This window comes from Carcharodon carcharias, chromosome 4, assembly GCF_017639515.1.
Source record: "Carcharodon carcharias isolate sCarCar2 chromosome 4, sCarCar2.pri, whole genome shotgun sequence".
Classification (NCBI taxonomy): domain Eukaryota; kingdom Metazoa; phylum Chordata; class Chondrichthyes; order Lamniformes; family Lamnidae; genus Carcharodon; species Carcharodon carcharias.
The window spans coordinates 106,115,325-106,187,413 of record NC_054470.1 but is presented as its reverse complement, the minus strand read 5'-3'; positions in this window follow the sequence as shown (position 1 = coordinate 106,187,413).

Here is a 72,089-nt window from a genome sequence, read left to right as displayed (position 1 = left end):
TAGGCCAGTATTTATTGCAAATCCCTGATTGCCCATGAGAAAGCGGTGGTGAGCCACTTTCTTGAGCTGCTACAGTGCATGCGATGTAGGTACACACACACACTGCTGGAGGAAGAGAGTTCCAGGATTTGGCCCAGCAAAAGTGAAGGAAATGCGATAGAGTTGTGTGTGGTGGTGTGTGGCTTGGACAGGAACTTACAGATGCTGTGGTTCTCATTCATCTGTTGCCTTTGTCCTATTAGATGGTAGAAATCGCAGGTTTGGAATGTGCTGTTGAAGAAGGCTTTGTTAATTGCTTCAGTGCATCTCGTTGATAGTACACACTGCTGCCACTGTACATAGGTGATGGAGGGACTGAATGTGGATGGGATGTCAATCAAGCGGGCTGCTTTGACCTGGACAGTGTCAGGCTTCTTGAGTGTCGTTGGAGCTGCGCTCATCCAGGTAAGTGGAGAGTATTCCATCACGCTCCTGATTTGTGCCTTGTAGATGATGGACAGGCTTTGGGGAGTCAGGAGATTAGTTACTTGCCACAGAATTCCTAGCCTCTGACCTGCTGTTATAGCCACAATATGTATATGGCTAGTCCAGTTCAGTTTCTGGTCAATGGTAACCCCCAGGATGTTGATAGTTGGGCATTCGGTGATGAACGTCAAGGGGAGATGGCTAGATTCTCACTTGTTGGAGATGGTCATTGTTTGGCACTTCCATGGCACGAATGTTACTTGCCACTTATCAACTCAACCCTGAATATTATCCAGGTCTTGCTGCATTTGAACATGGACTGCTTCAGTATCTCAGGAGTCGTGAATGGTGCTGAACATTGTGCAATCATCAGCAAACATCCCGACTTCTGACCTTATGATGGAATGAAAGTCATTGATGAAACAGCTGAAGATGGTTGGGCTGAGTACACCACCTTGAGGAACTCCTGCGGTGATGCCCAGGACTATGATTGACCTCCAACAATCACAACCATCTTCCTTTGTGTTAGGTATGATTCCAACCAATGGAGAGTTTTCCTCCTGATTCCCTTTGACTTCAATTTTGCTAGGGCTCCTTGATACCACACTCAGTCAAATGCAACCTTGATATCAAGGGCATTCACTCACCTCACCTCTGGAATTCAGCTCTTTAGTTCATATTTGTCTAAGGCTGTAATGAGGTAGTGAGGAGCTGAGTGGCCCTGGTGGAACCCAAATTGAGTGTCAGTGAGCAGGTTATTGATGAGCAAGTGCCATGAGATAGCACTGTCAACAACACTTTCCATTACTTTGCTGATGATCGAGAGTAGACTGATGGGGCAGTAATTGGTGGGATTGGACTTGCCCTGCTTTTTGTGTACAGGACATACCTGGGCAATTTTCCACATAGCCGGGTAGTTTCCAGTGTTGTAGCTGTACTGGAACAGCTTGACTAAGGGCATGCCAAGTTCTGGAGCACAAATCTTCGGTTCTATTGCCTGAATGTTGTAAGGTCCCATAGCCTTTGCAGTATCCAGTGCCTTCAGCAGTTTCATGATATCATGTGTAGTGAATCGATTTGGCTGAAGGCTGGCATCTGTGTTGCTGAGGACCTCCAGAGGAGGCCGAGATGGATCATCCATTTGGTATTTCTGGATGAAGGTGGTTGCAAATACTTCAGCTTTAGCTTTTGCACTGATGAGGATGGGAATATTTGTGGAGCCTTCTCCTCCAGTTAGTTGTTTAATTGTCCACCACCAGTCATGGCTAGTTGTGGCAGGACTGCAGAACTTAGATCTGAACCATTTGTTGTGGGGTCGCTCAGCTCTGTCTATCACTTACTGCTTACACTGTTTGGCATGCAAGTAGTCCTGTGTTGTGGTTTCACCATTCTTACACCCCATTTTTAGGTATGTTTGATGCTGCTCCTGGCATGCCCCCCTGCACTCGTCATTGAATCAGGATTGATCCTCTGATTTGATGGTAATGGTAGAGTGGGGGATATGCCGGTTCATGAGCTTACAGGTTATGGTTGTATACAATTCTGCTGCTGCTGATGGCCCACTGCACCTCATGAATGCCCAATTTTGAGTTGCTAGATCAGCTCAAAATCAATCCATTTAGCATAGTGGTGGTGCCACACAACACATGGGACAGGATAGCCCACAAGAAAATGGTATCTGAGGTGCAATATTTGCTTCCTTTTCTTCCCTTCTCTGCCATCGGGCTTCTTCATCGTTAAGATGTTGGGACTCAAAGTGCCATGCAGCTTGATGGACAAGTTGTCAACATTTTGAACAATTGGAAGCCGTCTCCTCCCAGTCATTAATGTCAATGTTGCTGTACTTCAAGTGGAGCTTCAGAGTGCCTTTTAAGCATTTTCTTTGTCCTCCCCTGGAATGTTGGCCACTAAAGAATTGAAGAAACATGATCTAGTGGGGTAGACAATTTTTGGCCATCCAGATACACTGTCCAGTCCATCGAAATTGATTTTGCAGGATTTTTGCCAGAATGCTTGTGGAAATGGCTGACAGCAGCATTTGTTTGGTGGTCCTCCCATTGAATCTGGAGGATGTGGCAAAGGCATTGCTGATGGAATTTCTCTGGTGCTCTCATGTGTCACAGATACACAGTCCAGGTCTACTGCAGTACAAGAGTGCGGTGATGACAACCATTCTGTACACTAGGACTTTCATTGACTTGAGGAGATCTCTGTTGTCAAACACTTGCTGCCATACAAGGCTGAGCTGGTTCAGCTGATCTTCAGCTGGGAAATATTGAGAACAACCCCAGGAACTTGTTGATGTATTCATTGAATTGACTAAAGCAGTTGACTCATTAAATTGTGAGTCCCTGTGGCTTGTGCTCCAAAGATTTGGATGTTCAAGAAATTTCATCACAATCCTGCAATTGCTTCACGGTGATATGACTGCAACTGTCTTGAGTGTGGGGTCTGAGGCAGGTACCTTCAAAATATGGACTGGGATCAAGCAAGGCTGTGCGATAGACCCCAAATTATTTACAATCTGCCTGACAGTGGCTACTTACTTCATCAAAGATCAACTGCCCTCTGGTTACACTATTAAATACTGTCTAAGTGGAAAACTTTTTGCCTTCAGTCACCTCTGCACCAAAACCAATTCACCATAGACATATATGATCCACAATTCTCAGATGACTGCAGTGTCACTGCCAATTCTGCACCAGATTTTCAAACCGCTCTTATGATCTCAAGAGAGACCATTAACTTTTAAAAATAAATTCAAATTCCCATTTATTAACAGAAAGAATTTACTCAACAAGTTTTCACATTTTAAATAAAAACTTTTACTGTACAAGAATAACGCAAGCAAGTACTATTAATTTAATAATAATAATAAAAAACAAAAAACATAATTACCTGGAAAAACTCAGCAGGTCTGGCAGCATCGGCGGAGAAGAACAAAGTTGACGTTTTGAGTCCTCATGACCCTTTAACAGAACTAATTTAAAACTGCCTTTCACAAACCATTATTATTTAAACCAAAAAGTCTTAACAGACCACTTCCCCATATGTGTTTTACTTGCACCCAAGAATTCCACTCTACTTTCCAGGCTCTTGCAGATTCTTTCACCTCTTGTGGGATGAAACCAAAGTGTGCCATAGCTCTCAAGAATTCACTTTAATCCTCCTCAGTGTTCTCCTATCCTCCAAGGTCTGAGGTTTCTTCGGGTTCCTCCACTAGCATTCAGCCAGACAACCCTCCAATTCTTTTTAAGCACCTCATGATGGAGTAAACATGTATCTAATGGTTTTGTATAGCAACATTGCAAACGTGTTTGTGAAGATTTCTTCTGGCTGCTACTTCTATTTCTGGCCAAGTCATGAACTCATTGTGAAAAAGGGTCATTTATTTTTTTTTTGCAATAACAGGAGATATTTGCAAACAAATTTACAATGTTGCAATGTTTACTGACTTACCAGGCAAATACTTAAGGAGAATTTTACAAAATTGCTCAACTGAAGGATTCTTGCCAGAATTCCCTATTCCTATAGCTGTCTCAACAATATCAATCGTGCACTAAACAAGATTATGAACTAAAGTTGCTGATGAGAAAATTACCAGACACGTATTCCTCATGGTACTTTATGTTTGTAAATTAGCTAAAACGACATAAAGAAAAATAAAAAAAGGTCAGTGAGCACAAGGCTGATGGATTTTTAAAAAGAAATAAGCCAAATGTAGACCAATCAGGCATTGACTTGGACAAACTCTTTAAATTGATCAGGCTTAGATTTCAGATTCACTTCAGTTCTCACCAATATTAATTTTTATACAGTGCTGTTCTGCTAAACATATAATACTATGATTAATGTTCATTTAACCGTATGGTTTTGGAGTTTATGCATTTAAATTGTAGACTAATGGCCCACAAGTCTCACTTTCCGAATATGCTAAATCAGCTAATTATTCATCCAAGCAATTCAATTTAACAGCTCATTATTTATAAATTATTATAGTCTAAACTTTAAAGTAATTTTAAACAGTAAAAAAAGACTATTAATGGGTTACTTGGTTTACAAATAGAAGCATAGAAGAGAAAAGTAAGAATGAGCTGCAAAACCTACTTGACTTTGGGATGAACTCTTGACCACATTTCTACCCTATTCCCAATACCACCTATTTCCACCTCTAACATTGCTGGTCTCCACCAATGCATCAACTCATCTGTTGATGAAACCTTCAGCCATGCCTTTGTTACCTCTAGACTAAACTATTGCAATGATCACCAGGCTCACCTCCCGCTTTCCACCCTCTTGGGCTCATCCAAAGCTTTGCCGCCCATTTGCTAATTCATGACTATGTCCTTATTCACCCAGAAACCCTGTATCCACCGGACAATATTGGTTACCGGTCCAGCAACACCTGTTTTTTTTAAAGTTCCCATCTTTGTTTTTAAATTCCACCAGGGCCTTGCCTTTTCTATCTCTTTAACCTCCTCCAGCCTACAAACCTGTGCTTGGGCCAATCCTGACCCCTTGTGCATCCCTGATTTTAATCACTCCACCATTGGCCACCAAACCCTTAAGCTGCCTTAGCCCTAAGCTCAAGAATTCAATCACTAAACTCTTCCACCTGTCTCTCCTCCTTGAAGACATTCCTTAAAATCTACCTGTTTGAAGAAGTTTTTGGTCACTTGTCCAAATAACACCTTACGCTTACAGAATAAATCCTTAAGCATCCCAAATTCTTACAGGACTCGATAGGGTAGATGCAGGTAGGATATTTCCCCTGCCTAGCAGGGGGCTCTAGAACCAGGGGACACAGTCTCAGAATAAGAGATAGGTCATTTAGGACTGAGATAAGGAGGAATTTCTTCACTCAGAGCGTGGTGAATCTTTGGATTTTTCTACCCAAAGTGCTCTGGAGGCTCAGTCATTAAATATGTTCAAGACAGAGATCAATGGATTTCTGGATATTAAAGATTTCAAGGGATATGGGGATAGTGTGAGAAAATGGTGTTGAGGTAGAAGGTGAGCCATAATCTAGCTGAATGTGGAGCAGGCTCGAGGAGCCAAAAGGCCTACTCCTGCTCCTATGCTCCTATGTATCTTGTTGTCAAATTTTGTTTGATATTTTGTTCCTGTGAAGCGCCTTGTGAAGTCTTACCACCTTATTGGCACTACATAAATGCAGATTGCTTTTGTTGTGTAAATCACCAGTTAGATCTCAAAGTATTGTACCCACTTCTGAATCCTGCAGTTTAGTCCATGGAGGGAGTGCAAAGGAGATTTACTGGAATGGTGCCAGGGATATTGGATTTAACACTGTAGATTGACATGAGAAGCTTGGATTCTTCTCAGAGTAGAGACGGTTAGAGGATATTTAATGGAGATTTTCAAAATTATGAAGGGTTTTGATGTAGTGAATAAGGAGAAACTGCTTCCACTGGTAGGAAGGTTGGTAATGCAAAATTAATGTAATGGGCAAAAAAGCCAGAGAAGAGACAAGGGGACTTTCATTTCTGCAGTGTTATTACCCGGATTGCACTGCCTCAAATGATGGTAGAAACAGATTCAATATCACTTTCAGAAATAATCTCCCTAGAGCAATAAAAATCCAGCCCACGGAGCCCATAAATAAAAGCCTAAAGTAGCATATTCCAAATGTGTTGGTTCTGCTGCCCCATCCTATCTAGGCATCTCTGCAAGTGCATGTCTACAGCTGTGGAAAATTATGGAAAACACTGGCAATTATCTTAAATAACGTTGCACAAAAAAATGTTTAAATCTGACAAGCTAAGCTGAAATGAGTTATTATCATTCAGAGGGATTAGGAAAATTGTAGCACTTGGACAGAGGACAGACAAACAACCTTCAGCATAAATTAATGTTGAATTTCACACAATGACTATAGACTGAAGTTATTAAACATGATATTGAGGGAGCTGGTGTCTATTGTGTCTGTATTTTAGATACAAAATTACTGTTGGGGGAACCAATTTCTTGTGATCGCCATGCTCCACCTACTTCCAAGTACTAAGAGCACCTACCCATAATATGCTAATCAAGACTAATGCCCATTTTAGGGCCTCCATGACAGGTTTGACAAAAACTAGTTAGAAAAACCTAAAACAAAGCTTTTACTGTTAGATGTGATATTGCAATTGGACAGCACTTGCTGAACAATCCTGAGGGCACTAACAGTTACACTAACAACCAATTTAAAATAATCAGTTGAGCTCCTAACATGAGTCATTTATGCTGACTAGAAGCAACATACATTCATACACAGGGACCTATTCTCTGCAAACAAAACGAAAATGTTCATGCCTTGTGAGTAATGTGAATTACCAGGGAAATTGCAGAACCTATTGTTGCCCGTTGCTTTCTCCATGGCAACGTCTTGGTCAAATAAAGTTAACTTGTCAACCAATCAGCAGATTTTTCTCCTGCAGTATAATTTATCGTGATCATTTAAAATTTGGTATTCTTGCATTTGTCCTGATGAGTGCAAGATGTAAAGCTTCAGCAACGTGTCTCTCTTGTCATCAATATTCAACAGCTAGTTTGTTGCATTCTGCCTTCAGGGCTGTGCACACTCATTTTGTTTGCTCTCCAGCAGGGACTTAGCTAGTGTCCATTAAACCAATGACTACAGGCCCAATGAAGAGCAGGAATGATTATGTTTTGTTCACTCACTTCAACATGCTCTTCGTGGCTCTGAGCCAATATTTCAGACCACTGCCAGCAGTGGGTCATCCCTGTCCTGTTCACCTCCCCCTCTGCCTCGAGCAGCACTTAACCAGGAACTCAGCACAGAGACCGGATCGGATGATGTTATAGGAATGAGGCTCACTCAGAATGAGCCTCAGGATGAAAATTTGAGATGAGTTTGGAATTTACACATGGCTAACCTCTCCTCTTTCCACCACCACCATCACCCCTACCTTACCCACATCCATTGGTCTCTGCGGGTGAAGGGGGGCATGGGAGGAGTGGTGTAGAGTAACATCCGTATTATTCTTGGCGTCAAGGCCCTGACTCAAAGAATGGCTAAGATACCTCAAACTCATATTTGTGCTATAGAGAAGTGAAGGCAGAATGTGGCACAACCTGCATTCACCTTTCCCAACCTCAGGACATCGCAACTCATTTTACAGTCAGTGAAGTATCGTTGAAGTGCAATCAATGTTGTAATGTAGGAAAAACAGCCGCCAATTTGCATGCAGCAAGGTCCAATAAAGAGCAATGTGAAAACAACAAGATAATTGGTATTCTAGTGACGTTGATTGAGGTGGTTAAATATTAGCCAAGACACTGGGGAGAATGCCCCTTTAGAGTAGTGCCATGGGATATTTTACACTGAATTAACAAGACACATCAGGCCTCAGTGCAATTTCACTTCTCAAAGACTAAATCTCTGATAGTGCAGTGCTCCAAAACTGCACTGAACATATAAATATTTAATCATCTGCATTATCATATGCTATTCATTCTTAAACCAGCAGGTAGAACAAGAGAGTAATTGGAAACAAAGATCTGACAGGAATTTTTTACATTTCTATTTCTTATGCAGGGATTATGGATATTTCCAGAAACCATTTGAAGTGAAATTTGTTCATTTTTAAGAAAAAAAAAATCTGTTGGAAAAGTATATCTTATTTCAAAGTCAAATTCAGGAAAAACCGAATAATGGAGTTTCAGAAAGCACAGTTGGAGGAACACGATTAAAGTGCTAGAGAATGGAGCACAAAAGAGAAAAGATGAATGTTTTCCTTCATACTGACCTCTCTATAGATGCTTGAAATTACCCATACAGGCTTTCCAAACCAACACTCCAGGAGTTATTCCCACTCGGAATTCACTCGCAGTGTCAATCTACTGACTGAAGCTAGGTTAAAATAAACAGTAATTACTTCAACTTATGGTAATGATTAGTCTTATAAATGGTCTTTTACGCTGGCCCTCTCTCTCTCTCTCTCTCTCCTGCAGGATTCATCAAGCATTTTTAAGCATACAAATTATTTGGAAACAGTAAGACTTGCCACAATAAAACATCTTGTATTAATTGCGCCAATAGTCTGAGAAGTGCCTGGGAGTGCATGATGGACTTTTGAATGGCTCGCTGCATTTTAAGGCTCCAAACCTGCAACGATGGGGGAATAAAATTCCACCCTATATGACTGCAGCATTATTCCACTGACCCACCTCCAACATCCAAGACCCATACGGCATTGAAGTCTCAGTTCATCTGTCTGGCTTCCCGCACCCAAACCTGGTCGCAAATTGTTTCCTACTAAAACTGCTATAACATTTTAAAAATGCATTTATACATCAGCTTTCATGACATCAGGACATCCAAAAACGTTTCACAGCCATTGACATACTTTTGAAGTGTAGTCACTGTTATAAGGTAGAAAATGTAGCAGCTAATCTGTATACGGCAAAGTCCCACAAATAGCAATTTGATAATGACCAGATAATCTGGGTATTTTTGTGTGGTGTTGCTTGAGGGATAGAGATCTTACAGAACACTAGGAAGTCCTCTGTTCTCCTTTGAGTTAGGGCCACAATATCATTTACATCCAGCTGAGAGGGCAACGGGGCCTTGTGATTTATTATCTCTGTCCGAAAGACAGCACTTCCAACAGTGCAGCACTCTTCAGTGCTACGTCATAAGTGTCAGCATGGATTGTTTTTTTATACATTCATGGGATGTAGGCGTCACTGGCTAGGCCAGAATTTATTTCCCATTCCTAATTGCCCTTGATAAGGTGGTGGTGAGCTGCCTTCTTGAACCACTGCAGCCCGTGTGGTGTAGGTACAGGGAGGAAGTTCCAGGATTTTGACCCAGCGGCAATGAAGGAGCGGCAATATATTTCCAAGTCAGGGTGGTGAGTGACTTGGAGGGGAACTTCCAGGTGGTGATGTTCCCTTCTATCTGCTGCCCTTGCCCTTCTAGGTGGTAGTGAGAGTGTGTTTGGAAGGCTGTGTCTAAGGAACCTTGGTGAGTCTCTGCAGTGCATCTTGTAAATGGTACACACTGCTGCTACTATGCATTGGTGGTGGAGGGAGTGAAAGTTTGTGGATGGGGTGCCAATCAAGTGGGCTGCTTTGTCCTGGATGGTGTCAAGCTTTTTGGAGTTTTTGTTTTTGTTAAGATTTTGGAGTTGCACTCATCCAGGCAAGTGGGGAGTATTCCATCACACTCCTGACTTGTGCCTTGGAGATGGTGGACAAGCTTTAGGGAGTCAGGAGGTGTGTTACTCGCCGCAGGATTCCTAGCTTCTGACCTGCTGTTGTACCCATAATATTTATATGGCTGGTCCAGTTCAGTTTCTGGTCAATGGTAACTGCCCGGATGTTGAGGTTTGAGCTCCAAGTCCTGGAATGGGACTTAACCTTCAGGCTCAGAGGCAAGAGTGATACCAACTGAACCACGCTGACACCTTTAGGGGAATGGGACAAAACACATGATTGAGTAGACACCAGCAAAATACTTTCATTTATTTTAAATATTGATAGCTGGAGATTATCTCGAATTGTGTTATCAGTAGGAGCCTGCTGTAACATAAAATGAACATATGAACATAATTCCACAGGGCAAATAAAAAAACTTTCCCTCAAACCAAGTTTAAAATATTTATGATCAAACTTGAAAGAAAAAGTGTCCACTATAACATGTTCGGGCATTAAATGTAGTCAAATTTCCAAAGCTACCTTTAATTCCCCTGGTAGTTCTATACCAATACATGATTTATTTGACAAAAGCAAAGAACTGCAGATGCTTGGAATCTGAAATAAAACAAAATGCTGGAAATACTCAGCAGGTCAGGCAGCGTCAGTGGAGAGGGATAGAGTTAATGGCCAGAATTTGCCGGCTGACATGCGGATGGCATAGTCCGCACGTCAGCGCGTAAAATGTCATGCGCTGACGTTGCGCGAGCGTGCCAATGTCAGCGTGCAGCAACGCAATATTTCGGTGGGCGGGCACGCTCAGTTCGCCCGCCATTAATTGAAGGGCTCATTGAGGCCCTTAACTTGCCGATTGTTCATGATTTTGAGGGGCCCGTGCGAACTTCGGGACGGCGCACGGGCCCAACGGGCAGGCGGGTAGGAGATTATTTAAGAAAACTTTTGCAATGTCAGAATATGTGGACTCAGAAGGGTTGTTCATGTTTTACATGAAGTTATAATTGATGAAAGTGTTTTAAAGTTGCCTGTGTGATTGTTAGCAGTTCTCATCGATTTCCAAGAGCTTTTTGTGTACTTTGAAACCAGTCTGTAGACAGTAATCTTTTTGGGCCCTGCAGCTTTCTGGAGGCCTCCATTTAGCCTGGGGATATGGGTTCTGACCTCTCCACTGGAGGCAGCTCCCCTGAGGATGAAGGGAGGGATAGAATAAGGTGGAGGCCAGGACTGGACAATCAACCTCCAGGGAAGCCACCTTTGGGAGGCCAGGTACAGGCACAAGGGGCACAGGACCAAGACGTTGTCAAAGGTACAAGGGGCTGCAGAAGATGCCACTATCCTGCTGCCAGGGTATACAGGTGGCAAAGCAGCTACCTCAATATGACCGAGGTGCAGTGCCAAAGGAGGATCCATCTCTCAAGGGAGACAGTCAACTATATATGTTGGATGATTGTTCCTGAGATCTCCCCTAACTATGTGGGTGGACACCTCATGCCAGTGACTCTGAAGCTTACAGCTGCCCTCAACTTCTATGCCTCTGGCTCCTTCCAGGGGTCGGTGGGTGATCTTTGCGATGTCTCCCAATCAGCTGTCCACACTTGTGTGAAGCAGGTTACAGACACTCTGTTCAGATGGGTATCCACCTTCATCCACTTCCACTGTGACATGGCAAGTCAGGCACAGCGAGCCAGAGGCTTCACGGCCATTGCTGGCTTCCCCAATGTCCAGGGTGCTAAAGACTGTGCCTTTCTCAACAGGAAGGGCTTCCACTCCACGAACGTGCAGATAGTGTGTGATCACAGCATGCTGATTTTACAAGTCTGTGCAAGGCACCCAGGCAGCTTGCATAACGCCTACATCCTCAGACACGCCCAGGTGCCAGCACTCTTCAGTGCTCCGGCTCGGTTGGATGGTTGGCTGCTGGGTGACAAGGTCTATCCCCTGCAAAGATGGCTCATGACGTCTCTCTGCCATCCAGGAACAGAAGCTGAGCAGCACTACAATAGAAGCCAGGGCACCTCAAGGGCTGTAGTGGAGAGAGCCATCGGCCTTCTCAAGATGCACTTCCATTGCCTGGACTGCTCAGGGGGTGCACTCCAGTACCCCTCAGATCGTGTCTCTGTGATAGTGGTAGCATGCTGCGCTCTGTGCTGGAAAGGGGGGATGCAGTTGACGATGAAGAGCTTGACACAATGGATGAGGCTGCACATGATGAATCCAGCAGTGGCTCAGAGGATGAGGAAGCACAGGGCGATGATGAGGGGCAGAATGATGACCCGCACTTACACCAAGGAGGCAGGGACACCCGTGTCAATTTAATCCAAAGAACCTTCAGCTAGCTCCACACATGGATCAGCAGGAACAGCATTGCCTAGCACTTTCACTGGTGGCACTAAGGTGCCACATCTTCCACCTGTTCAGCTGCAAATAAGGGCTTGGTACAGAAACATCAATATCCACGCAAACACTCATGATAAATATGTGAAAAAGAAAAATGTACCACAAACAAAAGACCCTCAGCCATCGTTACAAAGGTGGACTTTATTTTGTCCAAAACAAAAACACGCACTACTTGTTATCGATCACAAAAGTATGGGTCCCTATTCTAAGGCCAACACAAAATCACCAGTGACAAACCCGTGGAGTGCCTAAGGTGCCTTATGCTTACGTTTGCGGGTCCTACATCTTGGTGCCGCCCCATCACTCAGTGTGGCTTGAGAGACAGCCTGCTGACTCTGCTGTCCTGTTGGGCTTGGCAGGCGTCCTCTGGCCCTTGGAGCCTGTGCTGGCCCTGCCAGGGAGGGAGTGGCTAATTCCAGAACTGGCAACTCCCCAGTTGTTGCAGCCTCTACGGAAGAAATGTTGACTGGCAGAGGGGCGGAGCAGCTGCTGCCCTCATCAGGAGCGCCCTGATAGGAGTTCGCAGCGATGACAGGCAGCTGCTGCATCGACAGGAGGTCCCTTTCAACCTCCCTGCTCACCACAGATGTATGGGCACTGAGTGCTGTCACTTGGTGTCCACAACATCTCTCACATTGGGAATGACCTCCCATGGCCAGTACCGCTGTGAGGGCTTGCAGGTAAGAGCGTATCCCAATCATGAAATATTCCATTCGATTGAAGCCCCTCTCTATGAGAGTCGCCAATCTCTCATTGGAGGAAGCCTGAAGCTCTGCCCTGAGGGCTAAACCTTCACGTGCACTCTGCCTGGACTCCTCCATCTCAGAGAGCAACTGAAGCATTCCCTCATGCAACCCTGCCAGATGCAAACGCACTTCCTGCCACTTGTCCTCCAGCTGCTGCATTGGGGACAACTCCAGAGGCTGCTTGTCCTCCGGCTGCTGGCACCATCAGCACTCTCTGCCCCTACCATCTCCTCCAGCGATCATGATGTGCTCTCTCCACTGTGACCCAGGACACTAATCGACAGTAAAGTCCCCACCGAGGTGTGTGTGTCTGCGCTGGTGCCTGGCTGGTTGAAATGATGTGCTGCAAGTTGCACTTGTTGACCCTCAGGTGTGGAGGTGGGGCTGTGGGGTTGAGGTGCGACTTGCTCTGGTGGTGATGCTGAAATTAACAACCAGGACAGTGCATCAATTAGTGTACATTCAGTTCAACCTTTCACCCCTTTCCCCCCCAGCCTTATAAGTTGCTCACCCTTCAAGAACCTAAGGAGAAGAACATTGGTGAGGTGAAAAAGAGTCAAGACGAGCCCCAAACATTAAGCGCACATACAGACAGGCTGGTCAGATGGCCTCAGGAATGCCACATGGCATGTTATGTACCATAGGAGTGGGGAGATTGCAGAGGTACCTGACCTGGATGCATTCTGGCCTGGATAGTTACAGGGCTGAGGAAACATCGCAAACAGTAGCGACATTTGTTGTCGATCACAGGGGATTGAGAGGTCACATTATTGGCCTTCATTCCGTTAGGAGGGGCATAGACCGGGTGGGCAGAAGGCAACATTTCCCCTTGGCACAGGGATGAGTAACGTGGTGTCATTTATCTAAGTTGAGTGCCATGAGGTTCACAGCTGAGGTGCTGAGGACCTTTTGGACAGAGTAATGTGGGGCAAACTGGCTGAAACGGTGCTGGAGGTACAAACCCTTCTAAGATGAAATAAGTCTTTGGATGTGCAGCAGCGATGCCATGGCATGTTAGACCATGTTGATAGTGGTCACAAAAGGGATAAGGTGACTTTGGAAGGTGGTGGAGACACAATTCCTCAAGAGGACAAGGGTCCCTTCTGTATGACCCGCACGTCAGAATGTCTCAGTCTGTGAATGAGCAGTGTTGCAGCATTATCAATTGTAGCAACCATCAGTGCTTTGGATGGTGGGCAGACAGAGTGAATAGGATTGTGGACCTCAAATACCTGGCCGCTGGACCCCAGCCTCACTGCCCTGGGCATTGTGATGAGTTTTTGCCTGCAAAACAGAGAAGAGGATTTATTGGGGCTGGTCGCTCATATGCTCTGCATGCACACGCTGTACCCCAACCACAGTGGCCCATCTGAGGCCTCCAGTGGCTCCTGTCCACACTACTGGTGATCAGTCCCCAGAAGATAGTATAGCTGCTCCCAACCCCCTCCCCCAACAGCCATCTTGGACACATTCGGCATCCATCACTTTGAATAGCACACGGGTCTTAGCACCCATGGCAAGGAAGCATAATTAGGTGTGGCATCGATGCCAGCAGATGGCACTTGCCCAAAGCACCTTGAGGCACCCCTTGCACCATCTCATCGCCGTCAACATGACATGTGTTGGAGTTCTGAGTATGTGTCTAGCTGCCTCCCCTGCAGGTTGCCCCCAGACTTCTCAAATACCACAAAGACCAACATATGCTGCGGGGAGAATCCTTCTTCTCCTCAACCACTAAAGCTGATGTAAGCATGGTCAATACCCATTTGCCCACCCAGCGTGCGACAAATGCCCTCTGCAGTAACAACAGCAAGAAATGGTGGTGGGGGGTGGGGGGATGTCAAAGGCTAAGGCTGCTTTCTGGGTCAAATGGCCAAGACAGACATAGGTACTCACCCTTCCAGCAAATCATTGAATAGTTTCCTGCACTGCGTGCCAGTGCGCCGCACATCATCATGGGCACCACCTCCCATACCTGGCTGGTGACTTGGGAGGCCCTCCTCCACCCATCCTCTGGATACAGAAGGTGCCGACGGATGCCTACCTCTTGCAGGAGGATAGCAAGGCATGCATCGGAAAATCGGGGGGACACAGTGGCCCCCCATGCTGGCCTCTCCTGCAGCCTGCCCACCCCCCCTCCTGCTCATGCTGCTGTCCACTCAGACCTCCCTCCCGCTCTCCATGTGTGGCCATGGTGCACTGCCTCAAGCAGGCTGCCTGGCCACTCTTTATACAGGCTGCCCGCCCCTGCGACTATTTTCCCATTCTCCTTAATTGGCCCGCCCACGGAAAATGGCAGCGCGGTCCATTTCTTCAGTGGCAATCAAGCGCCCGCCTGCCACCAAGTCGGTCGGGCCCGCCCAACGAATGTAAAATTCTGCCCAATGTTTCAGTTCGAGATGGCCTTCCATCAGTTCTGAAACATTGAGCGTAATCATCCCAGATTTGCACTAAGTGCAGTAGAAGGCAGAAAATGAACCTTTATCCCGCCGGCCCCAATGGTGGCTTTCCGCACTGTATTGTCCCCACCCTACTTCGTTAATCATGCATTCCCAGGAAACATACCATTTTTATGGCAGGCGGGCACTCATTTGCCCACCAAGCCATCACCTCATCTCTTCATCATGCCGGGTGCCGTATTTAAAGTTTAGCCATTTGCACAACTCTGTGCTTCCAGCCCAGGAGGGCACCGGTGAAGACATGGCCCCAAAAGCCAAGAAGAGTGCAGCCCCCGATTGAGTTATGCATCCCTGGGAAGCCTTCTGGACACTGTTGGAGCCCACCGCAATGTCCACTGCCCCTGCTCTGGCTGCAGGCGGCCCATCAGTGTCACCACTGGCTTGGGAGGCGGTGGCAATGGTGATCAGTGCCAACGCTGCACAGAAGAGGTTGGCCAGCCAGCGCAGAAAGATGATGAATGATCCCATCTGTGCCGTCAGGGTAAGACAACTATCTCACCACTCTAAGCTCATACACTCGCAAGACCACCGCAAATTCACTGGCATCTCACTCACTGCCAGCTCAAGGGACATCACCACTCATTCTCTCACACAGACCCTCACATCTCCATGTGGCCTCATCTCCTCTGGAGACTGCTTCCTCAGCCCTCACCATCTTGAGGCCACTTGCACATATCAACATGTGCCCCCACGCACACCCTGGGATACCCCCCTTCCCCAGTACAGCCCTAGCTCTACACCCTCTTCCCTTTCCTGAGGCCACTTCTCCCCCTTCCCCAAGCCAACCCTTGCCCTGCAGCCGTTGAAAAGCCACCCCCGCCTTACAGCTGGTCTCGTAAGTAGAGACCGGCCCGTGAGCTCCCCTAAAAGTGATGTGGTGCTGTCTGTGAAGCCTGGCACTGATGGCTGCAAGTGCTGACCGAAGAAAGATAGACAAACAAGCTTCAAAGTCCCAAGTGAAGTGCAGCTCACCAGGCAGGTGTACGTCGCTTATATTCAGTTGTGAAACACGTTGACGTGGTGCTCGGATGATCCAGCATGGGGATATGATTCCAGTGAGCTGATTTATAATGGTATGCAGATGTATTACAATGAGGTTCCTGACATCCTGAGAGCAGACAATTGCAAACTGGTTTCACATCATGAAACTGAACTTTGGCCTTTTTGCCATATTGTCCGCTCACGCGCTGAACACGCCCAACACCGCCGGCACGAGAAATTCCACCTGTTAACTCTGGATGTCTTGATTTTAAAATTCTCATTCTTGTTTTCAAATCCTTTCATGGCCTCGCCCCTCCCTCTCTATATAATCTCCTCCAGCTTCACAACCCTCTGAGATCTCTGCTCATTTCATTCTGGCCTCCTGAACATCCCTGGTTTTAACTGGTGACCATGCCTTCAGTTGCCATAGGCCCTAAGCTTTAGAATTCCCTCCTTTAACCCCTCCGCCTCTCTACCTCTTTCTTCCCCTTTAAGGCATTTCTTAAAATCTACCTCTTTGACAAGGTTTTGGTCATCTGACCTCATATCTCCTTATGTGGCTTGGTGTCATATTTTATTTTATAATACTCCTGTGAAAAACCTTGGAGCATTTCATTGCATTCAGGATACATATGGTAATACAATGCTAATAACCCAGTCTAGCTCAGGGAATAACTTAAACTGTTTCATTCCTGCACGTATTAAATTCTTTTTGAAAATTAGAAAAAACCTACTTTCCTCTTTCTTTCTTTCTCTCTCTCTATCTCTCACCTCTATCTATGTCTCATTCTATCTCTCACTCTCTTTCTTAATTGAAACTTTCCCTCTCTTTATTTCTCTTTCTGGTCCTGAGTTGACTCTAATCTTTCCTTCTCTGTTGTTCCTTTGTTTATTTCTTAATCCTTAACTCTCATCTGCTAAGGAAATACAATGTTGGTCCCATCATTCACCAGATACCAATTGCCCCACTGCGCTAGTTACCCCAGTTTACATTTCCAGAAATTTACAGCTCAAATTATATTATACTTGAGTTGAAAGGGGCATGGAAAAAGCCCAATTAACAGGAGCACCTCTCTTTCACCATCTTGACACATTACAACTACTTGATGATGGGTGGTCCCATGGGAATGGGAAGGAAATGTGTTTCTGGTCAGAAGTCGTGTATCTGTTACTCCCAGTAAAAGGATTCCATTCCCTTGGGATCGATGCAAGGCTGATGTTAAAGTGAAGTGCCTTGCTTCTAGCTGTGGGCCAATATTGATACATGTGAGACCATCTTCAAGAGCTGACCTTTCATTATTTTCATTGTTCTGCCTGACACAGCTTTGACTTCTTTTAGAAACATTTTGTATCTGAGGCAGTTTCCAATAGTTCTTGTCCTGTCCTGAGCAAAGAGCAGATTATCCTACTACTTCTTAAAAATGAAACACAAATCTATTAATGTCAGAATTATTATTATTGGGGATAGCGGTGGTGTCGTGGTATTGTCACTGGACTAGTATTCCAGAGGCCCAGAATAATGTTCTGGTGGACCCAGTTTCAAACCCTGCCACGGCAGATGGTGAAATTTGAATCAATAAATACCTGGAATTAAAAATCTGGTGATAACCATGAAACCATTGCCAACTATCATATGCCCTTTAGGGAAGGTAATCCCAAATGTAGGCCGTCCTTACCTGGTCTGGCCTACATGTGACTCCAGACCCACAACAATGTGGCCTCTTGTGGACTCTTAAAAATGCCCTCTGAATAAGGGCAATTAGGGATGGGTAATAAATGCTGGCCTAGCCAGCGACACCCACATCCCATGAACGAGTAGGAAAAAAAGAATCCAAGAAACAGATCCAAGTGCACATCAGTGACTCTGTTTCCTTGCCGCACCCCTCCACCCCACGAAAAGACAACAGTGATGATGGAAACGAACAGCTGAACTGTGGTTCCCCAGTCGACTACTTATGTAACACTGTTGATGTGGCAATGAAAGGAGCAGTGATTGCAAATAGCTTTGGTTTGCTCACTCAATCTCATTAAGGTATCTTTGACCACTAGCTGTCTGTTCCAGGCCTGTAAAGATGCATTCTCAACAATGGGAAAGGGAGGTTAAGGGGGGAGCACCTCAGCAGCAACATTAACACCTAACACTTCAACTGATCCAATCATCAGACTGCCCTCCTGAAACAGGCTGTTTAGTTATGTCCACTGGAGTCCAATGCTGATTGTAGGATCCCATGCAACATTTTACTGTGCTTACTCTGCTCAGTTGTAATGCATTCAGAAAACAAGTGAAAGAAGAGCCAGTTTTGGAGAATGAAGTCCTACATGCAGTTAGCAGTAGGAGACAGAATTATTGTCAGAGCAACACAGGTCACTGCCCAGGCATTCATAACACCAACTTGAAGCAAGCATGTGTAACTGAGTGGCCCAATACTCATTTTGTGTCCCTTATGCCAAATTGGTCAATGATGAGCAGAGCAGGATCCCCATTCCTCCGCACTGGATGCAGCCTAAGCTGAATTTTACAGGCCACTCGTGGGCCAGCAAGCAGGTAGGTGGACACATAAATTAGGGCACTGTGTCATCAGCAGCATTCCTGAGACTGGCCTGCCCACTCCTGCCCTACCACGATTTTATAAGCAGCAGGGGAGGCATCATGTGGGTCACCCGCACAAGGCCCAATTGAGGCCTGGGCAATTATTGTTTTATCCTTTGTTCTTTCATGGGATGTGGATGTCACTGGCAAGGCCAGCATATGTCGTCCATCTCGAATGGTCCTTGAACTGGGGTGGCTTAGTAGGCCATTTGAGAGGGGCAGCTAAGAGTCAACCACATTACTGTGGATCTGGAATTATATGTAGGCCAGGCTAGGTAAGGATGGCAGATTTCCTTCCTTAAAGGACCTTGGGTGAAAATAATGGGTTTTTTATGACAATTGTCATTGTTTCATGATTAAGGTTACTGAGGCTAGCTTTCAATTCCAGATTTTATTATTTTAATTTGAGTTCCTCCAGCTGCCATGATGAAATTCAAACCCATGTCCCCAGAACATTAGCTTGGCCCTCTGCATTATTAGTCAAGTGGCGTTAGCACTATGCCACCATTTCCCCTAATGCCCTGTTAAGGGCCTCATTCCACCACCATACTGGATTTAACAGGCAGCGGGAGAGGTTGCACTCAACGTGCAGCCTGGCAAGGTTTAACTTTATGGGCTGCTGGTCAGTTAAAATGCTTGGCGGTGGGGGCCAGTGAGAGGGGGGTGTGCCATTTTCCGGGCCCCTGGTGCCAACTGAAAGCCTCTCCCCACAGTTTTGCCTTCCCACATCTGCACACCTCCCATGTCCTGTCCAATATGCCCCGTCCACCCCTCCACCACCCTCCACCCACCGCCCCTCGCACACTTGGGCCTGTCAGCCTGGCCCCAGTGAGATCCCTGATGTACTTGAACATTGGGTCCATCCCTGAACACACCTCCTTGGTCTACTTGCAGCATGAGCAGTGGCTACCCTTCCTGGCTGTGCTGTCGGTGTGCAGAGTTGTCAGCATCCAATTGGCTGGCAGCTCTATGAAGTGGGACTTCCTCCTAGAGACAGACAGAAGTCTTGTCCCATACTAATTAAGAGGCAGTTACTTGAAACATTAAAGCAGGGTGAGCCAGCTAAATGGGGTCAGGCTCACCCCTAACATTTATGCTGGGGTGAAGGGAGCCCACCCTCAGTGTACAATCCAGCCTTATATAACAAAGTATATATCTAGTTTCTTTTCAAAACTTCTGTGGAATTTGCTTCCACCTTTCTTTCAGGCTGTGAATTCCAGATTCTAACAATGCACTCATTTAAAAAAACCATTCAATTTTCTCCCTGGATGTTTTGCCAATTATCTTAAACCTGTGGCCTCCAGTTAGTGGATATAAAGTAAACAGAGAGAAACAAAGAAAACTCTTCAGAATTTATTAAATCTCCCCATAACCTCCTTTGCATTAAAGGAGAACAATCTCAGTTTCTCTCCAATCACTCCATATAGCTCACATCTTTGATCCCTGGTACCTTCTGGTAAATCTCTCCTGTGCCTTCCTCAAGGTTTTGGCATCCATTTTATTCTAATGAGTTTAATCACTTGAGTTTTTGTATTCTTTTATGATGAGATGATGAAGTTCCCTTCATGCTGAATTAGAAATATACTTGAACATCTTAATCAACATTTGGACCTGAAGGTACTTCAAGTGTCTACTCTTGATTACTTGAATGACATCTTGCATATAAATCATGACCCTTTTAGCTGCATTTTGGCAAGAGAATCTTGTAGTTGTCGAGCTTAATCATGATAAATGTCACTGTCTCAACTATTGCAAAATGTGTCATTTGTTGAAATTGGCTGTACAGAAGCACTTGAAGAGAATTTTGGAGCACAATATTCAAAATTACTCTGTGTGAAAATAGCTTCCTAAATTGCATGCACTAGCAGTAGTGCCGGACATCACTCCTGCGAACTATATTTTTTTATCCCCAACTACCAGAGTGTCAGCTATTCCTCTGGTTGTTGGCTATCAGAGGAACAGCTAACACAAGTGACAAGCAGGCAAATGTAAAGAATGACAAAAATATTGCAACAATTTGTATTTGCATAGTGCCTCTTACATTGGAAAAAAAATGCCAAAGCACTTCATAGAGGTGCCACTAAAGAAGGAAATTTTACAACAGGTGACCCTAAAGATTGGCTAAAGTTATAGTTATTAATGTGGAGAGGGAGGTGTAAAAGAACAGGCATTCAATGAGGTTATTCCAGGGTGTGCAACCCAGGCTGCCAGAGCCATGTCTCCATTAACCACACAAGAAAAGGCCAGGGACGAGCAAGAGGTCAGAGTCAGAAAAATCTAAAGTTCTAAGGGGTTATAAGTCTGGAGGTGGTTACAGAACAGGGAGAGATGAGAATGTGGAGGGATTTAACCCAGTGGATAAAAATGCTAAATTGAGACTGAGAGCCAATGTAGGTCATTGAGGAAAGTTGCATGAGGGTTTGTGCAAGTTATATGAATGACAGGGTTTTGCTTGCATTCGAGCTTAGAATAGAGTCATAGAGTCATAGCACAGAAAAAGGCCCTTTGTCCCATCGAGTCTGCACCAGTCAAACAAGTACATATCTATTCCAATCCCATTTTCCAGCACTAGGCCCATAACCTTGTATGCCATGGCATCTCAAGTGCACATCCAAATACTTCTTAAATGTTATGAGGGTTCCTGCCTCTACCACCCTTTCAGGCAGTGAGTTCCAGATTCCCACCACCCTCTGGGTGAAAAGAATTCTTCCTCACATTCCCTCTAAGCCTCCTGCCCCTTACATTAAATCTATGCCCCTGGTTATTGATCCCTCCACTAAGGGGAAATGTTCCTTCCTGTCTACCCTATCTATGCCCCTCATAATTTTATACATCTCAATCATGACCCCCTCAATCTCCTCTGCTCCAAGGAAAATAACCCCAGTTTATCCAATCTCTCCTCATAGCTAAAACTCTCCAGCCCAGGCAACATCCTGGTAAATCTCCTCTGCGCTCTCTCCAGTGCAATCACATCCTTCCTATAATGCAGATTTCAGAACTGCATGCAATACTCCAGCTGTGCCCTAACCAGCCTTTCACACAGTTCCAGCATAAGCTCCCTGCTCTTATATTCATTGCCTCGGCTAATAAAGGCAATTATTCCATATGCCTTCTTAACCACCTTATCTACCTGTCCCGCTACATTAAGGGACCAGTGGACATGCACACCAAGGTCCCTTTGATCCTTGGTCCTTCCCAGGGTCCTACCATTCATCATGTATTCCCATGCTTTGCTTTCCTGCCCCAGTGCATCATCTCACATTTATCTGGATTAAATTCCATTTACCACTGATCAGCCCATCTGACCAGCCTGTTTATATCCTCCTGTAATCTAAGGCTGTCCTCCTCACTATTTACCACCACAACAATTTTCGTGTCATCCGCGAACTTATCGATCAACCCTCCTACATACAAGTCTAAATCGTTTATATATACCACAAACAGCAAGGGACCCAACACCAATCCCTGTGGAACCCCACTGGACAAAGGCATCCAATCACAAAAAACACCCCTTGACCATCATCCTCTGCTTCCTGCCACTCAGCCAATTCTGGATCCAATTTGTCAAATTGCCTTGCATCTCATGGGCTCTTACCTTTGTTATCAGTCTCCCATGTGGGACCTTATCAAAAGCCTTGCTGAAGTCCAAGTAGACTACGTCAAATGCATTGCCCCGATCTACACACCTGGTCACCTCTTCGAAAAATTCAATCAAACTGATCAGACATGACCTCCCCTTAACAAAACCATGCTAACTGTCCTTGATTAATACCTGCTTCTCCAAGCGTAGATTAATTCTGTCCCTCAGAATTGCTTCCAATAGTTTCCCCACTACTGAGGTTAGAGTGACTGGCCTGTAGTTCCCTGGTTTATCCCTTCCTCCCTTCTTGAATAACGATACCACATTAGCTGTCCTCCAGTCCTCTGGCACCTCTCCTGTGGCCAGAGAGGTATTGAAAATTATTGCCAGCACCCCTACTATCTCCTCCCTTGCCTCACTCAAAAACCTGGGATACATTTCATCCGAGACCAGATTTATCTATTTTTAGGCCTGCCAGACTACTTAAAACCTCCTCCCTTTCTAATTTCTTTAATTATATCACAGTCCTTCTGCCTAATTTCCATACCCACGTCATCCCTCTCACTTGTGAACACCGACACAAAGTATTCATTTAGAACCCTACCTACATCTTCCGGCTCCACACACAACTTACAACTATGGTCCTTAACTCTTTCCCTAGTTATCCTCTTGCTCTTAATGTACTTGTAAAATAACTTTGGATTTTCCTTTATTTTACCTGCCAATGTTTTCTCATGCCCCATTTTTGCTCTCCTAATTTTCTTTTTAAGTTCCTCCCTACACATTCTATACTCCTCTCGAGCTTCCGCTGTTTTGAGCCCTCTGTATCTGCCTAAGCCTCTCTTTTTCTCTTTATCCAATCCTGTATATCCCTCGACATCCAGGGTTCCCTGGATTTGTTGGTCCCACATTTTATTTTTACTGAAATACGTTGGCCCTGTACTCTCCCTAATTTCTTCTTGAATGAGTCCCACTGCTCCGACGCAGATTTATCTAAAAGTAGCTGCTCCCAGTCCACTCTGGTCAAATCATACCTGATCTTGTTAAAATTGGCCTTCCCCCAATTTAGAACTCTGATTTATGGCCATCCTTGTCCTTTTCCATAACAACCTTGAATCTAATGGAGTTATGATCACTATCTGCAAAACGCGCCCCCACTGATACCTCTACCACTTGCCTGGCTTCATTTCCTGAAATGAAGTCGAGAACTGCTCCCTCTCTTGTAGGGCCTTCTACGTACTGGCTTACAAAGCTCTCCTGGATGCATTTTAAAAATTCCGTTCCCTCTAAACCTATCACACTATGACTAACCCAATTAATGTTGGGGAAGTTGAAATCCCCCATTATTACTACCCTATTATTTTTACACTTCTCTGAAATTTGCCTACGTATCTGATCTTCTATTTATCTATGATCTTTTGGGGATCTATAGTACACTCCCAGCAATGTGCTTGCTCCTTCTTTGTTTTTAAGTTCTACCCATGTGGCTTCGTTTGAGGAACCTTCGAATATGTCATCCCTCTTTACTGCTGTAATTGATTCCTTGATCAGTATTGCAATACCCCTTCCTCTTTTACCTCCTTCCCTGTCTCACCTGAAGACCCTATAGCCTGGAATACTGAGCTACCAATCCTGCCCCTCTCCCAAACATGTCTCTGTGACAGCAATGACATCATACTTCCATGTGTTAATTTGTGTCCTCAACTCATCTGCCTTATTCGTCAGACTCCTTGCATTAAAATAAATACCACCCAACCTTGCCGAACTCCCTTGTGCCTTAACTGGCCTGTAATTTCTATGCCTTCCAGACTCACTTGGCTCTCTCTTTTAATTTTGGCTGTGCATCTCCCCTTGCTGAACCTCCTCTCAGGATCCCATCCCCCTGCCAAGTTACTTTAGAAGCTTAGAAGCTGAAGCTTTAGAAGCTTAGAAGCTGAAAGATAGGAAGAAGGCCTGAGAGCCTAGAAATAGTCAAGTCTGGAGTTGGCGACGTCCTGGCTGAGAGTTTCAGTAATTGGTTGACTGAGGTAGGGGCAGAGACAGGTGACGTTACATAGTTGAAATTGATGGTCTTTGTAAAGGAGAGGGTTAGAAGTTCAGCTCAGGGCTTTCTATTAAATTCATTTTTTGGGCTATGGACATCGCTGTCCAGACATCATCCCAGCCTTCATCTTGATCTGCTGCTGTCTGTACAGTGAAGATGGTCCTAACTTGCTGTTAGGTATGGAGGTCCAGGATTTTGATACAGGGTCACTGAAGAAACTGTGATATATTTCCATGTGTGAATGTTGCCTGACCTGGGGAAGAACTTGGAGGTGATGGTGTTTCCATGCACCCACTGCTCTTTTCCTTATATCTGGTGGAAGTTTGGGTCATGCTGCCTAAGAAACCTGTCAGCTTCAGTTCAGGGAGGGGGAGGAGGAAGATGCGTGCAGTGAGGCTATTCCAGAGTGTGCGACCCAAGCGGCTACAGATACCGCTATTGAAATTCGCTGTATAGAAGCATTTGAATGGACATCGAGGTTACACACAGTCTGGTTAAGGCTGAGACAATGGCTGGAGAAAGGATTGAAATCAGCAGCTAATGTATAGAGTTTGTGATGGAAGCCAAAAACAATGCCCTAAATTTTATTGCATTCATAACATTGAGCCTGTCAGCAGCCATTTCAGTATTTGATGATGGACCTAATCATGCTGTTAGAGGATGAACTTAGGTTAATTACCCATCATTGTTGCACGGAAGACTGAAGAACAGAGCCTACATTTTCAGGAGTACCTGAGTTTTTACTGTGTTGTGAATATCTAGGCTGGAATCTTCCAGCCCCACCACAATGGGTTTTCCAGCAGCAGATGCGGCTAGCTATTCAAATCTCCATTGATTTTGGCGGGACCAGAAGATCCCGTCAGCGGGAGGGGCCAAAAAATCCTGTACCTAGTTTCAGAATTCACATGTTTTTAGAAAATAACTTTTGGTTTGGAATTTCTTTTTTAATTATGCAAATAAATGGAAACAGCTGATATTGAAAATGGCAATAACCCTGATGCAAATGTAAATCAAGCAAGCCTGAGTTAAATACAGTTAAGAGATGAGTTGTGTTGACTTAATAAGTTCAGATTTAGAACTGTGAAAACGCTGAACAATGGACGACCCATCTCTAAGCTTAATAGATCCAGGAGATCCATCCTTATTTAAACAGAAAATGTAAATAATATGTAGTTCCCAGGTGAAAAGAAGTTAAAAACAGTTTGTAAACAAGGGCATTCATTGGTGGTGACCACAAGTCTGGAAGGAAGATCATAAACTCCTTTAGAGTTATAAAATATTCATATGAGTCACAGAATTAAAAGGGTATTTTGAAGGTGAAAAAATTAGTTTGCATTTCTGTTTGGAACATACCAAAGAATGCCACCTTGCCATAGAGATGGGCTGTAGGTTCATTTGTTTAATTTATCAGGGTGTTTTTTTTTAATTCATTCATGGGATGTGGATGTCACTGACTGACCCAGCGTTTATTGCCCTTCCCTAATTGCTCTTGAGAAAGTGGTTGTGAGCTGCCTTATTGAAACGTTTATGTAGACCAACAGTGTGTCTGGGAGTTGTGTGCCTAGGAAGGGAGTTCCAGGATTTTGACCCGGCGACAGTGAAGGAACGGTGATATAGTTCCAAGTCGGGATGGTGAATAACTTGGAGGGGAACATCCAGGTGGTGCTGTTCTCATGCTGCCCATATCCTTCTAGGTGGTAGTGGTCGTGGGTTTGGTAGATACTGTCTAAGGAGACTTGGTGAGTTCCTGCAGTGCATCTTGTAGATAGTACACACTGCTGCTGCCACTGTACGTCGGTGGTAGAGGAAGTGAATGTTTCTGGATGTGGTGCCAATCAAGCGGGCTGCTTTGCCTGGTTGGTGTCAAGCCTCAAGTGTTGTTGGAGCTGCACTCATCCAGGCAAGTGGAGAGTTTTCCATCACACTCCTGACCTGTGCCTTGAAGATGGTGGACAGGCTTTGGGGAATCAGCAGATGTGTTACTCACAGCAGAATGCTTAGCCTCTGACCTGCCCTTGTAGTCACAGTAGTATTTATATGGCTAGTCCAGTTCAGTTTCTGGTCAATGGTAATGCCCAGGATGCTGATAGTGGGGGATTCAGTGATAGCAATAACATTGAACGTCAAGGGGTGATGGCTAGGTTCTGTCTTGTTGGAGATGACCATTACCTGGTACTTGTGCACTGAATGTTACTTGCCACTTGTCATCCAAGCCTGGATTTGGTCCAGGTCTTGGTGCATTTGGACAGGACTTCTTTAGTGTCTGAGGAGTCATGAATGGTGCTGAACAATGTGCAATCATCAGCGAATATTCCTACTTCTGACCTTATGATGGAAGGAAGGTCATTGATGAAGCAGCTGAGGATGGCTGGATCTTGGACACTACCCTCAGGAACTCCTGCATTGATATCCTGGAGCTGAGATGATTGCCCTCCAACAATGAGGAGGCGATGGCATGGTAGTATTGTCACTGGACTAGTAATCCAGAGATCCAGGATAATGCTCTGGGTACCTGGGTTCAGATCCTGACACGGCAGATGGTAGGATTTGAATTCAATAAAAATTTGGAATTAAAAGTCTAATGATAACCGTTGTCAATTGTTGTAAAAACCCACCTGGTTCAATAATGCCCTTTAGGGAAGGAATTGTGTTGTCCTTACCTGGCCTGGCCTACATGTGACTCTAGACCCACAGCAATGTGGTTGACTCTTAACTACCCTCTGAAATGGCCTCGCAAGCCATCCAATTGTAACAAACCACTACAAATTCACAAAAAAGGAATGAAACCGGACGGAACACCCGGCATCGACCTAGGCACCGGAAACGATAACGGCAATCGCAGCCCTGTCAAGCCTGCAAAGTCTTCCTTACTAACATCTGGGGGCTAATGCCAAAATTGGGAGAGCTATCTCACGGACTAGTCAAGCAACAGCCTGACATAGTCATCCTCTCGGAATCGTACATGTCAGATAATGTCCCAGGCTTCACCATCACCATCCACCAGCAGATGTGGCACAGAGGTATACACTCGGGAGGGAGTTGCCCTGGGAGTCATCCACATCAACTCCGGACTGTATGAAGTCTCATGGAATCAGGTCAAACATGAGCAAGGAAACCGCCCGTTGATTACCACGTACTGCCCTCCCTCAGCTGATGAATCAATGCTCCTCCATGTTGAACACTACTCAGAGGAAGCAATGAGGGTGGCAAGGATGCAGAATGCATTCTGGGTGGGGGACTTCAATGACCACCACAAGATTTCAAACAAGTCTTGAAATTCAAATCTGGGCATCCATAAGTCACTGTGGGCCATCAGCAGCAACAGGATTGTACCCAAATATAATCTGTAACCTCATGGCCTGGCATATCCCCCACTCTACCATTACCATCAAGCCAGGGGATCAATCTTGGTTCAATGAATAGTGCAGGAGGGCATACCAGGAGCAGTACCAGGCATACCTAAAAATGAGATGTCAACCTGGTGAAGCTATAACACAGCATTACTTGTGTGCCAAACTGCATAAGCAGCAAGTGATAGACAGAGCTAAGTGATCCCACAACCAATGAATCAGATCTAAGCTCTGAAGTCCTGCAGACATCCAGTTGTGAATGGTGGTGGACAATTAAACAACTCACTGGAGGAGGATGCTGCACAAATGTCCACATCGTCAACGATGGAGAATCCCAGCACATCAGTGCAAAAGATAAGGGTGAAGCATTCACAACAATCTTCAGCCAGAAGTGCAAGTGGATGATCCACCTTGGCTTCCTCCGGAGGTCCCCAGCATCATAGATGCCAGTCTACAGCCAATTCAATTCACTTCACATGATATCAAGAAATGGCTGAAGGCACTGGATACTGCAAAGGCTATGGGCCCTGACAATATTTCCACAATAGTACTGAAGACTTGTGCTCCAGAACTTTCCACGCCCCAAGCCAAGCTGTTTCAATACAACTACAACAATGGCATCCACCCGGCTGTGTAGAAAATTGCCCAGGTATGTCCTATACACGAATAGCAGGACAAATCCGGTCCGGCCAATAACCGGCCCATTAGTCTACCCTCAATCATCAGTAAAGTAATGGAAGTGATCATCAACAGTGTTATCAAGCGGCACTTGCTTAGCAATGACCAGCTCACTGATGTTCAATTTGGGTTCCACCAGGGCGACTCAGCTCCTGACATCATTACAGCCTTGGTTCAAATATGGACAAAAGAGCTGAACTCCCAAGGTGAGGTGAGAGTGACTGCTCTTGACATCAAGGCAGCATTTGACCGAGTGTGGCATCAAGGAGCCCTAGCAAAACTGGAGCCAATGGGAATCGGGGGGAAACTCTCCGCTGGTTGGAGTCATACCTAGCACAAAGGAAGATGGTTGTGGTTGTTGAAGGTCAATCATCTCAGCTTCAGGACACCACTGCAGGAGTTCCTCAGAGTAGTGTCTAGGCACAACCATCTTCAGCTGCTTCATCAATTACCTTCCGTCCATCATAAGGTCAGAAGTGGGGATGTTTGCTGATGATTGCACAATATTTAGCACCATTCACAACTCCTCAGGTACTGAAGTAGTCCATGTCCAAATGCAGCAAGAGCTGGACAATATCTCGCTTGGGCTGGCAAGTGGCAAGTAACATTCGTGCCACACAAGTGTCAGGCAATGACCATCTCCAACAAGAGAAAATCCAGCCACTGCTCCTTAATGTTCATTGGCATTACCACCACTGAATCGCCCACTATCAACATCCTGGGGGTTCCCTTTGACCAGCAACTGAACTGGACTAGCCATATAAATACTATAGCTAAAAGAGCAGGTCAGATGCTAGGAATCGTGTGATGAATAACACGCCTCCTGACTCCCCAAAGTCTGTTCACCATCTACAAGGCACAAGTTAGGATTGTGATTGAATACGCCCCCACTTGCCTGGATGAATGCAGCTCCCACAACACTGATGAAGCTTGACACCGTCCAAGACAAAGCAGTTGGCTTTATTGGCACCACATTCACAAACATTCACTCCCTCCACCACCGTCGCACAGTACCAGCAGTGTGTGCTATACAAGATGCGCTGCAGGAATTCACTGAGGCTCCTTAGACAGCACCTTCCAAACCCATGACCACTGCCACCTAGAAAGACAAGGGCAGTAAATAAATGGGAACACCACCATCTGGAAGTTCCCCTCCAAGTCGCTCACCAGCCTGACTTGGAACTATATTGCCGTTCCTTCACTGTCACTGGATAAAATCCTGGAACTCCCTTCCTAACAGCACTGTGGGTGTACCTACACCACATGGACTGCAGTGGTTTAAGAAGGCAGCTCACCACCACCTTCTCAAGGGCAACTAGGGATGGGCAATAAATGCTGGCCCAGCCAGCGAAGCCCACTTCCTGCGAATGGAAAAAAAAACATCTTCCTTTGTGTCAGGTATGATTCCAAACAGTGGAGAGTTTTCCTCCTGATCCTCATTGACTCCAGTTTTGCTGGGGCTCCTTGATGCCACATTGGGTCAAATGCTGACTTGATGTCAAGTGCAATCACTCACACCCCACTTCTTGTGTTCAGCTCTTTAGTCCATGAATGAATCAAGGCTGTAATAAGGTCAGGAGCTGAATGGTCCTGGTGGAACTTAAACTGAGCACCTGTGAACAGGTTATTGCTATTGATAGCACTGTTGATGACCCCTTCCATCACTTTACTGATGATCGAGAGTAGGCTGATGAAGTGGCAATTGGCTGGATTGGATTTGTCCTGCTCTTTGTGTACAAGACATACCTGGGCAATTTTCCACATAGCCAGTTAGATGCCAGTGTTGTAGCTGTACTGGAACAGCTTGGCTAGGGTCGTAGCAAGTTCTGGAGCCCCAGTCTTCAGTACTATTGCCGGAATATTGTCAGAGTTCATATACTTTGCAGTATCCAGTGCCTTCAGCCGTTTCTTGATAACACATGGAGTGAATCGAATTGGCTGCCTTCTCGCAGAAGACAGTTGCTGATTTGTTCTGGTGTAATTTATAGCTCGCTTAGAGGGAGAGAAAGAGGCCAGCAGTTAAATTGGAAGCAGTCAGCTTGAAAAAGGCAGAGAGAAAGCACCATTTACTGTGAACAATCTGTGGGGCTAGGTAGCATAGAATTCCATTAAGAAACAGGGATGCTCATGCTGTTGAAATCCCTAAGCAAGATGGCAGTGAAGCCTGTGCTTGAGCTAAGAGGTCCATTGCATTAAGTCTTAAAGGAAAGTTAGAGGGTTACTTAGCCAGATGGTAATGGAAGGATCCCCATAAAATCTTGTAGCTTGGGGATTAGTTACAATATCGAGGGGAATTGAATTGAATTCTGCAGAGCCATGGCATACATTTACATTGGTTCCAGAAGAAATAGATAAACATTCAATAGTATTGTAATGTATAGGGGAAGTTTAGAAGGGAAGTAAAAAGTAGAACTAGATTCATAATTTAAGTTTGTACATACTATACTGTTAAGTTAATAGTTATTGCTTTGTGTAATATTTTCTTTTATACAGTAAAGTTTGTTTTGTTTAAAAATGTGAAATCTTGCGTCATAGTTATTTCAGTTGATCACTGGGTGTTCCAATTTCTCTTTAAATGTTGATGTTGTCTACTGGATCATAACAAATGGTATAGTAAGTTATAATTAGTATTGAACAACCTCTCTGGCCCTGAAATATTCATTTTTAAGTGTGGAGTCTCATTCTCTCAGAAGATTGCTAATGTTGCAAAATTAGAAATATATATACCATTTTCTGTTTTGTACTTCTACATCTTTTCCTTAATCCCATATGTATGACTCAATCTTTATTTTGTTTTCTATGCAATGGTTTCAATATAAATTTTATTTCCTGCTTTTTACCTCTTACGTCATTATCTATGGGGATTCTTCAATTTTTGGTAAAGCAGCTTCTCTGCTCACTGACACCATTGATCCTTTGTAAAGGATGCTGAATTTAACCAGGTAATGGTACAGCAGGAATGCCTGCTAAATCTTTGTGGCCAAGAATGTGCAAGGTGAATGGAGAAGGCTGTTCATTCACCGCTCGCAACAAAATCCCGATTCCCCAATACTTATGTGAAGGAAATTGTAACTCATATTTCTTTCATGTTGCTAATGTGCCATTGAGAGGAAGTGATTTCTGCTTAAATTCTGCTACAGGTGTACATTAAGATGATTAAAATAATTGACAGCGCAATATGCAGTGAAGTGGCAAGCACCCCATAGTGCTAATTTTCAAACAGTGAGGAAAATTAGGGTTGAACAGGTCCACAAGTTCCATTACTGCTCATTAAGTGGCCACGTCACATTTTCAAGCGGCATTCACTTCCCTTTTAAATAGGTTATTGGCACAAGAAACAGTCAATCATGGAGCTTGACCTACAGCACACGTGGAAATTCTGGCTAGGGGGTTGTTTTTAAAAGGTTTGCAGGTTGTCATTGGAGGAGAATTAATGGTGATGAAAGAAATGTTGATCATCTCTGCTGTACAATCAGGCAGGTTTGGAGACTAAGGCTTCAGCAGATTGTCAGAGGAGGCACATTAAAGGAATCTCTCGCTCTGTAAAAGCACAAATGTAAGTATATACAGCAAGAGCATTGACTAAGGCAAAGTAGATAACTAGGCCCTTCTGAGAGAGGAAGAAGTTTGTCGGTATCAGGAGGAAGACAAAGTTAACTCTACTATGCAGCTTTACTCACATTTTAAGTGGGGCCCATCATCCATGCCAAATCCATGAATTGAGAGTTACTTTACATTCTGAGGTGCAAAGGACAATCGCCTCTTTGCACAGGCACTTTTGTTGCCACATTGAAACTCGCATCCTTCGCTGGATGAGACTTTGATGATGGTGTGAAAGAAGATTGTTTTATTGTATTCCAAGTACAGCCCAACAAGCTTAATTAATTTTGTTGGAAGATTAAAGTGGGTCATTTTCTGAGTAGCCATGAGGACCAGGTCACACAAGAAAATTAGAATCATATCTTAAAATCCTGAATACAGCCTTGAAGTGTAATCACTGAAACATATCCAGCATTTGGTCCGTTCTGTAGATGGTGTACAAAAGGAGAGGCAGCTTATGATAGAATTGATAATGAAATCTAAACCTTGAATGCTTACATAAGAATTATCTCCCTTAAGCACTGCTTTGCTCCAATACAATTTATTTCAAATATTGATTGAGGACCAGAAAAAATTAATATCTTGGAGCAATTCAAAAAACGGGGCACTGGAAAGCTTGTCAAGAAGCAAGTTCACTGATTTATGAGTTAGGAAAGATAGCACAGTCTCTGCCATTTTGGCCTGCAAGTGCTGTTTAGAATTTCTATTCAATGCCTCAAATCACCTTCTGCAAACAAATACCTGGCAATGCTTCTGTTCCTTTAACCTGAATAGCTGATTGATTTGTCCTGTTCTTTAACAAATTCTGAAGTTGAGACTTGTGAGGACTCTTCTTTAAAACATATATGCCTAGTAACTGCAGTTGTCAAGTCAAACAGAGCTTAGAGAAAAGAGACCTTACAGATGGAGATTAAGATTTAACTTGATCTCCAGGAATAGCAAAAACGAGGTAGTGAAGATTTGGATACAGCTGCATTTTGGCTTCCTCCTTTCAATCTCATATGGAGGCTTAATTTGTTCCAATGTTGTTTTGGATACATTTACCCCTCTATTTCTTTATTCGTGTTCTTGCACAAACACACAGGTTTAGGCTGGAATTTTCTGTTCCCATTGGCATCGGGCACCATAGCGGGCGGGACAATCTGGTGGGAAGGCCAAAAATTGGTGCTCTACCATTGTGACACCAGCTTGTGATCGTCCGCTCCACCCGTCGGTGGCAGGACACATTTCCGGCTGCCGCTTGTCGGGAACATTATTTTAACAATTTGCATCTCATTATAAGCCCTGCTTGCCGGAGTCATCCTCCCACATCAAATTTACCACCCACGTCGGTGTGACTTCAGAGCAACGTGCTTCACAACTGCCTTTAAAAGAGGTGCACCTGGCGAGCTGAACTTCGATGGGAACTGGCAGGTGGGTGCACACAACATTGCGCAGCGCTTGTGAGCATCACCCGTAAAACATTGAGGAAGAGACACCACGCATTCACGGAGGGCACAGGCAAGTCACCTTTTCCCAGCTGGTTTTCAGTGCGGTGCCGGGGAAAGGGCTCCATTGCGGGTCAGGCCAGTTGAGTGGGGGGAGGTGTTGGGTGCAAGGCAGTACAAAGTGAAGGAAATACTTAAATGCAGGCCGGGGGTCAGGGTGTGTGGGAGGGGGGTGAGGGAAGCGGTTGCGCACTTGGTAAACCTTGTCAAAAGTGAGCACTGTTCAGCAGCTGAGACCATTCAGCAGCAGCTCCATTGACACGCTTGGAGTCGGACTTCTGAAGTTTTTCTGCCCACTCAAGCAACTCAAGAGCATGAAGGTGTCAACAAATGCTCCAGAACATTTTAGCTTCAGGCTCAGACTGCAGATTAATGTGCGTTTTAGGGGTCAGCAGAACAATTGGCCGACTGGGCAAATTGTACAACCCCCTTGCAAAAGGTGACCATGGGGCAGTCACTGCTGGAGGCGCTCAGAGCTCCTTGCAATGTCTTTATTAAGGTTTGGATCAGTATCCCTCATGGTTCAAGCTAACAGCGCAGCCTTGCAGCGCAGGTTGGAGAATGCCTGTGCCTGAGCTGAGAGCACAGAATGGGCAAAGCTGTTGCCAATCAGTCAAGTGGAGTGGGGCAGATGTGGGTAGGGTCTCGGACAGTCAATGAGCGCACTACACACTGGCCATCCAAGTGGTGGCCAGCGCTTTCCTGCATGCATGAAGGGGCCTTCAGACTTAACCAACACAGGCCTCGCTAGACCTAGAGTCTTTAGACGGCACCTGTCATTCCTGCGGATGATCGAGAACCAGTATTGCCAAAGACTACACACGTCTAGGGAACTGGTCAGGCACATATGCCACCTGCTGCAGGATTTGGCACCACGGCAACATGGAAGGCATCCACTGCCAGTGGCGGTGAAAGTGACCACAGTGCTCAATTTTTATGCCAGTGGCTCCTTTCAGGGCTTCACAGGTGACCTGAGTGGGATCTCAAGCCTCCACACACAAGTGTATCCAGGAGGTCATGGATGCCATCTTTGCAAAGGCACAGAACTTTGTGCACTTTGCCCTAGATCAGGAAAGCCAGGAAGCAAGAGCACTGGGATTTATGTGGATCTCTGGTTTTCAGCAGGCTCAGGGTGCCAGTGACTGCACTCACGTGCCACATTAGAACTCCATGGCAACAAGCACTTAATTAACTACATCAACTGCAAGGGCTTCCATTCGTTGAATGTTCAGCTGGTCTGCGAGCACCAAAAACACATCACACATGTCTGCGCCCAATTCCCAGGGACCATCCATGACTCCTACATCCTTAGCAGGTCTCAGATTCCTGACATCTTCCCGGGTCCAGAAAGACTGCAGGATTGGCTCCTTGGGGACTAAGGCTACCCATGTGGCAGCCTCAGACTTCAGCAGGATGACGGTATAACGAAGCTCATGCCGCGACCCGGACTTTGGTGGAGCAAGCATTAGACGTCTTGAAAATGAGCTTCAGGTGCCTCATCAGGTCTAGTGGAGCACTGCTATACAATCCCCAGAGGGTGTCGTGCATCATCATCGCTTGCTGTACGCTCCACAACCTGGCACTGCAATGGGGGGAGTACCTGGCTGAGGAGGAGATAGAGGAGCTGCACAAATCCTCTGGTGCGGAGGATGTCGAAAGGGATGACAATGAAGAGGTCCTCAAAGGCAAGAATGATGGCGATGAAGTCATCGCACTAGCCAGACGAGGCAGTCGCTCGGGAGGCCATCATAGCCACAAGATTCATGGAGGATGATGACGAGATTCAGCGAGAACAGTCTTGATGTCCTCATTTTGCATCTATGAATGTTTAACTCCTGTGTGGCTGATGGCAGCGCTCAGGTTCATGTCATGGAGACGCAGCAGAGACCCGATTAGTTGTCCAGTTCCAGGAGGATGATGATGATATGCAGTGAGGACACTCCATAGATCTTCACGTAGCTTATGTGAATGTCTGACTCCTGTCTGGCCGAGGGCAGCTTGCTTGTGCTCTGTGATCAGGGTCATATCATGGAGATGCAGCCATGAAACTTTAAATGCACCTGATTCTTTGTCAACCTTCAGCACTTGCACCTTTCAGGGGCACAGCATCACTGGATGCTGAAGAGATGGGGCCCAGCCCCACCTCAGAAGTGCTGAGAGCAAACAGAGAGAATGATGGAACTCTGTGACACCTGCCCACTACATTCTGTCAGCAATGACAAGCACCATAGAGGTGCAGGCATCAGTAAAGTGTCCAGTGAGTGTTAAGCCAGACTATCGCTTTGGTCCGAAGGTTGCACATTGCACAGGGAAGAGGCCTTGGACTGAGACACCTGCCTTTATCTTGTGCAGGAACCAAGTGAATGACACAAACACTGCTCATCATAACAAGGAGCCCTAGGCAAGGAGACATCCTTGGGCATTTATTTACAATAGTGAATATTAAGTACAAGTGATTAACACCAGTGCCCAGGCTGTGCAAGTACACCTTCTTAACCTTTCTAATCCTGCAGCTATGTCTTGGTGCTTCCCCAACATCCACACCGAAGGTGGAGGCAGCCTGCTGACTGCGACGCCCTATCTGTGATAACCTTGGTGGGCCGAGACCTGGAGGGCCCCGGCCTGCTTTCGGGGGCCTGCTGTGTGGCAGTGGCACCCTCCTCAGCTTGTGGAGCTGGAGCTGCTGGAGTCACAGGAAGGGGGGAGTCGGATGAGCTAGACACTTTCGGAGTCACCTGGATGGATGGCCCTGTGGTGTGTTTCTGCTGATCCTCCTCCTTATGGGTGCCTGAGGACCTCTGGCTGATTCCTTGAAGAGAAGGGGAAGCTGGAGTGAGAATGAACTGCCCTGCACCCCTCTCGCATTGACACTGTTGGAGGCCAACTATGGTGTCAGCAATGGAGTTCAGTCTGTGCAGCAGTGCAGGACTGATGTCCTGGACCAAGGCCTCCATGGCAGCTGACATCCTGCCAGTGTTGACCTCATTGTGTTGGCATGCTGGCGCTATCACCTCAGAATGAAGGTAGATGGACTCCTCCATTGTGCCTTGCAATTTGAGGAAAGCAGCGGACATCCCTTCCTGATGTTCCCAAGCTTGCCTTTGCAGCTCCAGCAACTAAGCAATGCCTGTGTTTAGAGGCTCCTCATCTGACTCGGACTCAGAGAGCTGCTGGAGGCCAGGAATCTGCTGAGTGTCGGAAACCTAGGAAGTACCTGTCACCGCCTGCTGTGGAACAGACAGTGTGATCTGTTCACCAGATTATGACCCCAAAGCTATTCTAGAACTAGGTATCACCTAATTCTCTTGCCTCTGGACTGGTGGAGGATGCAGGTGAGTGCTGTGACTGGACTTCAACTAGGCTGTCATCAGGTTCTTCTTCCGAGGTGTTTTTGAGCCTTGAATTGAGGACCTGGCTTGTGGACCCCCTGGGCTGCTTCCCAGATGTGCCTGCAAGAACAAGGAGAGATAATTAGTGCATGGCAGGGGACAGGAGAACTCACTCACAGCAGGGTTGTCTGATGGATGTTGCGCTGCTGGATCCTCACTTGGTTGAGCACCGCCAACCTCACCATCAGCACAGGGACAGTCTAGATCGGCATTGGCCAGCTGGATGACTCTATTTTCAAAGGCCAGGATTTTACAGCCCCGCCGCGGGGTGTCTATCCCTGGGGGATGCGATGGACTATTTGAATCTCCATTCAGTTCAGCCGGGCCGTAATATTCCACTGGGCGGGAGGGGCTGTAAAACCCTGGCCAAAGTCTGCGAGGGCCTAGATGTCACTTATTTTTCCATCGGCTGGTGACCTCTCCCTTTTGTTGTGAGCCAGCTTGTCCTGAATGAATACAGATAGAGAGAGTGCAAGCGGGACACCTGCCAAGCCAGGTGAGAAGGGTGCCTGGCATGTACGGGTGGTGAATGGTGCCATGGATGGGATGAGGACACAATTCGCAGTACAGATGAAGGTGTGAGTGTGAGAGAGTGAATGGTGATGTCCGTTGAACTGGCAGTGAGTGAGGTCCCTGTGGATGTTTGATGGGTTTGTGAGTGTGTGAGTTGAGGGTGATGGGACGAGTGACTTACTCTGGTGGAACAGAGGAGATCATTCATCCTCTTTCGGCACTGGGTGACTGTCCTCTTTTGTGGTGTGTTGGCGCTGAGCACTGCTGCCACCATCTCCCATGCTGAATGGGTGACCTTGTTTGCTGGTCTTCACCCAGAGTGAGGGTAGAGAACATCACGAGGGCCTCCACTGCATCCAGTAGGTGCCCGAGGGAGGTGTCACTAAATTTGGGGACAGCATGTTTCCTTCCCTTGGCAGCCAGCAGCCATGACTATACAGCAGTTTCCCATCCCTTAGAGAGAGCTAGCTCCGTGTAGGGGCACCCTTTAAATATTGGTCCCAGGTTACTGAAGGCCTGAGGTGACAGCGGAGCGGGTGAATCAGAGGTCAGTGTTTCCCAGAAATGCATTATTAATGAGGCTGGATGCACCGGGAATGGGATGATGCAGTGCAAAAACCCACCATTGCAGCCAGAGGGCAAAACGTCCATTCTGCCACCCACTACCGCACTGTGGGCTAATCTGAGACAAATCCGCCCCTGCTTGTAGCCGGTGTCCACTGGCATTAGCCCATTGCGGGAGCTGCTAGTGACACTGTTGCATTGGAGGTGGACAGAATTTACAGCCAAGTCGTGAATTTTACAGCAAAGTGTCCATTTAGAAAGTGTCTCTATAAACTACCATAATCAGAACTGATGGGTAAAATCAATCCCAGTCACTTACAACAATAACTAAAGCAAAATCTGACACTGAGCCACATAAAGTGAGATTATGGAAGATTGTCAAAAGCTTTGCCAAAGAGGTAGGATTTAGGAAGTGTATTAAAGGAGGATAGAAAGGCAGAGGAAATCTCAGAGCTTTGGACCTTGACAGTTGAAGGCATGGCCGCTAATGGTAGAGCGATTAAAATCAGGGAAGCTCAAGAATACAGAGTTATATGAGCCCAGATATCCCAGAAGGTTGTGGGGCTGAAGGATTGGAATGATGAGGCCATGGAGGCGTTTGAAAACAGTAATGGAAACTTTAACACCAAGCAGTGTGGTGTCTAGATGTGGTTGATGTGGGGAATTATCCAAATACTACCTGGGGATAGTGGTGTCACTTTATAGAGCCTTCCTACAGTTTGCCTGGGACTTCAAATAATACACAATCAAGTAGGTAACCAGAAAAAACACAGCAATAATGATAGGCAGGGCTGGATTTCTAAGCTGCGCTCTTCTCCTGACTTCCTCCTCTTGTTGTATCTTAAATTTCAGGTGGCTATAATCATCATTTTGCAGAGGCGATAGAAAGGCACCCAATCAAAGTGAGTGATGATGGAAGTAGATCAAGAAAGCTGCCCTCACAATGAATGGTTGCTGGAGATATACTAAGAATTCAGTGAGCAGCGGATAGCTGAGCTGGGGCTGTCAGCAAAACTGCAGTGAGGGCCTGAGGACTGAAAGGTGACAACAGGAAAGCAGAGAAAGAGAAAAGTAAAGGTGGGTGAGGAGAGGGCATGATCGTGGCTAACAACACAGCTTACAGGATAGGCTGAAGGAATTGTCAGCCTTCCAGACATACCATAGAGACTAGGTAGAAAATGCTTGCAATGAATACAAGAATAAGAGAAGAAAAGGGCAGGTTGATTGGGAGCAGTAATTTTGAATGAGCGTGAAGCAGGTCAAATCTGCAGAGAGAAGCTGCAGGTGATTAAATGTGGCAGAAAGATTGCACAGAAAACTGGTGCAGGAGGGCAGATTGATGTCAGCTGTAATTTAATGTGGGGAAAAGCAGAAGGCGTTACACAAGTGATAGCTTGGTGCAATGGGAAAATATACCATTCTGGGCACCCCATGTCAATATAAGCACTCCCAAAGTTAGGTGTTATATGTAAAGCCCCTGAACTCTATCCAAACAGTGTACCACATCCATAACCTCCACACAACATCTCTTCTGTGCCAAGAGCATCATTTTTACATTTCCCTCACTAGGCTTCCTATGCTGGATGAGATTGAATTACCAATTTAGGGTAAGATGACGATAAATTAGTGGCGCAGTTGGCAGTTGTCCCTGCTTCTAAGCCAGAAGCTCTGGGTTCCAGTCCCCCCCAGGACTTGATGACCAAGGAAGGTGCATTCATAAAGGGGCCAGACAGATTGAGATCAATTTGCAAATCTTTTCAACATGCGCCAGTGGTGGGCGGTAAGAAAAGGAGAGTTCCCTGTTCAGTCATGTAATGGAAAGAAGGTTAGAGCCCCTACCATCACAACCCACAGTTCCAGACTACCACATGCATGTAAAAGTCCATGTTGCCACGGCAGCTCAGACTCCCTGAATGAACTGGAACCCACCACCACCAGTACCAAATTAGGATTACTTTGTAATTTTGACCCATGCTTGTAAGGAACTGGATTGAATTCAAAATCAGTTCCTTAGAAACAGCAGAATGAAAAGACTATGCTGGCATGGACTTGCAAATATTAGTTTATTTTCTGTGGTAAAGTGAGGTACCCTGCACCTTTAACCGAATGCAGGCGTACTGATCATGTGACAGCACTGATGAATCACTACACAGCACGGGAAACTGGGAACTGTAGGTCTAGTTCTGGAGGTTTCTGGGTGAGCACGTATGATGTGGTGCTCTGCCCTATGATTCAATAAACCATCACTGTTTATTCTTACATCAGAATCTCCCCGTTACTGATTGCAAACAGCAACTGAAGAGAACATAGGAAGGTGTGCAGTTAGAGTCCAGTTGGCCAACGAACTCATTTACCCAAGATATAAAAATGGCGACAAGGATAAAAACATTGCAAGACCCCTGAGTGTACAAGATGGATGAGCAAAACACTGGAAAGAGCATTTGTACTTATCTTGTAAAATAGGCGATAGTCAGCAGAAAGCAGAGATGCAGTTTAAAATTAAACAAAAACCCTGCAGAATCACAATCACGGGGATCCCCCAAAACTCAAGAAGAGCACGAAAGCCAGCAGAGAAAATCCAGCAGCTGCTCTTAAAGTGGCAATATATTTAAAAGAGTAAATACATGTAAAATGGCTATGGATAAAAATTATAAGAGACCCCAGAGGGAAGGTGACTCTGCAGTAAACAAAACAGCTGAATTCGTCATTACCTGGAAAGTCTAGCGGAAGTGCAGTCCCCTTGCAGTCGTTCATGGTGCCACAGTTCGGATGTGTGGCCTCAGTATGTCGAACGCCTAGTATTCTTTTTTACTGCTAACAACATCATGGGGGAGGAGAAGAAGAGGGCGTTTCTTTTGTCCTCATGTGGGACCAAAACATACAGGCTGATCCGCAGCCTAGCACTCCAGACTCGAAGACTTTCAACGAGTTAATAAAAATTGTACAGAGCCACCTGAGGGAAAAGCCCTCAGTTACTATGCAGCGCTTCAAGTTCAATTCAAAGAACAGGCTTCCAGAGGAGACAATAGCTGACTATTTGGCTGTTTTAAAGGCATTAACTGAGCATTGCAAATTCGCAATGTCCATGTTGAGAGACCGGCTGATATGCAGGATTGGAGATGATACTATCCAAAGGCATTTGCTAGCTGAACCTAGTCTAGACTTCAATAAGGCATAAGAATTAGCTACCACGATGGAGAGTGCTGTTAGAAATTCCGGAGTTATAAAAGAGACACAAAATGGAGCCGTCCATCTGGTCAAGCGGGACAACCTGGCAAGAAAAGGCGTGAAAACTTCGGACTCCATGCAAAGGCGGGAAACGCCCTCTAGCTCCAGACCATTGAAAAACAACAGCACTGCCGTGAAAACCCACAAAATGAATCAGAGAAATACATCCAGGCCTCCAGTGAGCGAACGACAGCTCAAACAAGTCGTGTGTCTTTTCTGCCACTGCTATGGCCACATAACATGGCACTGCAAAGAAAAGCTAAAACAACACTATAAAGGCAGAAGGAAAAATTGTGAAATATGTCTCATGGAAGGGCCAGAAGAAGTAGAATCAGACACCCATTCATTATATAACTTCAAAGTGGGTAGAACCGAGTCAATCCAAGTAGACACAATGATCAATGGACAACCCATTAAGATGGAAGTTGATAAGACAGCGTCGATATCTGTCATTAGAGATTTAGATATCTGAGTAAAGGAACCCATCCTATGAAGTTAGAAGTTTCGGATACAAAGCTGAGGACATACACGGGTGAAGAAATAAGACTGAAAGGGTTATGTCAGGTCTCGGTGAAATATGGAGATCAATCTGAAAGGCTGCCCATCCTAGTGGTAGCCGGAGAAGAACCAGGCTTAGTAGGCCACAGCTGACTCAAAAAGATTAAATTGAAATGGGCTGAAATTTTTTAACTTGCTACGAGAAGCTTACAAGACTTATTGCAAAGATACTCTTCCGTTTTTAACGACGAATCAGGAAGGATTCGAGGGCTACAGGCCCGAATCCATGTAGCCCTAAACGCAACCCCCAGACTTATAAGAGCCAGACCAGTCCCTTATGCTTTGCAAGACAAGGTAGAAGCCGAGTTGAACAGACTGGAGAAATTCGGCATCCTGCAGCCAGTACAGTTTGCTGTATCTGTGCTAAAGCCTGACCAAAGCATATCTTTGTGAGGTGACTACAAACTAACTGTAAATAAAGTGGCCAGACTGGATAGACACCCAATGGCCAAGATTGGGGAGTTATATTCAGAGTTGGCAGGGGGCACCACATATTCAAAATTAGATATGAGCCTTGCGTACCAGAAGGTAGAGTTGGAAAAGGACTCTAGAGAATTAGTCACCATTAATACACATATACTTTGACCTCAAAAAGGAATTAATTTTAACATGTGACGTGTCCCCTTATAGCATAGGGTCGTTCTTTCACATAGGATGGTGGATGGATCAGAGAGACCCACCAATTATACATCTCGTACACACTGGGCAGGATTTTCCCCTCGGCGATTTGGGGGTGGGGCCCGCTTGCTGAGGGGACACATTGGAAGGAATCCCCGATGTCATCCCAGTCCCTTTAAATATTTAGGAAGGCGGGTGGACAGCGAAATCAGCTGTCCGCTCGCCGACCTGTCAATGGCCAACTGAAGCATTGACAGAGTCACTAAGATAATTAAAGACCCACCCGGCCAAGCCTAAGGCTGGCGGGCAGGCCAGGAGCCCCAGCGGGTTCCTGATTATTCATGAAACTTTATCCACTGGCGAGATGAAGATTCATCTCCGGTTTTTAAACATTTAATAAATTGTATGTGTTTATTATTAACATGTCCCATCTCGTGCAACATTGTCATATGAGGGGGACATGTTAATAATTTCAGTATTTATCTATTTATAGACTTTACTTACCTCTCACGAATGAATCTCCCTGAGACAGGACTTTGCCTCAGGGAGCAGTACACTCTTTCGTGCGCATAAGCGAAAGAGCACACTTTGACAGATGGGGATTCCCTCCCCCCACCCCGCACAGAAAATGCATAGCGCTTCCCATCAGGTGGTCCACCCACTCAAAATGATGGCGGGCTCCATTTCGGTGACGTGGGTCAGCTGTCCGCACACCACCGAGCTGGTGGGGCCCGCCCGCCATCCGAGGGCAAGATTCTGCCCACAGTGTTGCAGAGCAGCAGTATTCCCAAATTGTAAAAGAGGGGTTTTCTATTGTGTTTGGCATCCGTAAATTTCACCAATATCTCCACAGTTGCCATTTCCATATCATCTCTGATCATAAGCCCCTGCTGGGATTATTTGCAGAAGACAAGTCGATACCCCCCATTACATCGGCTCACATACAGAGATGGGCACTCATATTAGCTGCTTATGAATACACTTTTGTTCATTGGTCAGGTACTCAAATCACACATGCCAACACTCTAAGCCACCTTCCCCTGCCAGGCAACAATGGGAGACTCCCAACTCCCCAGGAATTCGTCTTAGCGCTAAATTTTCTGGACTCCTCCCTTGTTCAAACGAAACAAATTTGGGAGTGGACAAGCCGGTACACACTACTGTCAAACATCCGTGAGAAGGTTTTGTACCTTGTGGATATGACTCCGAGGAGATGAAGCCCTATTATGATTGCAAGTATGAACTATCCTGTCAGGATGTCATATTGCTATGGGGAGCAAGGGTTGTCGTGTCCCCAAGGAGGCAAAGGCCATTGTTAGCCGAGCTACACAGTGCCCACCTGGACATTAGCAGAATGAAGATGATTGCTCGCATCTATGTGTGGTGGCCTGGCATGGACGCAGACATTGAAACTCTGATCAAGAGCTATCCTCAATGCCCGCAAGTGCAAAAGCTACCCCCACGCCCCCTCAGCTCCATTGCACCCGTAGGAATGGCTGGGTTGGCCATGGGTGCGCCTCTGCACTGATTATGTGGGACCCTTCTTGGACACAATGTTCCTTTTGCTGATTGACTTCCAGTCCAAGTGGATGGACATTTTTGAAGTCTGGTCACCCACATCAGCTGCTATGATAGATCGTTTGTGGCAGAGCTTTGTCATATATTGGTTGCCCGAGGTCCTTGTTTCTGACAACGGGACTGAATTTACCAGTATGGAGTTCAACAAGTTCATAAATCTGAACAGCATTACCCATATCAGAACCTCCACCTACCACCAATGGCATGGCTGAGTGGGCTGTCCAAACGTTTAAAGCCAGGATGAAAAAGGGGAAGGGGATTCCGTCAGTACAAGATTGTCCCGGTTCTTAATCGCATTCCGGACCACATCACACAAATGACTGGCATGGCCCCGACAGAACTCCTCATGAAAAGATGTCTCTGCACCCACCTGACTCTGATCCAACCGAACTTAGAGGGGAGGGTGCAGAAAAGCCAAGAGGCACAAAAGGCCAGGCACAAGGACATGGGCACGAAAGAACTTTTGCAGCAGTGGTCCTCGTGAAGAGCTTTGACGATGGGCTAAATTGGCTGTTAGGCTAGGTCAGTGTTGTAATTGGACCCCTCGCCTATAGTATATTGGTAAACGGCCAAGTAATTCTACAACACGTGGATCATCTCCGCCAAAGAACGCCAACCCCACACGGCAAAATGCAGTCATCACCTATCTGTGAGTCAGCTCCACAGGTAGAGGAAAGGTCACACAATTCAGAAGTATCGGTGGGGCCTGCAGGACCTGAGGGAATCAGAGAGTCCAACCTGCCAGTGCCCACAGAGGGACCTATTGGGCAGCTGGCCCCTGAAAAGGAGATCTCGGAGACACCAGCCGATGTTGTTGGGCTATGACGCTCAACCCATCAAAGAAAGGCCCCCTGAGTGACTTGAACTGTAAATAGTTATTGTGTAAATAGTTAATGTGTTTTAAGCTTGTTAGCTGTACATTTAAGTAAAGGGGGAGGGATGTGGTTTAAGTGAGATACCCTGTACCATTAAGAGAATGCAAGTGTACTGATCATGTGACAATACTGACAAATTACTGAACAGCGCGGGCAACTGGGAACTGTAAGTCTAGTTCTGGAGGTTTCTGAGTGAGCACGTATGATCTGGTGCTTTGCCCTATGTCATGATAAACCATCACAATTTATTTTGACATCAGTCTCTCCCTGTTATTGACTGCAAGCAGCAATTGATGAGTACATAGGAAGGCATGCAGTTAGAGTTCAGCTGGCCAACTAACTCATTTACCTAAGACATAAAATTTTCCAATTCACATTTTAAGGCGGAAAATAGGAAATGATTGAGAAGAGGTGCACAGTTGATTGTGACAGACTGAAAGCCCTGTCAGCTTTCAAACCATAAAATAGAAATTTCATTATATTTTTGATATCTATTTCTGGGATTTGGTAATGGTTAGATGATTTCTCTGTGTTGGAAGAGAACTTGAATTCCCATAGGTGGCTGCAAATGCTATAGGCTCTTGATCTGGCTTTCGGCAGAATAGACCCCTGCAAACAATCACCTCAACTCTTCTGGTTGTTTATTCAATGACTTTGGCCCTTTGGCATTGTGTTGCAGGCCTGATTAAGTAAAACACATAATATTGCTTTTCATGACAGCAACGAATATCACAGTTGGCTTTGTCCTTCAAAAAAAAAGTAATATGCTTGCTGTAAAACGCTTTGAGATGCCAGTGATTACTTCAATGCCTAAGATAACCTCCCAAACGAGACATTCTGGGGATGAAATTGGACCTTATTTTCCAGGGAGAGAAGTTAATGTGCAAGAAAAGGTTGAATTTAGGGGGGAAAGCCTCCATTCCCTTACAGCGTTGGCAACATGTACTTCACCATATTGGTTTGGACACTGCAGAGAAGCCCTTGGCAGTCATTTAATAAAGACATTAGCCCCTTGAATATACAAATAAGGGACCTAATGCTCATTCCATGCCCCAAACCACATGTTAATTTCTTCTCATTGCCACTCCAATTTTGATAATTACGTTCAATATCTAAGACCATTTTTTTATTCATCCGTGGGATGTGGGCATTGCTGGCTAGGCCAGCATTTATTACCCATCCCTAATTGCCCTCGAGAGGGTGGTGGTGAGCTGCCTTCTTGAACTGCTGCAGTCCATGTGGCATAGGAAATGCATACTGGAAATACTCCACAGGTCTGGCAGCATCTGCTTCCACCAACCTTTGAGGTAATGCATTCCCAATCAACATAGCACGCTATATATTTTTTAAAAATCTCATCTCCCCTCTGGTTCTTTTGCCAATTATTTTAAATCTGCCTTCTCTGCTTACCGACCCACCTACCATTGGAAATAATTTTTCTTCATTTGTTTTTTTGTTGTGCTTCCTCTATCAAAATTCTTCCCAATTTTGAACATCGCTATTTAATTAATTACTTAATCTATTAATCTAATTGATTTAATCTCCCCTTAACAACCTGGCTCTATAAGGAGATCAATCCCAAAGTCTCTGGTCTCTCCACATAACTGAAGCCCCTCTTCCAATAAACCTCTTCAGCACCCTCTCCAAATCCTTGACATTCTGCCTAAAATGTGGTTCCAGCTAAAGCTTAACTTGTGCTTCATGAAGATTTGTCAGTACGTTCATTCAATTTGCTGCTGTTGCTATGCCAATAAGGTGCGAGGACCGATTTGCCACAGTTCTGCCATTGTTTTCATTAGACACAGGCCCAGTGTGCTGCTCCAGGATCACGCCCTGATTCGGGTGCAATCCAATTGCCAGGCCATTATGTTAACTTCTACAAGAGCCACTCTCCAGGAGCCTGATTCTCAATAGTGTAGATGCTCAAATGTGTTTGCATGATAGCCATCCCTTAAAAGGGCCTTTCAGCCAACTCAAAATGTTTGCATGTTAGAGCTATTGGTTGATTTGATTGAACCCAATTTCTAGAATGCAGTTTGATCACAACATTGATCAAACTTCATTCCAGACAACTTTAAATTTAAATACTGCTGATTTTTTTGCAGGGTTTTCAATTACTTGTGTATATCTAGAGTGGGATAAACAATTTCCAACTCAACACTGGATTGCTTACAAGACTGACACCCTGAGCACAGCTACACTATTACACAGACTAGTGAGGTAGGGCTGATTACATTTAATGTACGGAAGTGTGAAGTGGTGCATCTTGCGAGGAAAGATGAGGCAAGGCAACATATGCTAAATTATACAATTTTAAACAAGGTTCACATTACAGAAATCTTTAAAATGGCAGGGCAATGTGTTTTTAGAGAAGCATCTTGGATCTTTAACTTTATAGCATAGAGTAAAAAAATCAGGAAGTAATGGTAAACATTTATAAATCAGGGATTAGTCCTCGGTTAGAATATTGTGTCTAGTTCTGGGAACCACACTTTAGAAAGATTAGCAAGGCCTTGGAGAGGGTGCCTAACAGTACCAGGGATGAGGGTATTCAATTATATGGAGAAAGTAGAGGAGCAAAGAAGGTTAAAGGGAGAGTTTAATAGGGATGTTCAGAGCAATGAATAGAGAAATTGTTTCTACCAGCAGCAGGGTCAGTAAGAGGATACAGACATAATTGTCAACAAAGCCAGAGGGGATGATGAGGAAATTTTTTGTTTTTGCACAGTAAGTTGTTAAAATCTGGGATATATTCCTTCTAAGGGCAGTGGAAGCAGATTCAATAGTATGAATCTATGATTAGCTTTCAACTGAATACAGTAAGTCAAACCCAGCCTTCAAATGTTGTGCTGAGATAAAGTGCTATTCATCAGCCGTAGATCATTACTAAGCTGGGCAAAATGCCCAACTGGGTGGTAATGATAAGTGACCTCCTGATTCCCCCATTGGGATAATCTAGGTTTAGCTGCTCTTTAATGATCAATGAACCAAAGTCCTTTTAAGACAATCTTTGATGAGATGGGTCTCTAGTGAATTTTCTTGAAGCTAGCACAATTTATTTTGAGCTGGCTTCTTCTTTTTAACCTCGACCTTCCTCTAGTCTTATTAAGGTTCACTCGCCATATATCATAGGCTTTCAAGATGAACTTTTTTTAATGTTTCTATTTACTATTAACCCAAGTTACTGGGATAGTCAATAGGAAGCAGTGGAGTGAAAGGCACTATCTTAAACAAGGGTTCAGAATATATCATAAGCCCTGTTAATAAAATTGATGTCAGTTGTTAGCAAATAGTTAGTTTGGCTGAGAAATGGACTCTGATGAGTTTCCTACTGTATGTTAAACTGGACAGAAATTCAGATTGGAAAAGATACATAATAGCTGGCTGACCCAATATCAATCATTCCACTCTGTCACCCAAATTCAAAATCACCCCAAGTAAGAATGGTTTCCTTTTCATTAAATACAGAGGTAGAACAGTAATCCCATGTCGAGTACTTTCACTTTGTCTGGACTTCCTAATTTAGTTCTGGCACTCCCTCTGCTTATTTGCTATTGTTGCACTAGGAGATGAAACAAAATTAAGCAGAATCTGATTCATTATTGTTAGGCAAGATGATGCGTTACCTCCAAGAATGTTGCGCAACAGCACAAAATGGCAGGGTAAGAGGGTATCAGGATCTTTATGACGTTGCCTGGAGTAGGCCATTGAGCTGGCTCCACCATTCAATGATTGATCTTCACGAGAACTCCATTTTACCCACCTTTGACGTCTTGAGTTCCCTGGTCTAAAAAAATATATTGATCTCAGCCATGAAAATTTAATTGACCCAACATTGTCAGCCTTTTGGGGGAACGAGTTCCAGATTTCCCTACCCTCTGTGTGAAAAATTGTTTTCTGATTTTGTCCCATGTTCTGGATTCCCCCACCAGAGGAAGTAATTTCCCTGTGTTTACTCCGTCAAGCTCCACAATCATTTTAAGCTCCTCAACCTTCTAAATTTAACAGAATACAAGTCAAGCTTAATTCCTCATAATTTAACCAGTTAAATGCTGATGAACCTGTGATGGAGAGTTACAAAGGAATTTTCTTCCCTCTAAAGGCATATGTCATAATGTGACAGGACAAAGTAACTGAGTTTGAAACAACGCTGACTTATGTATACAATACAGTAATAGGTCAATTCAGAATAGCTTTGGGAAATTCAAGGTTAATTGGCCTCCAGGTGTCCTAAATCAACCTACATTGGTCAAACTCTAGTATACTTGGTCAACAGCGACTAATCAGGTGAAAAAATAATTAATTTACATTTGTAAATGTGACAAGAGTGACAACCACATTGTTGCTAAAAGATACATTATGTGCCTGGACTGTACAACATAGTTACATGATACAATCCATCACAATCTACTTGTGAATCTTGGTTGACGTTCTTTAAAATGTCCAGATAAATGAAGTAATTGATGGATAATAGTGCTAAATAGAAGGCATGCAGTCTCATATTTTGTGTAGGTTGAGGGTCAAATTTACTATGCCACAAGATAATTTCAGATAAGAATGGCCATTCATCCAACCAACCCTAAGTGGCCTGGGCTCTTATCTGGACTTGCACCAGTCCCAGGAGATTACATGATTCTGGTTGGGTGATGAGTGTATTGTGTAGTTTAACACATCACAAATAATATGGCACATGCTTGGCAGACCAGTTGGTGGTCGTGATTTTCATATGTTAGTTCCCCAGTCCATTGTGGGATCCAATTAAATGATTCCAAAGATTTTTGCCTCCACTACTTCACCTGAACGTCTATCACACACTTTGCGCATCCTTTGGGGTCAATTTTAACATGCACCACCTTGTCTTACTGGGGCTGTAGTGGCCTCGATATAGAGCCATTAACCTTGCAGCCCAATTATACTCATCTATGCAGCTGTCGCACTTCAAAACGGGCCTTTCTCTGTGCACCCAAAGCCATGCAGAATTTGTCTGAAGGTATTTATACAACTTTCAAACCCTTCCAAACCAATGAGCTCTACCAGCTCTCCTAGGAGAACAAGGACAGCAGATGCATGGGAACACCACCACCTCCAAGCCACACACCATCCTGACTTGGAACTATATCACTGTTCCTTCATTGTCGCTGGGTCAAAATCCTGGAACTCCCTTCCTAACAGCACTTCAGTGTTCCTACACCACTTGGACTGCAGTGGCTCAAGAAGGCAGCTCACCACCACCTTCTCAATCAGGCAATTAGGAATGGACAATAAATGCTGGCCTAGCCAGCAACACCCACATCCCATGAACAAATGAAAAAATACTTGGGGATCTGATGTCACAACATGCTTACATCCTTATTGTGCACTTGTTATTCAGTTAGTTCCACTGAAATGATAAAACAGGATTTAATTAACATAATATTTATATCTATTTAGCAGCAAAATTAATATTGCACAGGAAAGTCAAATATGTAGAAACAGAATCATATGTTGCAGAAAGAAGCCATTTGGCCCATCATGCCTGTACTGGCTCTTTGAAAGATCTATCCAGTTAGTTCCACTCCCCCATTCTTTCCTCACAATCCTGCAATTCTTTTCCTTCCAAGTATTTATGCAATTCCCTTTTGAAAGTTATAATTGAAATTCTTCCAATGCCCTTTCAACCAATGCCAGATAATAACAAACTAACATCTCAATATGTAAAATCATTTCACCTCAGCTCCTCTCTGTGTTGCCAGTTTTCTTAAATCTGTGTCCTCTCATTACTGACCCTCCTGCTAATGGAACCAGATTCTCCTTGATTATATTGAATGACATAGGATTTACAGGACAGAAACAGGCTATTTGACCCAGCAGGTTGATGCCATCCTACTTCATCTTACTTAGTTAATATGTCCTCTTGTTCCTTTCTCCCTCAAGTCTCTAGCTTTCCCTTAAATGCCTCTATGCTCTATCAAAACGCTTCATAATTTGAAGCACCTTTATTAAATCGTGCCTTAAACATCTCTGATCCAAAGTGTTCAGTGACTTCTGTAATTAATAGCAGATTTCACAATGTACATATGGGGGTTAATTTTCTACTGGGTATGGATTAGCCACATGCTAGTTACCGTGACTGAATACTCCTTCCCATTGACTGCTCTTTATTCTTTCACGGGTGATGGCGACACTGGTTAGGCCAGCATTTAATGCCCATTCCTAATTGCCCTTGAGAAGTTGGTGGTGAGCCATCTTGTTGAACTGCCCATGTGGTATAGGTACACCTACAATACTGTTAGGCTTGGCCTAAATAGCCAAGTGGTTATGGTACTGGGTTTGTAACCCCAAGATCAAGAGTTCAAATCTCACAATAGCAAACTATGAAACAATGTAACTTCATCTAAAACAGATGGAAACGGGTTTGTACTCAAAAGAATTACAATACTGTTAGGGAGGGAGTTACAGAGGGATGTTGATAGATAGGAGGGTCAAGCAGGGCATATAATTGGCATCTGGTCTGAAAATCCAAGTTTTCTGCTTGTGACAAAATTGGAAATTCTCCCCATATTGTGTAACATCCTGTTGTGGTAACAACACTGGAAAAATCCAGTAATGATATCTCTGCTGGATAAACCTTGCTTTTTGTTTTGCCCTTTAATTGGGATTCAATTGATCATGTGCATTACAGGCAATTAATCAAACTGCTGCACAGCTAGCTAGCTTCAATTATCTACTTCCCCTCTTTTAACCGATTATATAAACCCATCATCCCAACTTCATGAGTTCTCTCACATCCCAGCCCAATTATCTCTGACTATTTGACTCATTCAGGACTAACTGCTACTTCTTTATAATTCAATACCATGCTCTGCAAACATCCAGCCTGTGAGAAATAACACATTTGAAAACATACTGTTGCAAGCTGATGACCCTTGTGAAGTAGAGTCACATTAGGTCAGATTTCAATTGTAGCATTCGGTTAAGGAATGTACAATTATTTTATATAGAATCCACAGCAAAGGCTATTTATCCTAATGGTTAATTACGTTGGTGTTTACACTCCACGAGAGCCTCTTCCCACTCTATTTACCTTTTACACCCTGCCCTCTTATCACTCTATTTCCTTCTCCTTCATGAATCAATGCATCAGTACATCCTGCTTCGATCAATTGGTCAGCAAGTTCCACATTCTCACCATTCCCTGCATAAAGAAACTCCACCTCAATTTTTTATTTGATCTGTATCACCCATGTGCTCACTTGGGCTGGCTCCTGGCCCAGCAACGCTTTGATTTTAAAAACGTCCTCCTCGTGTTCAAAGCCCTCAAATTTCTCCACAACTCTCTGACATTTCTGTGCTTTTCCCAATTTTGCCACCATCAATTTGCAAAGCTGCCTAAGCTGTGCAATTCACTCTTTAAGCATCTCCAACTCTCTATCGCTCTTGTCGTTTGGGACACTCTGTAAAAACTACCTCTTTGACCAAGCTTTTGATCACCTGTCCTGGTATCTCTCTTTGTGGCTTGGTGTCAAATCTTAGCTGGTACCTGCTTTAAATGCTTTTGCTACATTAAAGATACATGCAAATTCTTGCCATTAGTAAATATCAAATATATATCATACATACAACCCTGGCTCTGGGCCCAAGTGGAAATCATTTCTCCATGTCCACCCTGCCACATCCCATCCTAATTTAAAAATTAGGCCTCCTCAGTCTTCTCCCGAAGAAGCAAATCAGGGATTTTCAAGACCAGGAGAGACAAACAACTGAATCAACAGCATCTGCTATTCCTGCCAAAGGTCCAAATTTTCCCCAAACACTCTGTGAATATTATCACATCAACCACCTAAAGAACTGATCAAAACAGTCAAGTACAGTTAGCCCAGAGGGGGAATGGGTTAGTCAATTTTAGGGATGCTAGTTTACATAAAATTACTCTTGGTACATGTGTAGATTTATCTAGCCACTACATGATGTGTAGTATTTGCAGCAACAGTTAATGTTATCATGAGAACACAACACTTTGTGTCATTAAGTAAATCAAAGGTTGATTGCTGGCAGTTTTTTTTTATGTGAAGTGTCCTTCTGTGCTTCATGCTCCAAATGAACAAACTCCATATTGGGGGTGTAGGTGGGGTGTCGAGGGGTGAGGGCTCATGGGCCTAACATCTTCTAATACAACTGGGACAAAGTCCCAGAGAACTGAGACAGGCCTTCTAACCAGCCCACCTTGTTGCCTGCCTGGCCCGATGGCTGGCTAGGATTTGTTTCTGGATTGGTGGGCCTGACACTATCCTGCTTGGCCCCCTCCCCACAGCGAAAATTAAATCTAATGGGGTCCTTTAAGCTGAGGCAGGTCTGCCGATTTGGGAAATTTCCCAACTTGAGCTACCCGCCTCAGTAGTGAAAATCCAGCCTTAGGTTTCTGGAGCTTTCACAGTATTTACAGTGCAGAAGGAGGCTTTGGTAAAGTGGGATGCTCTGTCCCTTTAAGAGAATGCAGGTGTATTGATCATGTGACAGCACTGATGAATCACTGTACAGTGCGGGCAACTGGGAACTGTAAGTCTACTTCTGGATATTTCTGAGTGAGCACGTATGATCTGATGCTCTGCCCTATGTCTCAATAAACCATCACTGTTTATCCTTACCTCGGTCTCTCCCCGTTATTGATTGCAAGCAGCAATTGATGAGAACATAGGAAGGCGTGCAGTTAGAGTTCAGTTGGCCAACAAATTCATTTACGTAAGACATAAAAGAAGCCATTCGGCCCCTCGAGTCTGCACTGGCTATCTGAAAGAGCATTCCACTTAGTCCCACTCCCCTGCCTTATCCCCGTAACCTTGCGCATTCTCTCTTTTCAGGTAGCAATCCAATTCCCTTTTGAATACCTCGATTGAACATGTCTCCACCACCCTTTCAGGAAGTTTGTTCCAGACTCCAATCACCCTCTGGTTGAAAAAACATTTTCCTCACATCACATTTACTCTTTTGACCTCCCTATTTAAGGAAGGACCTAATTGCATTGGAGGTGCTACAGAGAAGGTTCACTCGATTGACCCTAGGGTTGCTCTTTGATGAGAGGCTGAGTAAATTGGGCCTATATTCTCTTGATTTTACAAGAATGAGAGGTGATCTCATTGAAACATACAGGATTCTGAAAGAGTTTGACAGGGTCGACAATGAGAGATGGTTTCTGCTGGTCAGGGAATCTAAAACACATGGGCACAGTCTCAGGATAAGGGGCTAATCAGGACTGAAATGAGGAGAAATTACTTCACTCAAAGGATTGTAAATTTTTGGAATTCTTTACCCCAGAGGGTTGTGGATGCTCCATCATTGAATACATTTGAGGCTGGGATAGACAGATTTTTGATTTCTCAAGGAATCAAAGGATATAGGGAATCAAGGCGTATGGGGAGCAGGCAGGAAAGTGGAACTGAAACCCAAGATCATCCATGAACAGGTTGAAAGGTGGAGTATCCATAGAGTCTACTCCTGTTCCTAATTCTTGTGATCTTGACTGGGATTTAAATCCACAACCTTGTGACTCAGAGGCAAGAGCACAATCAACTGTGCCATGTTACATGGTGCCCTCCCACTAAAGCTAGAGCGAAGAACTGGAATACTTTTATTGAAGGCCTTGGAGATACTGCCATTTTTTTTTACAACTGTCCGGCAAACAAAATGGCAACTGTCTTCATACCTGTTAAGCAACAAGCCAACAACCTGGAATAGATAGATTTACTTAATTACATTTACAAGCATATATCTGTCTGGAATATTCCATGTTCATTAATATTTTAATCAATTGCACCACCCTTTCTTCCCCACAGCTTCAAAGGGAATATTTTATCCCCATCCAGGAAACCTTCTTCATCCACACAACTGGATCTACAATGTCACCTTCACACTCAGGTGGCAAGTTGATAATCTACCCCTTAGTCCTTATGCTGTCAGATTCTTTAGCAGACTTTATGCAGCATGCACCAAAGGGCAAGATCAGTGAATGCATCTCCCACAGAGAGAATAATTAAAGATCATACAGCTACACCAAACACAAGAAGGTTATTTTTGTGATCAAGGGAGTGAGATTCAAGTCAGCAAGTGCAGATACAAGTTATACCAGCGGGAAACTAACCCAGGGCCAGAAGATCCAGAGGACAGCTTCTGACAGGGTTTCATCATTCGGAACTCTCAGAGGCTAACACCATCCCCCGAAAGAAAAGGCGAGGCCATCCAACCTGATAAGGATAAGAGTCCATAAATCATGGAAACATTGTGAACTACAAATTGACTCAATGACTATTTAGCACCACATAACATGTCAACTACCCAAGGAGTAGAATTCTAAATTAATCTCACCAATTTGTGTCAATCTCAGACCCTAATCACAGCTGTAAGTTTATGATCAGCAAGCAGTAAATGTGAATTGCAGTGGCACAACTAAAAGCCTTATTTATTTTAGTAATAAAGTTCACTTAATTAGCTACTCCATGTTTAAGTTCATGTGTTGATAACTATGATTTCAAGGTTGATAAATAATCATCGGTTCATGACTTTGCTGCCTATCTTCTTTGAGAAATGGCAGGAATGGGTTAATTCATTCACGCAGTGGTTTGTGTGGATCCTGATGAGAGATTGACAGTGTAAAGGCATGTAAAGGCAGTGTAAAGACAGTGTCATCTGGAACTGGTTGGATAATGCAGTCCGCAAATCATACATGGACATCTGGCTAGTAAAGCCAGATAGTTCCTTCGTCAGAAGTTAAGGTGAAATGGTTAAAAATTCATCTGGTGCCCTTGATGGATATCCTTGTCAGATATTGATCCTAGTGTTCTTACAACGCTGACTACTGAGTTACAACCTATGATTGATCCATCAAATAAAAGGAAGACAGCCTTGAATCATAATGGAAATGTTCAAAAATATGTTCAACTCCTAAAGGATGTGTCAAGAATATTGGCTCTAAGATATCCTTTGAACATTGGAAAGCTCTTAGTGGGGGAAATAATAACACAAATAAAGGCTGATGAATGCAGATCAATTTATGCAAGGGGCATGTGCATTTTAGACCCATAAAGCATTCTGGCACTTCTGGGATCTATACCAGCTGAACAGCAAGAGGATTATTTTGACATTGCGTGATAATGCAAAATGGGTAATAGTGAATGGGCAGTCCGCCTGACTGCTCTCTTGATTTTATTTCCATTTATCTTCAATATATGTGGGGAACTTGGAGGTGATGGTGTCACCATGCACCTGCTGCCCACATCCTTCCAGGTGGTGGAGAAGTGGGTTTGGGGGGAGCTGTCGAAAGACAGCATTGTTGAAAAAGTCAATTAGTTTTAACTTTCAAAACATATAACTGAAGGAGAGTGAATCATACGAATACTCCAAAGTATCAGGACTACTTTGATAACAAATCCCAGGAGGTAACAAATTAGTAAAAGAGTATTACGTACTACTTTTTCCCTCCATCAATGTACTCATATTAGAAGATTTAACTTAGATCTACTGTTTCATGTCTACAATTTCACATTTATATAATGCCTAAATTGACAGTCCTACATTGTTACATAGCTGAGCCAAAGATATTGATTATTTGCCAAACAACAACCCAAGGTAGACATGATGGTGCTGAATAATGACATAGATATAATGGTGTTACTTAGAATTACACAGGATAAACAGCACAGAAACAGGCTCGACCAGTCGAAGCCAGCATATACTCTGGAGGTTCCTCCTGTTTTGCCTTGTCTAACTCTATCAGTATAATCTCTATTTCCGTATCCCTTATATGTTTATCTAGCTTCTCCTTGCATTCATCTATGCTATTCGCCTCAGCTAGTCCCTATGGAAATTAATTCCACATTCTCACCACTCTCCCAGTAAAGAGGTTTCTACTAAATTCCTTGCTCTATTTCTTGGTGACTATCTTATATTGAGGGTCTCCAGTTTTGTTCTATCCTACAACTGAAAATGCTGTGTCTACTCTAACAAACCTTTCACAATTTTAAAGACCTCAATTAGGTCAAGCCTCAGTCACCTTCTTTCACGAGAAAAGAGACCCATCTTTTCCTGGTCATTTAAACCTCGCATTTTTTGGTATCATCCGTGTAACTATTGTCTACATTGTCTATATCATCTTTATAATGCAGCAACCAGAACAATATGCAGTACTCCAAGTGAAGTCTAACCAAGGTTCGATACAAGTTTAGCTTAACTTCTCCACTTAGCACTCTTGCCTCTGAGTCCTCTGGTTTAAGTTCCACTCCAGGACCCACGCACTAAAACCAAGGCTGACACTTGTTGCACTGTCAGGAATTAAACTAAAGCCCCCATCTGCCCACTCCAATGGATGTAAAAGATCCCGTGGTGCTATATTGAAGAAGAGTTTGGGAGTTATCCCCAGTGTCCTGCCCAATATTTATCCTTCAATCAACATCACAAAAGCAGATTGTTCATTATCACACTGCTGTTTGTGGGGGCTTGCTGCATGTGTACTGGTGGCTGCATTTTCTCCATTACTACACTTCAAAAAGTACTTCATTGGCTGTAAAGTGCTTTGACACATCTGGTGGTTGTGAAAAGTGTTAAAATAATGCAGTTTTTTTGTTTATTTTCTTTATTTTTCAATTCTATCACTCTAGGAATAAACCCAAATGCTTGGTTTGTCTTTTTATGACCTAATTACCTGTGCCGATACCTTTAGTGATTTATATATTTGAGCTCTAAAATCCCTTTGTTCGTTTACTCCATTTAGATTCTTATTTTACAAGTAATATGTGACCTCCTTATTTTTCTTGCCAAACTTTAATGCCCTCACGCTTATCTGTATGGAAATTCAAATGCTAATTATAATGCTTGTTCTGCAAGCTGATTATAGATAAAATGGTGTGTTATAATGGTGTATTACTACCGTCACTTCAACCAAAATTGCATAAATAGTTTGAAGTACTATAATAAGGTAATTGCAATAAAAGGAAGTTTATTTTTAACAACACCAGCAGAGAAATCATCATTGCAAGCTTCATAACATCTCAGCATTCGCCTGGCTTCACCGAGCAACATAAAAGTTAGATTTAGCATCGCACCTGTTTTTAGAGATTTTAGGTTATCTGTCTATATTCAGTCTATTTCTAGAATGGTATCAGTATCTAAACAGAGTTCAGGTGGCACTTGGGAGACAAAGAGAGGCAACAGACCTGTTCTTCTCCTGCCCCACTCCAGAGACTTAAGCACAGAATCTAGGTTGCCATTCCCAGTGCAGTACTGAGGCCATGCTGCACTTTCAGAGGTGCTGTTTTTCACATGAGGCATTAAACCAAAGCCCTGTCTGCTCTTGTATGTGGGCCTAATTGATGCCAAGATGCTACCCTGCAGAAGAGTGAGGGGGTTATCCCCAGTGTCCAGGCCAATATTTACCCTTGAAGCAACATCACCAAAAAAACAGATTATCTAGTCATATTCTGCTTGTGGGGTCTTGCTGCCTGTAAATTGGCTGCCACTTTTCCTGCAACCCAACAGTAACTACACTTCAAGGGCACTTCATTGACTATAAAGTGCTGTAAAGAGACATCCTGAGGTTAGGAGGACACTGTATAAATTCAAGTATTTCTTTCTTTCTTTGAGTCTCTGGAACTGCAATTTGAACTCTCCTGAGTCAATACTCCTGATATTTACTGGGCCATGATTTCCAAGCAGTGGGAAGAATTCTGAAATTCTGCTCTGTGGAAGGATGGCACCATGGAGCGAGTGTTTTTTTCTCAAATGGATTCCTAACCTAAACTAGCCTGATTGACAGGCTTGGCTCCCTGTCAGCCAGTAAACACCCTAGGGTAGACTGCGACCCAGGGACAGGTAAGTTGCCTGTTGCCAGGTGTAGAGGTGGGTTTAGAGTGTGTTGGAGGATCGGGAGTGGGGACAATGATCACAGGTGGTCAGCAAGAGACCAGAGGCAGTGATGGGGATGACGGGATCAGCGTGATTTGCTGACTGTGTGGGGGCCAGTGACCACAGGGTGGGGAGCCATGTTCACAGAGATGGGTTATGATCATGTGCTGGGGTTCTAATTGCAGCGATGGTGCCTGATCATGCGTAAAAGTCCCATCATGGGTCTGGAAACACTTCAGTTTGGTGGGGGGATGGCGGGGAGCACTCCTGCTCCTCCTGGCCCACGAGCAGTGCTAGAAAAGCACTTAATTCCTTTACACGGCAATCCTCACCTTCCTTTAGCTGGCAAGCTTCCCGAGACCCAAGAAACCAAACTGGAAGAGGGATAAAACCTGAGGCATGCAGACTGCTGCTGCTTGGTTATCCGCTCGATTATCCTCCCCCGTTAAAAATAGAAGTGGGCTGGTTCAAGATGTGTTCTGGTTCAAGCGTTTTTACATTTTAACAACCTACCTGGATCAAATCCACATGTTTTATGGATTAAAGTTACTCCTGATGGCTTTGGATAATAAATTCTTGGATGTCTAACGTCCCTTAGACAGCTGATATAATGCCTCTTTACTTCTGGTTCCAACCCCAGTCCCAGTGCTGAAATATTCTCTTCCTTATTACATAATGCATCATAAAATCTACAAATGTAATTTCTTTTTATCTGCAACTTACAGGTGCGACCATTCTTGTTTGCCAATTCAACAAGGCAGAAAGCAACATGAAAATAGATTAATTCTGCTGGCTTCTTCCCCCAGAAATCATATACATAAATATGCAGGCTGGAGTGGGTTACATGAATGTCAGCCAAGGGATTAAGACAATATTAAAAAGTGCAGAAGTGAGGCTCAAGTGGATTATCAACTTCAGCTCAATTCTAACACAAATTACTGTCTTGGAGCATGCTCCAGGGCCTGTTATTTCAGATGATATCTTAGAAATATTAGCCTGTACATTCCTGCTGTGACAGTAGCATAGACAGGTACACTATTCGAAATCCAGCCGTCAGAAAACTGGAATTGCCCGAATTCCGAACATGTTTCTCTCACAAGATCTTGGAACAGAGTAAGCGTGGGAATGAAAAGGCCATTCTCAGCAGGACAGACCCAGCAGAGGTGGTGGCACAGTGGTATACAGTCGGGAAGGAGATGCCCTGGGAGTCCTCAACACCAACTTCGGACCCCATGAAGTCTCATAGCATCAGGTCAAACATTGGCAAGGAAACCTCCTGCTGATTAGTACATACCACAGCTGATGAATCAACTCTCCTTCATGTCGAATACCCCTTGGAGGAAGCACTGAGGGTGGGGATGGTGTAGAATGTTCTCTGGGTGGGGGAATTCAATGTCCATCACCAAGCGTGGCTCGGTAGCACCGCTACTGACTGAACTGGCCGAGTCCTAAATGACATAGCAGCTAGACTGGGTCTACGGCAGGTGGTGAGGGAACCAATAAGAGGGAAAAACATACTTGACATCCTCCACAACCTACCTGCCACAGATGCATCTGTCCATTCCAGTATTGGCAGGAGTGACCAACACACAGTCATTGTGGAAACAAAATTCCCGCCTTCACATTGAGGGTACCCTCTACCTTGTTGTGTGGCACTACCACTGTGCTAAATGGGATAGATTTCAAACAGATCTAGCAACTCAAGACTGGGCATCCATGAGGCACTGTGGGTCATCAGCAGCAACAGGACTGTACTCGAACACAATCTATAACTGCATGGCTCAGCATATCCCCCACTCTACCATTACCATCAAGCCAGGGGGTCAACCCTGGTTCAATGAAGAGTACAGGAGGGCATGCCAGGAACAGCACCAAGCATACCTAAAAATGAGGTGTCAACCTGGTGAAGCTCTAACACAGGGCAACTTGTGTGCCAAACAGCAATAACAGCAAGTGATAGACGGAGCTAAGCGATCCCACAACCAGCAGATCAGATCTAAGTTCTGCAGTCTTGCCATATCTAGTCATGAATGGTGGTGGAAAATTAAACAACTTAGTAGAGGAGGAGGCTCCACAAATATCCCTGTCTTCAATGATGGAGGAGCCTAGCACATCAATGCAAAAGATAAGGCTGAAGCATTTGCTACAATCTTCAGCCAGAAGATCCATCTCGGCCTCCTCCAGAGGTCCCCAGCATCACAGATACCAGTCTTCAGACAATTCGATTCACTCCACGTGAAATCAAGAAATGGCTGAAAGCACTGGGTATTGCTAAGGCTATGGGCCCCGACAATATATCGGCAATAGTCCTGGAGACTTCTGCTCCAGAACTTGCTGTGCCCCTAGCCATGCTGTTCCAGTACAGCTACAACTCTGGCATCTACCCGGCTATGTGGAAAATTGTCCTGTACACAAAAAGCAAGACAAATCCAACCCGGCCAACTACTACCCTATCAGTCGACTCTAGATCATCAGTAAAGCAATGGAATGGGTCATCAATAACGTGATCAAGCGGCACTTGCTTAGCAGTAGCTTACTTACTGAAGCCCAGTTTGGGTTCTGCCAGGTCAGCTCCTGACTTCATTACAGCCTTGGTTCAAAAATGGACAATGGAGCTGAACTCCTGAGGTGAGGCGAGAGTGACTGTCCTTGACATCAAGGCCACATTTGACCGAGTGTGGCATCAAGGAGCCCTAGCAAAAACTGGAGTCAATGGGAATCAGGGGGAAAACTCTAGACTGGTTGGAATCATACCAAGCACAAAGGAAGGTGGTTGTGGTTGTTGGAGGTAGGTCATTTCAGTTCCAGGACATCACTGCAGGAGTTCCCCAGGGTAGTGTCCACAGCCCAACCATCTTCAGCTGCTTCATCGATGACCTTCCTTCCATCATAAGTGAGGATGTTCGCTGATGATTGCACAATATTCAGCACCATTCACGACTCCTCAGATATTGAAGCAGTCCATGTCCAAATGCTGCAAGCACTGGATAATATCCAGGCTTGGGCTGACAAGTGACAAGTAACATTTAGGCAATGACCATCTCCAATAAGAGAGAATCCAACCATCGCTCCGTGATGTTCAATGACAGTACCATTACTGCATCCCCCACTATCAACATCCTAGGGATTACCATTGATCAGAAACAGAACTGGACTAGCCATATAAATACTATGGCTACGAGAGCAAGTCAGAGGCTAGGAATCATGAGATGAATAACTCAACTCCTGACTTCCCAAAGCCTTTGGACCATCTACAAGGCACAAGCAAGGAATGTGATGAAATACTTCTCACTTGCCTGGATGAGTGCAGCTCTCACAAAGCTCAAGAAGCTCAACACCATCCAGGACAAAGCAGCCCGCTCGATTTGCACCACATCCACAAAGATTCACTCCCTCCTCCACCACCAACAGCAGTGTGTACCATCTACAAGATGCACTGCAGGAATTTACCAAGGCTCCTTCGACAGCATCTTCCAAACCCACTACTCCTACCATCTAAAAGGACAAGTGCAGCAGATGGATGGGAAGACCACCATCTGGAAGTTCCTCTCCAGGTCACTCACCATCCTGACTTGGAAATATATTGCCGTTCCTTCACTGCCATGCCATCTACCAAGCTATCAGCAATCTCTTCACTTACAGTATAAATTGTTGCTTTTCCCCCTCATATTGGCATTCTTACAAGTGTCCTGACCAGTGCAAAACAAAAGGCTTAGACATGTCTTTTTTTGTAGCAATACTCAAGCTCTGTGCTACCAAATGACTATTGATTTGAATTCTACAAGCAAAATGTAGCCATTTTTGTTTGGCTGCTGTAGTCTTGGCATGAACGATGAATGTTTCGACAGATGGAAGTATTGGAAACATCAGTTTAAACTGTGTAAGAGGAATGGACTGCATTTTAGGTGTTTTTTTCTTTTATGAGGTAGTAATGAAGCACTGGAAATGGAGCTAGCTGTGTGATAGTTGCTGACTCTCTTCAAGAGGGATCGAGTTGAATCATTCCTCAACTGAACCAGAAGTAGCATCATATGGGAGGCAAGTGTCTCTATGAGTAACACTTGGTCCATTTGATCTCCTAGAATGGTTCTGACATCTGTGAGGGACAGAGAGTAATTTTGTCAAGCATTTTTATCCCTATTGACACTAGGTTTGTGTCTGTCGTCTTTTTCCCTCTCCCAGGTGATTACATGGCTGTGGAAGGTAGGGGAGGGAGGAACTGTTTAATTTTTAATTATGATGCTCTGCCCACCATGTCTGTGGAGCAGGTTTAATGGGACCCAATAAGCTGGAAGATGCCCACAGCCTCAGCAGCTGACCATGTCAAAGTTCACAAAGTTGAGGGGAATGGGCAATGTGTAGCACACCCTAGTTCTTTCTCTTTGGTTCCTTCTGGAAAATGTTGCAATTGTTAAGTTCCACACTTGAATTACACTGACCACCAAGTCCTGTCCATCTTCTCAATGCCTGAATCCATCTTCCAATCTACACTCCTCAGCAACATAGCCTACCATCTACAATGTTCTCTGCGTGAATTTAATTCTATGCACCATTAGATTGTGGCCGACTTTCTCCCAAACATTCAACCACACTTTTAGTGTTGAAATTTAATTTGTGGGATGGATCCAAATCTTTCTTGCAAACGCTTCGTTGTATTCTCTCTCTATCTACTCATTCTCTGTAATAGATTCATCAGGGAGGTCATCGTTAGCTTCAGTACCCAGGTCACATAAGTGGCTTGTGGATTATGGGATGTAATGCTCCTATCCACAATGGCTGGGATTTTACTGAGATGGTGGTAGCCCTAATGTTAGGCCAGAGGAAACGCCACTCTGGCCATTTCACAATGCCCTGATCAGATTTTATGCCCAACAGGCAGTTAATGAGCTGCTATCAGGACTCCCAAGCCTTTAAGGGATGAAATCCTGCCTCCAAAAGCTGCCAGCCAATCGGAAGGCAGGCAGCACTTAAGGCCCAACAGCAGTGCCAGGAGAGGTGACCATCTCTTGGGCTGCACCCAACAGGAAGAAGCAGCGATGGATGCCATCCTTGGAACAAAGTATGTGGAGATGTAGGTCGCCAGGGCCAGTTTGGCAGGCCTCAGCAATGGAGGGGGTGGGGACAGGTGGGGGTGTTTGGTGAAGGCAGGTGGGGAATTGCACCAGAGGTGACCATTACTGCTGTGGGGGTCCTTTGCGGGTTACAGAGCACGTGCTAAGGAACCTACCAACTTTGTCTGATCAGGGAGGCTGCCATCCTTCAACTGGTGATCTGCTCATCTGGTGGAGTGCCCACACACCCGCTGGGAAAATGCCAGCAGCAACAGGAAGAGGCCCTTAACTAGCCACCTAAGCAGCTTAAATTAACCTCTGGGCTGTACAGCCGTCTGTACCCTTTGCAGGTTGGCTAATGCCATGGCAGCAGGAAGATGACATATATGGCACCTCACGCCTTCCCTCCCGAATTTTCAGCCACCCACTGCATCCGATCCCACTCCTGCAAGCCCTGTAAAATCCTAGCCAATGTGTTTGGGCAAGTCTCATTATTCATAATAGGGGTAGCCCAAAACCCATTCTCTTCCTGAGTTTGCACTGTACTGGAAGTTTCACTCCTCAGCACTGCAAGTGTGTCTGGATTGACCATTTTGTGCTCCAGTTTACAGGCTTCAGTTTTGAAGTGCTAAGCTGCAAAGAACGAGGAACATTTTTTAATCCACCTCAAATTTAAATGAATTTCTAATCTCAAATACCTCACTACAGCTGAAATGGAATGTCAAATTTACACATATGGAAAATTATGTAACATATGGATGAGCCTTATGTAACACCCATTGACTGAAAAATATCAGTGAAGAAGTATGTATTATATAAAGTTTACAACATTGAAACAGGCCATTCAGTCCAACAAGTCTTATGCCAGCATTTATACTCCAGGCCAGCCTTCTTCCACCTCTCTGCATCAGACACTACCCTTCTATTCTGATCTCCCTCATTATTTATCTGACTTCTTATGCTATTCACCTCAACGCCTTGTGGCAGTGTCTATTACACAACTCAACAGAAACAAATTTTGCCTAACAAAAGGGCTCACATTCACTGTTTTGTTATCTTTTTTTCATTTTTCATTCTTGGTGCACTGATCTTGAGTATCTTTTCATTTCCAGCTCCAAGGCGTTTCCCTGATTTTATGACAGGAATACAATTGCCACATTTGAACACAACGTTCCGAGTTGACATTCAAGCTGAAATCAGGAGCAACTGAAAACAACAGGAACACATTCAGTGGCAGCAATCGATTGATGTGATTTCCCTTGTGTTACAATCTTAGTCAATCAAGCTGTAGTTGAAATAGAAACTAAAAAGAAACCAAACAATTTGTACCTATACCCATTGGATTAATCCTGATTAATGATATAGTTGTTTCTATATCACACCATCAATATGAATCTCATTGGTCCAACCTGATTTAGAACTCTCCCTTGTATTAATGATCAATAGCACAAAGTTTCTATGGCTCTATATAAACACTTGTACATGAACTGAGTAGGAGCCTTTGTATTCAGTAGACTGCCAGAAGTAATATAGTGCCAATCCTTTAATTATGTGACCATTTTTATTGAGACTGAAGGTGTAATAGTGGCACAATGGCCAATGTAACTTAAAATAAGATGATTGTAATTTTATGTAAATATTTATCTTCAAAGATTTGACCGAGAGCCCATATGGTGCACATATAATTTTAATAAGTTAAAAGCAAAAAACTGTGGATGCTGGAAATCCAAAACAAAAACAAAAATACCTGGAAAAACTCAGCAGATCCAACAGCATTTGCAGAGAGGAGCACAGTTAATGTTTCGAGTCCGTATGACTCTTTGATAGAACTAAGGAAAAATAGAAAAGAGGTGAAATATAAGCTGGTTGAAGGGGGGGGTGGTGGGGGTGGGGGGCGGGGTGGGACGGGGGCGGGGTGGGGGGGTGGGGGGGAGGGGAGTGTGGTGGGTGGGACAGGTACAGCTGGATAGAGGGCCAGTGATAGGTGGAGATAACCAAAAGATGTCATAGACAAAAGGACAAAGAGGTGTTGAAGGTGGTGATATTATCTAAGGAATGTGATAATATCACCACCTTCAACACTTCTTTGTCCTTTTGTCTATGACATCTTTTGGTTATCTCCACCTATCACTGGCCCTCTATCCAGCTGTACCTGTCCCCCCCAGCCCCCCCCCCCCACCTTAAACCAGCTTATATTTCACCTCTTTTCTATTTTTCCTTAGTTCTGTTGAAGAGTCATATGGACTCAAAACGTTAACTGTTTCCCTCTCCGCAGACGCTGTCAGACCTGTTGAGTTTTTCCAGGTATTTTTGTTTTAATTTCAATATGTGCCTGGCAAGGAAATAGTTAAAACTAAAATGTTGCATGACTAGGTAATGTCTTTAAAATAATGTAATTAGAATGCCTGGAGCTGCTGATGGTCAAGCAGCCTTTTCACAGTCACCATAGCTTTGGATGACATTCTATCTCTTAAAGAAATGAATCTGTGGAGATGAACGGCTGATTGGCCTTTATCTCTCCAACTTAAACGAATCAAGTTGGCAGTAGCCAGATGGCCTTTTGTTCCCTGATCGTGTTATTTTGGAAAAATCAAGGTCACAAAGGCTCCTCACACAAAGCAGGACTTTTTTTTTCTTCATTCTTTCCTGGGATGTGGATGTCGCTGGCGAGGCCAGCATTTGTTGCCCAATCCCTAATTGCCCTTGGAATGGTATCTCTATTGTTTTTTAACTCTAACCACATAGATTCTACCTTTGAGCCCTCGAGGACATCCTTTCTTTCAGCCCTGTAATATTCTCCGTAATCAATACTGCCACCCTCTCCTCCTTTCTTTCCTTTCCTATTTTTTCTGAATACTTTGTCTCCAGGAATGTTTAGCACCCAAGCCTGCATTTTGTTGAGCCAGGTCTCCATTATTGCTGCAACATTATAATTTTTAATTCCTGGAGACTCCAGGGCAGTGCCAGAGAGTTGCCAATCTTGTCCCCACCAAGTAAACAAATGAAGTTCATAGAGTGGCGGAGACAACTGTGGGTGAGAGTGTGAGAGAATTTCTATGAGATTGATATCCAAATGCTGTGGCTGGGGTTGTCCTGCTGTGAGCTCGCTAAAGACTGTAATTTTCATGTCCATTCAAATGAACGCTGGGGCTAGTGAAGTGCAGGCTGGTCAAAGCATCATTGGGAAAGTTTGACCTCTATAATATGTAAAGGAGACAGACATGGGGAGGAGGCCAAGTGGGGAGTGCGGGTGTTGTAATATTAACTTTGGGTGATAGAGGAAAACAGGAGACATCTGATCAACCACCTGTTATACATCTCTCCAGAATTTAATTTTCATTGACTTGAAGGGTCAAAAAGGAAAACTGTGCAAAGATGCGGGGAGAAGATGGGGGAATGGTACTAGGTGAATTGCTCATTCAGAGAGCCGGTGCAGATCAATGGGCCAAATAGCCTCTTTCTGTGCTGTAATGATTCTGTGAAGCAAATTAATTGGGGGAAGTGGAGGGTGGGTGCAGCTGGCTGACATTCAGTAAAGGGGCTGGAAAAGTTGAGGCTGCCTGCTGGTATCTTGGGCTGGAGATGATTGCAGAAGTTATGGGGGATGTTATTCAATGATGTTCTAGAATGCCCTTCCCTTATGCTCAGCTTCTCTCCTCCCTCCTCCGGTAAGACTTAATGTCATGATAATGAAGGAAAAACCACCAAATTGCATCCAGAAATATTAGATTTTAAAAAATAAGACTTGAGTTTTTAAAATTACACACAAGCCACTGGCTGGAATGCTGCAGGGTGACTTCCTAAGAGGTAATGGAATCCCACTCTGTTGCCAGACAAGGTACTTCTAAAGACATCCAGAAACTAATTGCCCCCTCCAGTTGAGACAATGGGACATAATGGGAGATGAGCATCATCTCATCAAGAAATCCTGTGAGCAATGCCCAGACAGATTTGTGAATTTGTTTCCCACTTGGAATGTACAAAGAAGGTGTTAAAAGTGAGCTGAAGAGGTGCCCTGGTATCTATATTTTGATGGGTCTTCTGAGACAGAGCACGTGCTGAAAGTTTGATTCAGAAATAACAGCCACACGCAGTACTCCTGCAAATTGCCATTTTGTAGGTATCGCAATCACTCTTCTCCTCTACCAAATTCAACACTACTGGAACCTCGAATCTACTGGAGTCAACTCTACTGGAATCTCGAATCACAAAGGCTGCAACACTCAATCACCCGCTCCCCATGAGTCAAAGACTGTTCCATATACCTTTTTCACTTACTTCAAGCTAACTTCTTACTTTTAGCCTGAATGACCCTATATGCAAGTGTTTTACCTTTTCTTGCCTTTAATAGTTAATAAACTTACACTTACCTTCAATTCAAGAAACGCTGATCAAATTGGCTCCTTCAAAACCAGAACGATTGGGTCTGGGAAAATGGTATCCCCGAAAGGGATCCTTTTTAGATTAAATCTTGTTGTGACCAACAGAAGGGGGTGGGCTGAATAAAGGCAGGGAGCCAGTTCATCCCTCATCACCTGGGTCATAACAATTTGAGAGTGTCCCAGCCAGACAGCGACAAATTGGGGGGATTCTTCTGGATCAACAACTTTGGGGAACCTCACCTGGGGGTGGGCCGTAACATTAAAACCTAACCCTTTTGACCAGCTTTTGGTCACTTGTCCTAATATGTTCTCAAGTGGCTAGGTGTCAACTTTTGTTTGATTAAAGTCTTGTGAAATTTTACTATAATAAAGTCGCCATATAAATGAAAAGTGTTGTTGAGTGAAAGAAAAATTTGAGGTTGATGGACCCATGTTCAATAAACACTGAAGATGAGCGAGGAGGGGGGAATAATGGGTTATGTGCACTTGTAGCATGGAACTACACACAAGGGTAATTACCTGGAAATCAGTCTGGGCTCTCTAGGCCCTGTTGCACTTGCTGTCCAACTTTTGATGAAAAAAAACAACTAGCTGCTGCCTTCTGATAAAGTCTCACAGCTCAGAAATCCACATCAGGAATGCAAAGCCATAACAAACTACCCTGATGTGTACACTTCAGTATTTGTAATTTTTTTTCAACTCCCTTGAACTTTTCTTGTTAACTTCTACAACTTCAGAAGGAGGATAGGAAAGATAAACTAGGAAATGATAGTAACAAAAACAGGAAATGCTGGAAAAACTCAGCAGGTCTGACAGCATCTGTGGAGAGAAAAACAGAGTTAATGTTTCAAGTCTGTATGACTCTTCTTCAGAGCTGTCATACGGACTCGAAGCGTTAACTCTGTTTTTCTCTCCACAGATGGTGTTAGACCTGCTGAGTTTTTCCAGCATTTCCATGTTTTATTTCAGATTTCCAGCACCCGCAGTATTTTGCTTTTATCTTAGGAAATGATAGGCCTATGTCTGTTGTGGGGAAATTACTAGGATCTGCTATTAGGGACAAAGTGACTCCGTTTTTGGACAAATATGAGCTGAAGAAAGAAGGCCAGCATGAATTTGGAAAGGGTAAGTCATAAACCTGACTGAATTTTTTGAAGTAATAGCTAATGTGATGCGTAAGGGAGTGTATAGGGATAATATTTTTATGCAGTCCAGAAGGCATTCAAAAGATTCCACATGGGAGACTGTTAACAGAAATGAGAGCATGTGCAATTGGGGTCTTACTCCTGTGCCTGTGGTCCTAGGGACCACAATAACTGCCTCCATTATTGTTGTGTTTTGCCATGTGATTCTCTATGAGGGAGGAGGTGTTTTACAATATTCTGATACAAGACTAGTTGGAATACTTGTGTCACCAAGTGACAGGCAAAGATGTTACTGAGAAGTGGATGGGACTGAGTTATTGCTCTTCTGCTCAGTAGGAGGATTTTTGTGCTATGCGTAAAATGTTAAGCACTTAAAATTTTAAAAGGTTTTGGCAGGGCAGATAGGAAGACATTGGGTAGAATTTTCCAAAATTTGCACTAAATGTGGTAGCGGGCAGGTAAAATGATGTTTTACCCATAGGCTGTGATGGTGGGTTTTCACGCCATATTGTCCCGAACCCACCTCGTTATTTGTGCACTCCCAGGAAACATTCCGTTTCCATGGCGGGCAGGTTCTCATTCACCTGCCTACCATCACCCCGCCACAGCATCACACTGGGCATCATGTTTAAAGTCCAGCCACAAGCACACACCTCAGTGCCTCCAGCTCACAGCTGCTGCACTGAAGACATGGCCCTGAAACTGAAGAAGGCTGCAGCCTCCAGGTTCAGCGACACATCTCTTGAGCAACTTTTTGATGCTGTTCAGGCCTGCTGGGATGTTCTCTACCTCTGTTCTGGCTGCAAGATGGGCAGCAACAATACTAACCCAGTGTGGGTGGCAGTGGCTCATGCCAATGCACTGCAAAAGAGGACAGTCACCCAGTGCCACAAGAGATCTCCTCCGTTTCACCAGGGTAAGTCACTCATCTCATCACTCAACTTACACACTCACAAACCCACCACACATCCACAGGGCCCGTACTCACTGCTGGTTCAAGGGACATCACCACTCACCCTTTCACACTCACCCTCAACGTCCTTATCCCATCCATGGGACCACTCACCACCCACACCTGCCAAGCATACTTATCATCTGGCTGAGCAGGCATCCTGCTTACACTCTCTCCATCTATATTCATGCAGGACAAGCTGGCACACAACAAGAGGGAGAGGTCGCAGACTGGTGGCAGAATGCCCAAAATCAAGGTTCTCATGGACTATGAAAACAGAGCCATCCAACTGGCCAGCGACGATCTGGCCCAGCCCTGTGCTGACGGTGAGGTCGGCGCTGCTCTACCAAGTGAGGATCCAGCAGTGCAACATCCATCAGACAAACATGCTGTGAGTGATGTGTCCTGTTTCACAGGCCACTGCCATGCACTAATTATCTCTCCTTGCTTCCACAGGCACATCATTACCTTTATTCATTCATGGGATGTGGGCTTCGCTGGCTGGGCCAGCATACATTGCCCATCCCTAGTTGCCTTTGAGAAGGTTGTGGTGAGCTGCCTTCTTGAAGCACTGCAGTCCATGTGGCATAGGTACACCCACAGTGCTGTTAGGAAGGGAGTTCCAGGATTTTGACCCAGCGACAATGAAGGAATGGCAATATATTTCAGGATGGTGATTGACTTGGAGGGGAATGTCCGGGTGGTGGTGTTCCCATCTATCTGCTGCCCTTGTCCTTCTAGATGGTAGTGGTTGTGGGTTTGAAAGGTGCTGCCAAAGGAGCCTTGGTGAATTCCTGCAGTGCATCTTATAGACAGTACACACTGCTGGTACTGTGCGGCATTGGTGGAGGGAGTGAATATTTGTGGATGTGGTGCCAATAAAGCGGACTGCTTTGTCTTGGATGTGTCAAGCTTCTTGAATGTTATAGGAGCTGTACTCATCCAGGCAAATGGGGAATATTCCATCACATTTCTGACTTGTGCCCTGTAGATGGTGGACAGGCTTTGGGGAGTCAGAAGGTGAGTTACTTGTCACATTATTCCTATCCTCTGACCTGCTCTTGTAGCCATAGTATTTACATGGCTAGTCCAGTTCAATTTCTTGTCAATGGTATTCACCACGATGTTGATAGTGGAGGATTCGGTGATGGTAATGCCATTGAACATCAAGGGGCGATGGTTGGATTATCTCTTGTTGGAGATGGTCATTGCCTGACACTTGTATGGCGTGAATGTTACTTGCCACTTGTCAGCCCAAGCCTGGATATTGTCCAGGTCTTACTGCCTTTGAAAATGGACTGCTTCAGTATCTGAGGATACCATTCGTGAATGGTGCTGAACATTGTGCAATCATCAGCGAACATCCCCACTTCTGACCTTATGATGGAAGGAAGTTCATTGATGAAGATGGTCGGGCCTAGGACACTACCCTGAGGAACTCCTGCAGTGATGTCCTGGAGCTGAGGTGACTGACTTCCAACAACCACAACCTTCTTCCTTTGTTAAAAGCAAAAAACTGTGGATGCTGGAAATTCAGAACAAAAATAAAAATACCTGGAAAAACTCAGCAGGTCTGGCAGCATCTGCGAAGAGGAACACAGTTAACGTTTTGAGTCTGTATGACTCTTCAACAGAACTAAGTAAAAATAGAAAAGAGGTGAAATATGGAAAGGATAGAAAAAATAGAAATTATATTTCACCTCTTTTCTATTTTTACTTAGTTCTGTTGAAGAGTCATACGGACTCGAAACGTTAACTGTGTTCCTCTCTGCAGATGCTGCCAGAACATCTTCCTTTGTGCTAGGTATGGCTC